The sequence below is a fragment of the Peromyscus maniculatus genome, chromosome 13 (genome assembly GCF_049852395.1).
Source record: "Peromyscus maniculatus bairdii isolate BWxNUB_F1_BW_parent chromosome 13, HU_Pman_BW_mat_3.1, whole genome shotgun sequence".
Lineage (NCBI taxonomy): Eukaryota > Metazoa > Chordata > Mammalia > Rodentia > Cricetidae > Peromyscus > Peromyscus maniculatus.
Window position 1 is genome coordinate 65,293,225 of NC_134864.1, and position 72,089 is coordinate 65,365,313.

General features: G+C 45.4%; 1 protein-coding gene across 3 annotated transcripts; it reads right to left on the reverse strand.

Annotated features, from left to right (window-relative positions):
* Nucleotides 1-14,626: 14,626 nt before the first annotated feature.
* Nab1 (NGFI-A binding protein 1) lies at nucleotides 14,627-58,335 on the reverse strand. 3 transcript variants are annotated; one of them, XM_076550430.1, is made up of 8 exons: nucleotides 58,086-58,334; nucleotides 47,576-48,410; nucleotides 35,896-36,029; nucleotides 34,539-34,590; nucleotides 25,314-25,403; nucleotides 23,304-23,460; nucleotides 19,059-19,175; nucleotides 14,627-16,540 (listed from the first exon to the last, which is right to left on the reverse strand). In XM_076550430.1, exons 2-8 carry the CDS (start codon nucleotides 48,389-48,391, stop codon nucleotides 16,452-16,454), a joined length of 1,455 nt encoding a protein of 484 aa, XP_076406545.1. In that variant the 5' UTR covers nucleotides 48,392-48,410; nucleotides 58,086-58,334; the 3' UTR covers nucleotides 14,627-16,451. The 3 variants fall into 3 exon arrangements, with proteins under 3 accessions (XP_076406545.1, XP_076406544.1, XP_076406546.1); XM_076550429.1 differs by having other exon boundaries at nucleotides 23,304-23,463; nucleotides 58,086-58,332; XM_076550431.1 differs by lacking the exon at nucleotides 25,314-25,403 and having other exon boundaries at nucleotides 23,304-23,463; nucleotides 58,086-58,335.
* Between the last annotated feature and the right edge of the window lie 13,754 nt (nucleotides 58,336-72,089).

The window sequence follows — 72,089 nt, forward strand, 5'->3', positions numbered from 1 at the left end:
TTGCATTTGTTTAGCTCTGTGAAGCTGTGCTGCTGTGCCTGTCTAAAACACTTGATGAACAGCCAATAGCAAGGCAGGAGAAAGGATAGGTGGGGTTGGCAGGCAGAGAGGATGTATAGGAGAAATCTGGGAGGTAAGAGAAGGAGCCAGCCACAGAGTAAGAGTAAGATTTACAGAGGTAAGAGAGAGAGAAAAAAAGCCCAAAGTCAAAAGGTAGACAGGATAATAAAAAGTTAAGAAAAGCTGGCAAGAAACTAAGCCAAGCTAAGGGCAAACATTTATAATTAAGAATAAGCCTCTGTGTGTGATTTATTTGGGAGCTGGATGGTGGACCCTGTAGCTAGAGTTTTCCTGCCTGGCCCACAGTCAGGACAAATCTCTGTCACCTGCCAGTCCCACAGCTGCTCAGACCCAACCAAATAAACACAGAGACTTATATTGTTTAAACTGTTTGGCCTAATGGCTCAGGCTTCTAGCTATCCAGTTCTTACATCTTCAGTTAATCCATTTCTATAAATCTATACCTTGCCACATGGCTCGTGGCTTACTGGCGTCTTCACATGCTGTTTGTCATGGTAGCGGCTGGCACTGTCTCCCTCCACCTTCCTGTTCCCTCAATTCTTCTCTCTGTTAGTCCCGCCTATACTTCCTGCCTGGCCACTGGCCAATCAGTGTTTTATTTATTGACCAATCAGAACAGTTTGACATACAGACCATCCCACAGCAGGAGCCCCTAAAAGAGCAAAAGCAGACAACACATGACCCTCGTGGTAGCAATCACTTTCTCCTATGGGAATTTGGAATCATTCTTAGAGACTTTGGTGAGTGTTGTTAGGGTCTGGACAGAGCATCTTAGGGCTGTTACTGGACTGAGCAGGACATCCAGGTACCTCCTGACGCAGACACTGCTGCTCTGAGGTAAAGCAGCTATGCAGAGGGAAGTGGGGAGGGGGGACCATGCACCCTCTCCGAGAGGGGGAGGCAAGAGTCGCGGCTTTGTGTCCCAGCTTCCTGGGTTCCAGATGCTCTTGAGGCTGGGCTGCCTTCCTGTTCTGATTCCCTAGGCTCTCTGTGTATTCCTCCCCAAAATTTTCCTTTCTCAGATCTGAATGTACCATGGTGTATCCTATAGCTCTTTACAGGCAAGGTTTTAATTCATAGTGTGAGCTGGGTTGCCCCATCACCTGAGGCTCAAAATAGGTAAATCAAGAAAAATAGCACAACCCAAGCTTTTGTCCTCCCTTCCCATGTGTGGCACCAGGACAAGGAATAGCATTTCTGCTCCGTGGCATTACTATTTAGCATGTTCTGAGATTCCAGAAGGTCCAAAGTAGCATTGCGTTTTTAGTTTCAGGCCTAGATGCGACATCCAAAGAATGATCTAGCGTCCAAGACAGAGTGACAGTCTCAGTTCTTCTTCTAAACTGTCCCGAAACCGTTCATCCATTTCCTCACAAATTCTGCTGCTTGTGGGTCGAACTCATGATTAGCTCAGCTCCCTACATCTGTGGGACTTCACTTGCACTTTTACGAATAAAAAAGCTAACTGAACACGTAATGCCACCCTTGTCCCAGTCAGAGGCAGCTCGGGTGTAGTATTTCTAGGTAAAGTGAGATGAGATCAACTAGGTCAGGGCTTACTAACCTGGAGCCCATGGTGTGAAGGGTAGAGCGTGATAATGGGTATCTTTCTCCATCTCTTTCCACCTTATTGTTAGTGATAAGATCTCTCACAGAACCTGAAGCTTGCTGGATTGACTTGATTAGCTGGCTAGAGGGCTTCAGGACCTCCCCCCCCCCCCGCCCCCCCCCCCCCCCCCGATGTCTGCCTCAACCCCTAGTCACAGGAGGAAAATGAGATCTAGCAAAAATAATGATCTGGAGGCTGGGCATAGTGACTGGTGCCTGTAATCTCAGAGCTCAGAAGGCAGAGGCCAGAAAATGTGAATTCAAGGCCAACCCAGGCTACATAGCACAATTTTGTCTCTAAAAAACCTAAATAAATAAGATGTGTTAAGTAACCCATGAAACAGTGGCAGGATCCAGGACTAGAATCCAGGTGATGGGAATTGCCCAGTTTTCTTCTACTGCACCATAGTCCTTCTGCATGTTTCCATGAAGCCCCTAAAGGGATGATGCAACAGATAAGCAAATCCTGCTCTTGAATGGAAAGAGAAACATTGTAGACACCAAGAATTCCTTTTTCAGTACATGCTAGTGATTATAAACACTTAAGACAAACTTGGGGTGTGGGGAGATGGCAATGGCACAGTGCTTGCCATGCAAGCCTGAGGACCTGAATTTGACTCCCTAGCACTCAAGTAAAAAGCTTGGTATGGTAGCACACAGCTGTAACCACTCACAGGGGATTCCCGGAGCCCGCTGGCCGGCTAGTCTAGCTGAGTCAGCAAGTTTCAGGTTCCATGAGAGATCTTGTCTCAAACCATAAGGTGGAGTGAGCTAGAGAAACACACACACACACACACACACACACACACACACACACACACACACACAAACTAATTAATTAGTTAATTAAAAATAGGTGACTGTCATGGATTCTTGGTGCTATGCATGCACTCAGGTAGGGAAGTACATGCATATTGTAAAATGTGCCAGTCTTAGCATGTCTCTGTCTTTGTACACCCTAGGACAGACAGTCTATGGATTTGAAGAGCATTGCTTAATATTCACACACTACAAGTGAGAAAACCAAGCCAAAGACACTGGGAACCTGCAGAATGTGTATCATCTCCTGAAGATGAAGCCAGTCAGAAGGTGAAGGCATTATTTTCTCCCCAGTCTTTGGTCCATCATGCATGCATTTGAACTACCAAATGGTTTAAACACAGCTATGATTATGGAGATAAAATGGACTTGGTGACAAGGGTAGATGGATCAGGACTCAAACTCATGTTTCTTAACCATTTGTTGTAAAATGTCGTTGATATTTGTCATCCTCCCCTTTTATACCCACTGGGTCCAGTTTGTGTTAGCTGACTACCTCTAGTGTGAGTACTTGCCCTGCAGAGGGGTGTTGTGGAATAGTATAATTGTTAACAATGTAAAGATGTGTTGCATTTGTTTCACCTTGCCTGTCTAAGGCACCTAATTGGTCTAAGAAAAAGCTGAATGGTTAATAACTAGGCAGAGGAATGATAGGCAGGGCTGGTGAGCAGAGAGAAAGGGGGAGCCTGACAGTCAGCCAGCCAGCCAGACATGGAGGAGGCAGGAAAGCAGGATGGACAGTATGTCAATGAGGTAAAGGAGCCTTAGGGCAACACTTACATGAATAGAAATGGGTTAAGTTTAAAAGCCAGCTAGAAACAAACCAAAGCTAAAGCAAAGCATGTATAATTAATAATGTCTCTGTGTCATGATCTGGGGGCTGGTGTTCCAAGAAAGCCTGCTACAGTGGGGTCTATATACTAGGTGTCACACCATTGAAGAAAACTAACTTTCCCTCTCCCAGCAGCAATTAAACATCAACAGTTCTCCAGTGAGGGGTAGGATTTCATGTCTGCCTTCCCTTTCCAACCTGTGGTTTGTCTGGCTTGAGCTTGGGCTGATCTGCACTTGCCGTCACAGTCCCTGTGGGTTTACACGGACATCTCCATCATGTAGTTGGAAGTTTTCCTGTATCCTGCCTGGTCTGCAGTCACTCAGACCCAAGTAAGCACACAGAGGCTTATCTTAATTAAAACTGCTTGGCCATTAGCTCAGGCTTACCACAGACTAGCTCTTACACTTAAACTCAGCCCATTTCTGTTAATCTATATGTCGCCACATGTTCCGTGGCTTTACCTGTGTGCCATTACATGCTGCTCCCTGGACGGCGGGCTGGCATCTCCTGACTCAGCCTTCCTCTTCCCAGAATTCCCCTCTTCTGCTGGCCCTGCTGATACTTCCTGTCTGGCTACTGGCCAACCAGCATTTTATTTATCAACCAATCAGAGCAACACATTCACAGCATATAGAGCAACATCACTCATCACCATTATTGTATTTGGAAAACATTGTTTTGAAGTAATTCACTGCCTCTGGCACTTGCATATGACACAGACATCCCATTTGGGGCTGGGCACTCCGAGCACTCTCATTTTCTGTGTGTTGTGGGACTCTGTGTTGGTTTCCACCCTCTGCAGAAGCAGCTTGGCCAATGAGGGCTGAGTAATGTAGGCCTACAGGTACAGCAAGAAGCCAGGGGTTATTCTATTTCTGTGTCCACTTATCAGAAAAATAGTAGTAGATGCTCCCTAGTACTGTCAAACAGTGCTCCCCAAGGTCCATGACCTGTCGAACAGTGCTCCCCAAGGGTCGATGACCTGTCAAACAGTGCTCCCAAGGGTCCATGACCTGTCAAACAGTGCTCCCCAAGGGTCCATGACCTGTCGAACAGTGCTCCCCAAGGGTCCATGACCTGTCGAACAGTGCTCCCCAAGGGTCCATGACCTGTCGAACAGTGCTCCCCAAGGGTCCATGACCTGTCGAACAGTGCTCCCCAAGGTCCATGACCTGTCGAACAGTAGGCAGAAAACAAGTACTGGGCAGGGGGAATCTCTCCAGCCTTTCACTTGGTGGCCATGAGGCCTTAGCTTGGGTTCCTTTATGGAATAGGCAAATGATCTCAGCATTTTATGCTCCTTCAAAAAGTTTCCTTGGGTTCTTTGGTCTGGGTATCAAGGCCCACATGATAACATTTGCCAAATTAGATTGCTGGTGCATTCCCTACTATAGAAATAAATCGATGTGTTGTAAGAGACTAGGAGAGAATGAAGAGAATTTTGTTGGTTTTAGTTTGTTTATGGTATGTGGTGATATTTTATTTGTGCTTTAATAAATAAAATTTGCCTGGAGATCTGAGGAAATAGCAAGCCATTTTAAATAAACAAAGAAGCCAGACAGTGGTAGCACACGCCCTTAATCCTATCACTTGGCAGGCAGGGTCTTTGTGTGTTCAAGGCCACACTACGGAACAGAGCCAAGCGTGGTGACACATGCCTTTAATCTCAGTACCAGCCATAGAGTTCTGGAGGCCTGTACAGACAGGAAGTGACAGAGCTGGCCAGGAAGAGGAAGTGATGTAGCTGGACAGAGAGTAAATCAGATGGCAGGACAGCAAGGCATATAAGCCTGGGTAGACAGGAAGTCATTCTCTGGAAGCTGTGGAGTTCATAAGGTAAGGTTGGCTAGTGGCTTTTCCTATTTCCCTGGTCTCTAAGGCTTTCACCCCTTTATTTGGCTCCATGTTTTTTACTTAAAAAGGCCATTTAGAAATCCATCTGCAATGGTGTGTGTATATGATGCATGTGTGAATGTGAGCAAGCAAGGCGGACCAGATGATAACGTTTCAGAGTGAGTTCTTACCTCCCACCTTGCTTTGAGGCAGGGTCTTTTTTGTTGTAGCTTGTCCATGGGTGTCAGGTAGTTGATCCCTAAGCTTCTGGGAGATTCCCCTGTCCCTGCCTCCCATTCTCCTTGAGAGTGCTGGAATTACAGATGTACACTACTGCATCCAACCTTTCACAAGGGTTCCAGAGTCTGTGTGGGTACCAGGCTTATGTAGCTAGTGCTCTTATCCACTGGGGGCATCTCCCTGCCCCAAAGTGAATTTTAAAAGCCACTTTTGTTAAGTTAAAAATGCTTCTCTAATTCAGAATTACTTATAAAAGTTAATTATCTTATGTTTTGGCTCATGAATGAGTTGTAGGTTTGTACAATCTTGGAATGTTAGCCGTCTTATGATTCCAGGATCTCTTCTTCCCTGGCCTGTGGTTGGACACATTCCATCTAGGCTGATCATGTGAATAATGTGGTTGCATACACATTCCATCTCAGGTTGGTCATGTGCACACTTGTGGTTGGAACATTCCATCTAGTTTAGTCATGTGCACACTTGTGGTTGGATATACTGCATCTAGGCTGGTCATGTGCACACTGTGGTTGGACACACTCTGTTTAGGCTGGTCATGTGCACACTGTGGTTGGACACACTCTGTCTAAGCTGGTCATGTGCACACTGTGGTTGGACACACTCTGTCTAGGCTGGTCATGTGCACACTGCGGTTGGACACACACTGTCTAGGCTGGTCATGTTCACACTTGTGGTTGGACACTCTGTCTAGGCTGGTCATGTGCACACTTGTGGTTGGACACTCTGTCTAGGCTGGTCATGTGCACACTGTGGTTGGATACACACTGTCTAGGCTGGTCATGTTCACACTTGTGGTTGAACACACTGTCTAGGCTGGTCATGTGCACACTGCGGTTGGACACACTCTGTCTAGGCTGGTCATGAGCACACTGTGGTTGGACACACACTGTCTAGGCTGGCCATGTGATGTGCACACTGTGGTTGAACACATTCTGTCTAGGCTGGTCATGTGCACACTTGTGGTTGGACACTGTCTAGGCTGGTCATGTGCACACTTGTGGTTGGACACTGTCTAGGCTGGTCATGTGCACACTTGTGGTTGGACACACTGTCTAAGCTGGCCATGTGCACATTGTGGTTGGACACACACTGTCTAGGCTGGTCATGTGCACACTGTGGTTGGACACATTCTGTCTAGGCTGGCCATGTGCACACTTGTGAATAGACACACTCTGTCTAGGCTGGCCATGTGCACACTGTGGTTGGACACACTCTGTCTAGGCTGGCCATGTGCACACTGTGGTTGGACACACTGTCTAGGCTGGCCATGTGCACACTGTGGTTGGACACACTGTCTAGGCTGGCCATGTGCACACTGTGGTTGGACACACTGTCTAGGCTGGTCATGTGCACACTTACTCTTTAGTAGCAGAAGCTACAAGCAGAGGCAGCAAGTTTTTCTTTCATGGAATTAAATTCATCAAATTCATCATTGTTAGAGATTAGGATGAATATTTTGACTGGCTTTAAATTCACCATGTAGTAGAGGTTGGCTTTGAACTCTGATCCCCTTATCTCCACCTTCCAAGTGCTGGGATCACAAACACTGTGCTGGTCTACTCAGCCATGGCGTGGTTTTGAAACCATGACAGTTGCGGATACGAAGTAGTAGAAGCTTCAAGTAAAAGAAACAAGGTTCTTAGGAACATCCAGATGTCTACGAGGGTGGCCTGGGACTTGGGTTTTGCAGTTTAAAAGTCATTCTACTGAAGGAAAAAAAAAGAACAAAAAACAAAACATGTTTTGTTTTACATGAATCTGCTCAGCTATGCAGTTTAGGAGTTGCCCAATCTGTCATTCTGTGGGTTTTCCTTCTACCCTTGAGATACAGGCTGTGATAGGGACAGGGATGAGTGGGAATTAATGGTTCTAGGTGCCCTGAATTCTGGCATGCAGAGGATTTGTATATGCCAACTCATTCTAATATGACTTCAAGCCTGTGAATGGAGTCAAGATGAAGTGTATAATGGTTAGTTTTATTTTCATTTATTTATTTTTTTATTTTATTTTATGTGTGTTTTGCCTGCATGTGTAAGTTTGTGCCACATGCATGCCTGGTGCCCATGGAAGCTGGAAAAGGGTTGTCAGATCCTCTGTGTGGGATTGGAGTTACAGATGGTTGTGAGCCACTATGTGGGCGCTAAGAAGTGCACCTGAGTCTGCTGCAAGGGCAGATGAACCATCTCTCCACCTCCAACAGTTAGTTTTAAATTAGTATCAACTTGCACAGCTCAGAATCACCTGGGAAAAGAGTCTCAGCTGAGTAACTGTCTATCAGGTTGGCAGGTGGGCATGTTTGTGGAGGGGTTGTCTTGTCAATTGATATATGAACACCCAGTCCACTGTGGGTAGCACCATTCCCTGGGCAGGAGGTCCTGAATTAGATAAGATAGGGGAGAGTGAGGTGAGAGCAGAGGGTAGCCAGCAGGCAGCAAGGGTGTCTTCGATTTTTCTTTGCTCTTGACTACATATGCGGTACGACCAACTGCTTGAGTTCTCACCGTGACTTCCCCTCAAACATAAACTGCAACCCGGAATTGTGAGTCAAACAAATCTTTTCCTGCTTACATTGCTTCGTGTTAGGGTGCTTTATTACACCAACAGATTTGAGACCAGGCAGGATATTTATCAGAGAATCAATAACTCTCAGACATGAGAAGATATCTTATATCAAGCCCATTACTAATGTTTATGCAGTTTACTTTTATCAGTTCTATTTTACCTGAGCGTATTACACGAAACAATTCCAATATTTATTCTTCCCAATTATTCTGCTTGGTACCACTCTCCAAAATTTTACAAAGACCTCCTTAAGTCAACTCATCCTGACTCTTACTCCTGATGACCTTCATTCTGCGGCTTCTTCCCACCTGGCTTCCAGAATGCCCCTCTCCTGGGTGGTCGTCTCACCTTTCCGGCTGCTTAGTTCTTTGAAGACTCTTTTTATTCTACCCCCAAATGAGCTAGTTTTCCCAAGTTTTATCCATGGCCACCTTCTTCATTGACCGTATTCTCATTAGATGCCCTGGCTTCAGCTGCTTTAATAAAACACTGATGGTTCACAAGGATAAGAGATTTTTGATCTGAGCTCCAGGATTTTGTTTGTAAACAGTCTTAAATAGCTCTAAGATAACTTGGTGATTCAATGTGTTCCAAACAGAGCTTATCTCCACTGCTCTGGAAGATGGCCAAGATGACTGCCAGTGTTTCTCATTTTCCAGGATCACGTCCATGAACCAAAGCAAAGAATAGGCCTGTTGCATTGGGTATCATTTGAAATTCTTGCTTATTCCCAGCATTTCCCACGATGCTCTCTGTATTCAATTATAAACATTTCTGGTCCTAGAATCCCTCCTGCTCTTGTTCTCATTGGGTGTGTCGGGAAAAGCTTGGACAATGGTTTCTTGTCCTTAAGGAGCCTTTGAGGTTTTTACTTTTGTTGTTATTTTTCAAGACAGTCTCACTAGCTCTGGCTGTCCTGGAACTCACTATGTAGACCAGACTGACCTTGATCTCACCAAGAATCTGCCTCCCTCTGCCTCCCACATACTGGGATTAAAGGTGTGGGCCACTATGTCTGGCATGCTTTTGAGTTTAAAATATATATATATTTCATCTTAAAGGCCTTCAATGAGTGTAACCAGTAAGAAATGATATTTCCATTTGGGCTTGAAGTTATCTTAAGTTTTCTACACTGCTTCCTCTCAGCTCCTGAACAGCCAGGTCACAGGTGCCCTCACACTGGCCGGGGTGGGGGTGGGGGATCTTTTAAACAGTCTGTTTCCTTCCTTATTACACAATCAGGACAAAAGCAACACACAACATGAAAATTAATTCCATCTCTCAGTATCAATGGGTTCTGGAAGTTCTTGGTAGATTTTCATTAACATGAGGATGCCAGCACCAGATTCACTGGTTTGTAAACCAGATTATTTAGGTCACAACTGTAATGATAATGTTTTAACCTTGCAAGCTTTCAGTAAATGAGCTTCTAGAAATTTCTTACTGGGTGCAGGAAAGGAGAACAGAGTTCAGGACAGTAACATTAACTCTTCCCCACTGTAATTTACAGATGCAAATGAGGTTAAAATGAACCGCGGTCTGAAATACAGCTAATTGGCTGCCTCTTTGAGCCTGCCTTCCCTCACATTCCATAAAGAATACACATAAAACATACCTCAACCACTAACCACAGGGTTCTCTGAGTGTGTGTGTGTGTGTGTGTGTGTGTGTGTGTGTGTGTGTGTGTGTGTGTGTAGGCCAGAACACACATCCTGTGTTGTTCCTTCCACACAGTCCCTTTGTTTTTTTTGGAGACAGGGTCTCTCACTGACCACCAAGTGGGCTATGACATGTACCACCACACCTGGCTTTTTACACATGTTCTGGGGTCAAACTCAGATCTCCTTAACTCCAGCTGAGATCTTACTCTGTCTCTGGTCTTTCCTTTCCAATCTCCTACTGCCAGTGCTGGGAGTTAGATTGAGGGCCTCACCCATGCTAGGCGAACACTCCTAAGGCGCTGTATTCCCAGCTTACTCCGTTATTCCCTGATATTTGCAGAGTAGCTCTTCCCACATACACTGACGACTCCAGAATTCTCCCAAACAAAATGTTGAGTACCAAACTCTCCTTCCTAAATTTCCCTTTGGAAAGCCTGTTTCCTAAGTTCATAACCATGGTTAATTTCTACCCAATGGTTACAAGCTAGACATTTAACCTATAAGACCACTTCTACTAGATGGAGGTGTCCCTGGAGGCAGGGACAGTTTGGGATCGTCTGTGTCTTACTTCCTAACCCCGTGTGTGCCTGGACATCTTCAGGGAAATGTCTTGACAAATGTTTGCTGAGTGAACTATCAACTGACTGCGTATTCTTTACTCCTTACTCTGCACATTGTTTGAGCTGAGGTTGGACAATTCCAACAGAACCCTCACACCTCTTGCCACAGCCAGAGGCCTAGCCAAACCCTGTGGCGCTTCTTGGAACACTCAAGCATCCAGTTTGTATTATTTTGGGCTATTTCCAATTTTTTTTTTTTTCACGGTTTCACTTCTTTTCTTAAAATACTTCTGATTGTTTCTGAAATAAACCTTGTCTGGAGTTTCTAGGGATTGGATTCAGCCGGTATTCTCCTTCTAAATCTTTACTCGGATTCTCTACCCCATCCCTAAAAGCACGTGCCGGGGCCTGTTTCACACCCCGCCTTGGTGGTTTAGTCCCAAAGCAGTTGGTTCATTTTGCTCCTGGCACCAGCCTTGGCATTCAGTGTGTTGTTTGCCTTCAGGGAGCCTCCGCTGCTATCCTGCCTCTCTGTGCCTGGTTCATACTGTTATCAACATCATCATGCCATGCACTTGTGGAGTTTCTTCATAAGCCAAATCTGTAGAACATGCTTACTGGGCAGTGTTCATGTTCCTGGGCTTAAGGGATGTCTGTTGACGGTGCGATGATCTAGCACAGGTGTGTAGTAACCATGGCTACATCTCAGGGGTGTGTCTTATCTGCAGAGTTGGGGTGACAACATTTACCTATAGAGATTGAAGATTAAATGTAAAGCTGTTGGCCGTGTGCCAGGAAACTGTGGATTTGCGATACCTCACTGTTGCAGTTATGACTAGTTTAGATTAACCTGTTCTAGGCCATCTGCCTCACTGGGCAGAACTAGTTCTGTCTTTTAATATGGGACCAAAGAAAAAAGTGACCTTTCCTGCTGTGGGATGGTCTGTATGTCAAATTGCTCTGATTGGTCAATAAATAAAACACTGATTGGCCGGTGGCCAGGCAGGAAGTATAGGCGGGACTAACAGAGAGGAGAAAAGAGAGAACAGGAAGGCAGGAGGAGTCATTGCCAGCCGTCACCATGACAAGCAGCATGTGAAGACGCCAGTAAGCCATGAGCCACGTGGCAAGGTATAGATTTATGGAAATGGATTAATTTAAGCTATAAGAACAGTTAGCAAGAAGCCTGCCACGGCCATACAGTTTGTAAATAATATAAACGTCTGTGTGTTTATATTATAAGTGGGCTGTCGGACTGCAGGGGCTTGGTGGGAGCTGGAGAGAAATTCTCCAGCCACACTTTCCCCTTGTAAACTATGTTACACAAGCTTTTTCACCATTGAAAACACTGCAGTATCAAGGATATTCTTGGAAAAATTAGGCGATCTCCATCTACTTGACCTTCAGTGTTAATTCTAAATGGAAAATGCCATTGGCTACCCTGAGAATTGGAGTTAAGTACTTAGCTGTCGCTGTGACAGCCTGATCTCATCACATCACACAACCTGCCTTGTGCTTTATCAATCAAATCAAAGCTGATGAACTTGTATACATACATACACACATACATACATATAAGATGAATCTATACAATGATTCGGGTTTTGACAACAGTTAGACTGGCTGGAAGGGCAAGGATGGCCTTGTCAGCCTCAGATGTTGGTGGGAAATCACTCCATGTGAGTCAGGACCTGAGAGGAGCAAGCATACATGTAAGAGGGAAGTAAAACTAAAACGGTGAGACGCGGCCAACCTGTGGGAAAGGACATCCTAACAAAGAAAGCCCTTTGGGAAGAACAAGAGCAGGTCCGGTGCTAGACCACAGATGACAGTTGACGTGAGTAGACAGCCTCAGAAAAATCACCAAATGCCTCTGCTGAGCCGGTTCCTGGCAGGACTCCACCTACACATGCACTGCTTAGGCATCTTCCTACGTACTTAAGCCTAAGTGACCTGCCAAGATAGGGTGCTGAAGACAGTCAGAGGAGAATGGCCTAGGACTGTGTGTGGGTGCTAAACATAGCACTTCAGACATAAATTTATGAGGTGAAAACTTTTAATACAAAGATGACTCATAATTCAGTTTCAGAATGTGTAAATACGAAGCGCAGGCTGATCTGTAATGCCACGGGCTCTCACCCACAGCGAGCTTCGTGGGCTGATGAGAAAACTGGACTGCTAGGAAACTTCAAAAGCTGACACTCTGACGCTGAGGGAGAAGACCCTGTTTAGCCTTTGCTGCAAAGCTCCCATCTCGAGCTGATGGTACATACTTCCCTGCATTCTGAAGCACCAGGCCCCGATGGCAGCACCTAGTAAGAACATTTCTTTGGGCTTGTGAAGAAGCAAGCTGATTCTTTGGAGAATGCACCGTGAGAACTTAAATAGACAGTGGTTATAAGGATTAAAAAAAAAAAAAAAAAAAACCAGGATGCTAAGAGCATAGCTTAGGGACAATGTTGACCTTGGATTCAAGAGGCTCTGGGTTCAACTCTAGGACCATAAAAAAAAATGGATTAAGGTTCTGGAACCTAAAATTGTATTGATGTCTTTCTCAATTTCTATCAATGGAAAATTGTTCTGTGACGCCGTGTAGAGTGAATAGTTCAGAAACACTCTACTGAAAGTTTAGCAAAGACAAGCAAACCGACCAAGAATGGAAATGCCAGTCACACCCAATCGGGGGCACCTTCCCACCGAGGTGTCTTAGTTGTGGTAATCGGTATGCGCTGAACACAGAAACTACACGAGCAGGCCACTGAGGTGGCTTGTGGTGAAGGTGTCACCCAAGCCTAGCACGGGTGTTCAACCCCAGGCCAAGAGGAGAGCCAGCTCCACCAAGCTGCCCTCTGTCCCAGGTGTACGCCAGGGTCCATGTGTCACTCACATACTGTGCACACACAATAGGCACACTTATAAAAAATCAGATGGTTGTTGTTTACCCTTGAATATATAGTTTTTATTTACCCATTTATGTTTTTCCTTTTGAGACAGTCTTCCTGTGTAGGCCGAACTCAAACTCACAGAGATCCCCACCTCAACCTTCAAGGACCGACTAATGACTGGCATCGCACTGGCCCCACCAAAGATTTTCAAACAAAGAAAGGAAAAAACAATAGTAGCTAGAATTTCACATGAGTGCTGAGAAAAACCCTAAGATGGATGTTCTGTGATTTATTTCAAATGTTCTTTTTTGAAGGTCATATTGAATTACTATAGAAATATTAAACATTTTCTTTGGTTGAAGATGAACTGGCAGAAACCAGCCTTTAATGTCTTTATGGACACTATGGACTTTATGAGACTTGGACATAAGTGGACCTCTCAGAAGAACAGTCATGGAAATTGTGACCAGAGACTCAGACTTCCGGGAGACTAGAATGCAAAAGGACACTGTTGTAATGCCTAAGAATTATGTGCCCAACAGATGTGAGAATATGAAGGAAGGAGTTCTAATAAGCCAAACTTATAATGAAACCAGTTATTATTTATCATTTTTCTAAAAACCATGGTTAAAATGCACTAAACAGACAAAGGACATGTGTAAAGCAAATTTAAAACTTGAAAAAATTAAGAACTTAAATCTCGGATTCATATTTTCTGCATAAGAAGCAATGATTCTTTTTCTTCGTTCTCATAAGTCAGTGGAACTAGAAGCCGTGGAGGCTCTGAAGCTTTAACCAGCGCACATTCAGAAATAAAAACGCTGCCCCCGGCGTGAGTTGGATCACCGAGGCATCACTCTAGCCTGTAGTAGGCCACTACAGAAACAGCCATCATCACCGTTTCTAGAGTTAATCTGTGTTTTCGACAGCACTGTCAGGACACTTTGTCATGGTGGAGCCCGCTGCAGGATCTCATTTGTGAGGATGCCCGGAGTTCACAGCAAGTGAACAGGCTTGAGGTCCCTGAAACAATGCTTGCACACAGCTGGATCGGAAGTGGCTGTTAATGAAATACTTGCTACCGTATTTCCTCACATCCTACAAGAGAGAGAGATGGACTCCTGCTCTTGGCGGTGACAACCTGCTTGGCTTTCTTTTGAAGACTCAGAGAAGTATCAGAGTCACACACAAAATGGTGCTGTGCCAATAATATTTAGCCATTTCAAGTGTGAAACGTGTGGACCACATGCTAGGAAAGGCCTCCCAAGGTGACCATGACCTATCTGGTCTACAGTGTGAATTCAAGGCCAGTTCGCGCCAAGTTAATAACCCTGTCTCAGGATAAAAACGTAAAATGAGTGCTGGGATTATCACTCAGCGGTGGAGCCCTGGTCCATGTGTGAGGCCTCTGCGTCCAGCCCTCGGCGTCACAGAAAGAAAAAGGATAATGTTACCCTGCCCCTGACATGCTGTAAGGGAGGCGAGTGGACAAGCGTCACGGCTGTGGAAGGCTCTCAGCATCGGTCCATGAGGCACAGAAATTCTTTATTGCCACAGGAAGCAAGTGCACCCCTCATCTTAAACAGAATCCACACAATGAAGGATAGATAACACACACTTGGGGAGACATGGTCCCTTGGATTATATTGGCTGTAATACTGAGGTAACCAATTGACCCTTTTCAGTGAAAATATCTTAAACAAAATGAAAAAAATTCACTAGTTATAACATCTAATTTATATACACCATTCAAATAAAAATATATATTATTTGCTTTAATGTATAGCAAGTTTAATACATTAGTGTTTACAAAATAAAAACTGTATTCTACTGAAATTTTTTTGTGCTTCTTTATCTCTAAGCTTGGAAGTCAGAAAAGTAGGTTACTTAAGGAAACTAACTTCTAGATTTAAAGATGCAGGTTCTAGGTCCAGGAAAGACAAACAAACACCAGTTGGAAGATCACTGCATCTTTTAAAACTTGCATGTTAAAATCTACAAACTTGAACTGTAAGACACCATTTTTTAAAAAAGGACCACGAAAATTTCTCAAAATAGATTACAGAATACAGGAAATGGTTCATGAAAGTACCGGGACACTGACCAGTGCTGTGGCTAATATTAAAAATGGAATGTTCTATTCAAATGGTATCACGCTAGCTCTACTTCACAGCACACTGTGAAACCACAATAGTCAACACCAAGGTAGCAACAGGGGTCAAGGTCCCTAAGATACTTCTTAACAGGCAAAGATGCCATGTTCCAACAGAAACGTGTAGGAAGGGAAGAAAGCCTCTTGATGGTATAAAAGTTGTTTACTGGTGTTTCTACTTTAATACTCCCCTACAGGTCGGAACGAGAGGTGACCATGTGACTGTGATTAGAGACTCTGGCGTGGACATCTCATCTAACCTTTGGTCAACAGAGTTCAGCAGAACAGATTAGGAACTAATATTTATTACAGCCGTGGTCTAAAGCAAAACTAAAAACAACACACACTCCATGTCAATTCACCCACATCATCATCATCTTTATCACATTTAGGGTTAACTTACTGTGCCTTAATTTACTTAACATACTCTGAAACATCAATGCTTAAGTCAAGGCTTTTACACATTAGCCCATTTATTCCAAGGCTTCTGTCCCACTTTCTTACATCTTGAGCAGCTGTCAGGAATGTAGCCTACCTCATCTTGGAAATATTACTCCAATTTTTAATTTGTGCATTGATTAACCCAATGAAAGTGGCATTATTTAGTGAAGGCTACACATTTCCTAGTAACCAAAATCAATTTTAATCAAGTAATAAGTACATCGTCTTTTCCTTGGCGTGAACTGCGTATCTGTCCTCCATCTTTCTCCAGTCGCGGCCACCATGCCAATTACTACATCGCTTAATCTTTCTTTTCATGACTGCAAAAGTCCTAAATGTTGATGAGTAACATTTACCGTAAATACACTTAAAGTAGACAACAAAATTTCAAGTAAAAAGAATGGTATCCACATATATTAGACCAGAAGGTCTCAACACCTAGATTTGCTTCTATAAATTAACAGACACATTGAACATTCTTAAATAGTGAATGCCTACAATATTGAGCCTTTCCACACAAACAACGTACACAGGAAGGTAATGGTCAGTGTTTGTTACATTGCAACGCTCTCTTGATTCCCTCCTCTGGGGCTGCGGCTTTGTCCCGGTTTCCACAGACGGCTGTGTGAGTTCTTACGCTTTGGCTATGATCTGTTTGAGCTGAATGAGGCAACACTGGTTATTAAGGCTTATTCTATGATGGAGCATTATCCTCGAATCTGGTGCCATTTCCAGAGAACAGTGGGAGAATCTCAGCTATCTTGAGTCTTCAGGCTCTGTTTTAATAACTTTCTTTTCCAAGGTAAAAGCTGAGTGAGGGTAGTCTTTTAAGATCCCAAGGCTCTCTGCATAAAACAAAGCCAGAAGGAGTCAAGTTATTAACCCCCGCCTTCACAGCAAATATTATTAACTATTCATAATTGTGAAATTCCATATGGAATTGTATTTACAGACTCATAGTTAAAAACATGGGTTCTGGCTGAACACGGTAGCGATGTATTCCCAGGACTCAGGATGCTGAGACAGGGGGATTGCTTCAAGTTCCATGTCCGTCTGAGCTATGTGGAGAGTACCCAGCCAGCCAGAACCACACAGCAAGACCCTGCCTCATGAAAAACAAACGAAAAACCAAACCAAACACAAAACAAATCAGTTACATTTAAATCCCAACTACATCAACTGCTAGCTCTAAGTTAATGTGAGTGAGCTGAACCTTTATGCCCTTACCTCTAAAATGAGGAAAATCTGTACACAGAGTTGGACGAGGGGTAAACACGAAATGTACATGAATAAACAGATCTTTTAAAATGCTTAGCGCACTGTGGTAAGTATAGAATCAAACATATCATTCACATACAAATGTTAACAGATAAAATATTTACCACAAAACTGTGATTGAAATACATCCTCACTGTTAAAGATGAAACTATGTCTAAAAGTTCCATGGCACTGTAAACTGGGGTAAGTGGGAATAAAGGATGAAAAGTTTATGTTCCTAAGTAAAGGTGCCATGGAGTTTTAAAAGTTATTTGAACAATGTGAAATGTAATCTTTACATAATGCGCTAATACTTGGAGATATATACGCATAAATACATTATATACATGAAAACATGTGGGCTAATACACATATATGACACACACACACACACAGGTTCTCTCTCTCTCTCTCTCTCTCTCTCTCTCACACACACACACACACAGACTCACACACACACACAGGCTCTCTCTCTCTCTCTCATACACACACACACACAAACACACACACACACACACACACACATCCTTTGAAAGGGATATAGAAAGCTAACGAACACATCTACCCTATCTGAACACAGGTAGGTAGCCCGATGTATGTAGGCAGCCTCTCTATACAGAAAGAGATTTAAATTGCACTCCGGAGTAAGAAAAGCAGCCACAATGCTTGAATCTTTACCAGCCACGCAGCTCACACTCTTGTTCACGGCTCACAGTGACCTGTGAAGTATCCACTTTACAGAGGAATCCATGAGGAGCACGGAGAACGAGTTTGAGGTCACTTGGTCTTACCACATGGAATCTGTGTCATTTCTACTCATGTTTTTAAAAAAGAAAACATTTTTCAATGGACTGACACTGGGCAGGCCCCATGCTCAGGAGTCACTGGCCACCATGAATCAGACTCCATGGGGTTTTGTGCTGTGAGTGTGGGGTGGGGGTGGCTTTTGTTTTCTTCTTTTTTTTTTTTTTAAGAGAACGAACATCAAGTTGTGTGAGTAATGAAGTAGGGAGGATCTGGGGAAAACTGAGAAGGGAAGGGCATGATCAAAATATAGCGTATGAAATTCTCAAAAAATAAAAAGTTTAAAAACTAAAATTAAGTCTTAAAAAGAAAAGCAAAAACTCTTTTTTAGGTATTCCTTTGTTCTGTTCTATGTAAAATCCCAGCTTAACTATCTCCATGTACCCAGTGTGTCCCCACGGTGACACAAAATATAACCAATGCAACTGCAGTATTTCTTTTATGTAGGGTCTTTGAAGCAACATGAGTTTGTGGAAAGCATGTTAGTTTGTCAAGAACTTGAAAGCAGAGCTTGCTTTTTCATATCGGTGAAAATAGGAGACCAATTTGCTATCACGTGAGGACAGTCTCATTGGTCAACTTCTTTGACAGTCAGTGTGAAACAGTGGATTAGGGGTCACAAGGTAGAGGACGTATTTAGCACAGCAGCCTTTTCTGCCCCTGGAAACATGAACAGGAAGATGCAGGCTGTCTGGACAACTTCCTAGTTAATCCTCAATCCACCACCAGCGTCAAGTCCCGTTCCTACGACTTAACGTACAAATCCAGCAAACTGCCTCACCTCACAGTCTCAGCTGCCCCATCTCTAAAACCAAAGACTGTGATCAAGTGATTCCTACAGTTACTTTTACTCAAAGGCTGAATGACACCAGACTCTCCTAAGTGGTGCTGGCATCTACTAGCCAATGCTGTGCGATTCATTTTACGTGGGTAAATACCATAAAACTGCACCCTAAAAACGCACCTATCTGCCTGCATAGTCAGGTTCTGGTACACAAGGCTTTCTTTGCAAGAGACCAGATGTGGAGCCCACCTGCGTCCTATCACAGTATTGTCAGAAAAGGAGAGCCAGTCCAAGTCATCATAACCATTTATTACTCAGCTTAAACTAGCTACAGGCTGCCATCCATACAATGGCTTGTCCAGTAGTCTGAACTCTATGACTCTTCCTTGTCATTCCTTACAATACTATAACTCTCAAAGAGGATGGCTAATATTCTGGTAATCTATGATTTTCACTGTTCAGCAGAGCTAAGGGAACGTCACCCAGGTTTTTTCCGGTCGCAGACACTGCATCCTCACCTGATGAGTGGGACTTGGCCTCACTGGAGTAAAGTCTGCTCAGCTCCCCATCGACGACAAAATGATGGGGCTGTCTGTTCTGTACATCAGGCATTCGGAGATTCAAAGGTCGTTCTCCTAATGGGAAGGAGAGAAGGAAGGAAGGGAGGGAGAAGAGGAGAGAGAAAGGAAGGAAGGGAGGAGAGAAAAAACAAAGTAACATTTAAAACATCCCCAGTGCTCTTTGTTGTTTATTTTGTTTGATTTTGTTAATAAATGTTCACAGATTGCCGGACACACCTTATGAAGAAGGAGACGTGTCAGGAGGCACCGAGGCACTATGCTAACTGGGAAAGACATGTGAAACAACTTGGGAGGGAAACGGCAAGTCTTTAATGCTGAAGGCTACAAACCTAGGATGCTGAAGGCTACAGAGCTAGGATGAACCAAACAAGAGACGGACATTTCTAGAAGCTCTCCAGCACTGTATTAACACGGCTCCTCTGTAAGACATTTTCCTTAACACCGTACCCATGGACTAAGGCACGCTGTTACCTAACCACACATTTAAAAGGGAAGACAGAGCCAGGCAGTGGTAGTGCACGCCTTTAATCCCAGCACTCAGGAGGCAGAGGCAGGCAGATATCTGTGAGTTCAAGGCCAGCCTGGTCTACAAAGCAAATTCCAGGACAGCCAGGGCTACACAGAGAAACCCTGTCTCAGGGGGAAAGAAAAAAAAAAAGAAGAGAGGCAGAGATGGCTTCAGGCCAATTACAGTTTTGTTTTTGTTTTTAAGCACAACCATGAAAAATTTACTAGTGCAGATACAGTAAAATGCTTTATACATTACTATATTATATTATCCATCACAGCAAGTTATAGTAGTGTCATAAATCAAGCTCCATCAAATCTTTCATAACTGTGATTGCCTGACTGTTGATTCTTAGAACAGAGAAATTAAGACCTCAACTAAAATGTTTTTGTCATGTTTCAGAGAGAAAGTCTTTCTTTCACTCTCATGTCGGGATCCAGGGCTTGCTAACATGCTATTCTTACTTGGATGGGAAAAAAAACAAACCTCTGGCAATACACATCACACAAGGGAATACCATCCAGAGAATATAAAGGAGTACAAGAATTAGTCACCCAAACCTCTAACCTTCCAATTAGTAACTGTACTAATGAAATGATTAGATAATTCTAGAAAAAAAAAAAAGAAATATACATACTTCCCATATGTTTAAAGATTGGCTCAACATTCTCAGCTATCATGTAAAAGCAAATGAAAATTAAAATTGCCTTGAGAGTCTGCCTCACCCCAGTTAGAACAGCTAACATTGAGAAAACAAATGCCTACCAATGCCAGAGAGGATGCAGGGCAGAAAGATCCCACTCACTGCTGGCGAGAGTGGGCACTGGTGTTTCCAAACTACTGGGAACCAAACCCAGAACCACCATCTAACCCAGCTCTACCGCTCCTGTGTATAAGTCTGCAGGGAGCCAGACCTCCTACCCAGAGACACACACACACTGGACTAGTGCTGCACTGCTCACAAGGGCTGAGACATCAGCCGGGCCCCGGCGTCCACCGGCAGATGAACGGGAAGGAACACAAGGCACAGACGCATAGGCGAGTTTTATTCAGCCGCAAAGGAAAGTGAAACGATAACACTTGCAGGAAAGCAGATGGAATGGGAATCATTATATACTATGTTAAGTGAGATAAGCTAAATTCAGAGACAAACACCACATTTTCTTTTTTCTATTGGACCTAGGGGTGTGTATGTGTGTGTTTGTGTGTGTGATCAAACAAGAAAGGAGGCAATGAGCTGGGAAGAAGGGATTTTAGGCGAGGGCGGGGCAAGAAGAGGGTAATCTGACATTGACATGAAAGGGGCCCTGGGAGAGAGGAAGGTCCTGGGCAGGAGGGTAAACAGAGGACAGTCTGCATGGAGTGCAGGGGGGTAAACAGAGGACAGTCTGTATGGAGTGCAGGGGGGTAAACAGAGGACAGTCTGCATGGAGTGCAGGGGAGTAAACAGGACAGTCTGCATGGAGTGCAGGGGGGTAAACAGAGGACAGTCTGCATGGAGTGCAGGGGGGTAAACAGAGAACAGTCTGCATGGAGTGCAGGGGGGTAAACAGAGGACAGTCTGCATGGAGTGCAGGAGGGTAAACAGAGGACAGTCTGCATGGAATGCAGGGAGGTAAACAGAGGACAGTCTGCATGGAATGCAGGGGGGTAAACAGAGGACAGTCTGCATGGAGTGCAGGGGGGTAAACAGAGGACAGTCTGCATGGAATGCAGAGGGGTAAACAGAGGACAGTCTGCATGGAGTGCAGGGGGGTAAACAGGACTGTCTGTATATAATGCAGGGGGGTAAACAGAGGACAGTCTGCATGGAGTGCAGGGAGGTAAACAGAGGACAGTCTGCATGGAGTGCAGGGGGGTAAACAGAGGACAGTCTGCATGGAGTGCAGGGGGGTAAACAGAGGACAGTCTGCATGGAGTGCAGGGGGGTAAACAGAGGACAGTCTGCATGGAGTGCAGGGGGGTAAACAGAGGACAGTCTGCATGGAGTGCAGGAGGGTAAACAGAGGACAGTCTGCATGGAATGCAGGGAGGTAAACAGAGGACAGTCTGCATGGAATGCAGGGGGGTAAACAGAGGACAGTCTGCATGGAATGCAGGGGGGTAAACAGAGGACAGTCTGCATGGAATGCAGAGGGGTAAACAGAGGACAGTCTGCATGGAGTGCAGGGGGGTAAACAGGACTGTCTGTATATAATGCAGGGGGGTAAACAGAGGACAGTCTGCATGGAGTGCAGGGAGGTAAACAGAGGACAGTCTGCATGGAGTGCAGGGGGGTAAACAGAGGACAGTCTGCATGGAGTGCAGGGGGGTAAACAGAGGACAGTCTGCATGGAGTGCAGGGGGGTAAACAGAGGACAGTCTGCATGGAGTGCAGGGGGGTACAGAGGACAGTCTGCATGGAGTGCAGGAGGGTAAACAGAGCCAAGTCTGCATGGAGTGCAGGGGGGTAAACAGAGGACAGTCTGCATGGAGTGCAGGGAGGTAAACAGAGGACAGTCTGCATGGAATGCAGGGGGGTAAACAGAGGACAGTCTGCATGGAATGCAGGGGGGTAAACAGAGGACAGTCTGCATGGAATGCAGGGGGGTAAACAGAGGACAGTCTGCATGGAGTGCAGGGGGGTAAACAGAGGACAGTCTGCATGGAGTGCAGGGGGGTAAACAGAGGACAGTCTGCATGGAGTGCAGGGGGGTAAACAGAGGACAGTCTGCATGGAGTGCAGGGGGGTAAACAGAGGACAGTCTGCATGGAATGCAGGGAGGTAAACAGAGGACAGTATGCATGGGATGCACCATCAAAGCATTACTTTGTGTGAACTTGAGGCATTTTTTAAAAGATGGATTCTTACTTGGAATGAGGAGATACCAAGAGTGGTAACTCCCACCTGCTAGAAAGTGAACAATACATAAAATAAAACAATATGAAATACTGTCACCCTTTGGCTGTTTAGCAGTATTTGGGACTGCAGGACCCATTTCCAGGTTTACACGGCATGCCTCTGAAGCTGAAGGTAGCACATGAGCAGGGATTGTCCTCTGAACTGCTATGCCTTCTGGGCTTAGAGGCATGCCTGGCATATAGAAAATACTTCAAAAAAATCCTCTGAACGAGTGGATAACAATGACTTGGGATTTTCTTCATGCTGAAGACATGAGAAAAGAAAAAAACTTTTCATAGTAAAAACACTCATGACGGAACTCTCTAGCATGGACTGTGTTCTGTGGTTTAGAGGTAACTACCACATCCTCTTCGGAAACAAATGTTACACCATTTAAAGAAAGATGCTATGATCACTTTGAAAAGGTGTGCCTCAGTGGAAGGTCCTAGGTTCAATGCCCGGCAAAACAAGGGAACAGATTCCATCTAAGAACTGTCTTTGATGAACCTGTTATTTTGGGAAATGGCCTAGATGCTCACATCCCCATCCTGACCACCTCAGCAAGACCCATGTGCAAACCTAGTACAGGAATGATAAAATTTAAGGATTTCAGAAACGAAAATGTGCAGGATGAATACTTCCCTTTGAAAAGGAACTAGTTTAAAAAAATGGATTTTCGCAGGGATAAAATAACCCCTCCAAAACACTGATTTAAATCTAACCCGTTCTTCCCACTTCTCCGTGAAAGGCGCACGGGGCTGGCTCTGAAGGCCAGGTCACTGCAGGGGCGCACCTTGTCCGTCGGAGCCGTCGGAGGGCAGGCCGTCCGGGCTGTGCTCTCCGGAGCTCTGCCTGTAGAGCCCGGCTGTCAGCCTCCTCTCCTGCTGCAGCCTCTCGTAGCTGGCCTGGGCACACAGCAGCTCCATCTGCTTCGCCATCCCCTTCTCGGCCTGCTAGAAAGTAAAGCAAAAAATAAAACCACCAACCACAGCATCTTAGATGTCTTAATAGCCTAAAGTTGCCAATTTCAGACTCCGACAAATGTATTTAGTATTTATTAAAATGAGCTCACGCTTCCTGTGGTATGCTTGCCTCCATAAATATGAATAAATGTCTGCGTCACGTGAGATACTGAGTTTGTTCAAAAGGTGTCTTTTCAGTCCCATAAAGAGAATCCCGTGTGAGCTCAAAAACAACATGACCTTCACTTTGTTTTCCAAGGTCGTGGGTCTTTTAAAGGATTTCCCTTCTTTCTTAAAAAAAGAAAGAAAAAAGAACTCTTAAGAGCACCAGCAACATCTGCTGTCAACTACACTGAACACGGGGTGAAATCCTGGCATTTTATTTTAGGATTTGGCACTATCCAGACTCTGCTGATGACAGCCTGCTTGGAGGAGAAAAGGTGTAAAACGGCTGTCTAGAGGAACAAGACAAACACACCTCCCACCAAAATTAAACAATGCAAATTATGCAGAGAAGCATCCATGCCAGCAAGGATCTCTGCCTCCGCCCCAGAGAGAAGCGGCATTTCCCCACCAGGCATAAACGGACATGTTTAAAATACAAGGCTGGTGTGTGACATATAAAGTCATCTCCGCATGTATTCCAGAAGCTCCTTTCGTATGCTCCGTTCTAAATTACTTGCCCGTGGTATTCAAAGTAGCGTATCTATGACATTTGCCAAGGAAGTAATAGTCAAAATGCAGATATGATTCATTAACATGTTATGTAAAAGTACTATAAGGATCCTGCTATATAAAATTGGTTACAAAAGATATGATTCACAATTTTAAAAAATCAATAGATGGAACACAGAATGAACTAAATAACTAGAAAGAATGCCCATCCTCCTTTTCTAAATGTGCACAAACCAAATCAAAGGTAACAATAACTGCATTTCACTTGAAATTTCAACCCATTAACCAACGGCATTTCAGCGGGCAGCTCCGAGAGGGAGACAGCCTTCACTCTCTTCTCCCAGTGAGCAGGACTGGCGATCGATACTCCCTGTGAATGCAAACAGCTCTGTGGTGCTGTCTAGAAGGGGCGTCACCCACCGACTCGGGAAATGTCCACTTCTGAGCACAGACGTAGTTGAAAATTTACTGTCATTTGGGGGTGGGGGGTGGCTGATGCAGCACAGCACGGGCTGTACAAGCCTGAGAAGCCACGTTCAAACCCCAGCACCCGCATGAAGAGCTGAGCAGGGTGGATGCACCATGACCCCAGCACTGGGGAGGCAGAGCTCGGCGGATCCCGGGGATCCTGGGATCCAGCAGCATAAACATGATGGAGCCCAACAACAAACCCCAGGTGCACGGCTCCTGAGGAATGACACCCATAGCTTTCCTCTGGCCTCTGCAGACAGGTGCACATGCGTACACACACCTGCACCCTGGTGCACCCACACAAACACGCACCCCCTCACATATATCCAGAAACTAATAAAATTATCCAAAGCCACACACTAATTTAACAATTCCTCAGCTAGGCCTTAAATGAGGTGAGTGTTACAATGTCGACAATATGCTACTGAGATCTTGTGGGACTTTACCTCAGAGTTGTGCTGTACACAGCCATGCTGAGAAAAAAAGAGAATGTCCCATTTCCTACAAGCAAGTAGTGTTTTATCAGATTCTGTTCATGAACCAAATGAAACCAAGTCGTTCCTGCCACCGGACAGACACCGCTGTGGAGAAGACATTTTAACAATAACCGGAGGCGGACCCAGTCCTCAAAACCCTCAGTCTGAAGCAGCCCTGTCTTCAAGCCTAGAGCTGTCTGCACGAGGCGGGCTGGTTACCTGGGAACTGAGTGCTGCGAGCTCCTCGCTCTTGGCCCTGGCCTGCTGGAAGAGCGTGTGCACGGACTCCTGGAATTCTGGGAAGCCGTCCTGTGGGGCAGATCACAGGGCCTCCTCAGTATTTGGACTCCGTTACCACATAAAGCAGAGACAACACTTCATCTTCAGCAGTGGTCGGCTGAGGCCGCGGAGCGCGTCCGTCTCAGGCCACCGTGCCCTGTGTTCTGCAGCCAACCACAATGAAGAAGATGGGGAATGCAGTCGTCACCGCCACCAGCAGCTCTGGGACCACGGGGACGACAACCAACATCTCAGCCAGCATCCGACTCCCCATCTGCTCACACTGGACACTGCAGAGTGTCCTAACTTTTCCTAATTTCTGGTTTTGTGAGAAGCGCTGTGAAATATTTCCATGGAAACGGCATTTTCCTACAGTGTCAGCAATCCAGTAGAAAAAAACATGAAGCGGCAGAACCCTCCACCGGGACATGGCCTCTACCTCTGTCTGCAGTGGGTCTCAGCCTTCCTGATACTGCGAACCTAATACAGTTCCTCACGTTGTGGTGACCCCCAACCGTAAGATTATTTCACTGCTACTTCATAACTGAAGTTTATTACTGTTATGACTCATAATGTAAACATCTGTTTTCTTCTGGTCTGAGGAGACCCCTGTGAAGAGGGGCTGTGACCCCCGGGTTGAGAACCACTCGTTAAAGCCCTCCCTCCCTCGGTTCACCTGACCTGGCTAGCACTGGGGACTTCTGGGCTTTCAAGAATATTTCTTTTGTCAATTTATTTTTGTTTTGACGTCCCCAAAATAAACTGTGTACGTTACAGCTGCACAGGCTTCTGTGTTACCAGGACTCCTACTGCACTACAGTTCAAGGGGCAGCTTTAGAAATTCAGTAAATAGTCCCATCGCCAGGTGTGCCCAAGTATTTTTTGGCTGCTTGTCTGCAATCCATCTAGAACTACCTTTGCTATGTATCACGTGGTAAAGACCTAAAGTAAAAGACACGACTATTAAATTGCCAACTTGAATTTCCTGGTACTGTCCAGTGACCGGCCGGCCGTGGGGACCGGCCCGACCTCCAGTCCCTGCCCTCCAGTCAGTCTCCTTGCGGGGAAGACAAGAGACTCTATCAGAGAAGGTGAGAGGACCAAGCGGGAAGGGGTGATGCCTTTGGCGCGTGACAGCTGTAAGCAAAGACAGCAGCAGATTCCACGCTTCCTGGACTGGAGTCTTTTGGAGGGCATTCTATGCCCAAGGAACCCTTCAGCTACGTAGATCCAGGTCGTGTGTATCTGGGTGAACCTAACCCACCGTTCCCCTCGAGTTCCCTTGAGCTGCAGTTTGCTGCTCCACATGAATGCAAGAGCTACGGGCGCAACCGCGATGACTTTGGTGAAGCTGAGGAAGGCCACCGAGGCTCTCCAGGGCAGCTTCCCCTGTGCTGGACAAGCTACAGACTTCTAACACGGGGTTAACAATTAAAAACCGAATCCGTTACGACAGCCGGGGAGAAAAGATGCTGCGATGTAAAACAATTTTTTACTTTGAGATATAAGGTATTGGCTCAGAACGTTCCCCCATATGGTCTTTATGTGCCATGCTTTCAAACATTTAATCTACCCAATTAATTTACTAAATAACACCTAATTACCTATTTTTAATTTTAAAATGATTTTTTAAATTTTATTTATTATTTATTTATTTATTTATTTATTTTGATTTTTTCAAGATTGGGTTTCTCTGTGTGGTTTTGGTGCCTATCCTGGATCTCACTTGGTAGACCAGGTTGGCCTCGAACTCACAGAGACCCGCCTGTCTCTGCCTCCCGAGGGCTGGGATTAAAGGCGTGCGCCACCACCACCCGGCTGACTTTATTGTTTTGAGACGGTCTCATCCTACTGCCCAGGCTGGCCCCAGCGCACAATGCTCACGATGTAGCTCAGGCCGACCTTGAACTTACAACCTTTCTGCCTTGGCTCCTGAGGGCTGGGATCAAAGGCACCACCACCACAATGAGTGAACTATCTAAGTCAGACATGAAATAATTGATTGGCGGTAAAGAGTGAGTAACTCTGACACTGAGATGGCCTTGCGAACCTTCCCATCCAACAGTACTTCTTGAGTACTGAAGATGCTGCCTTTCTAGCTCTCACCCTGATGTGGAGGAATGTATAGACGACGATCAGAGGAATGTACAGACTACAGCCAACTTTATAGAAGAGCATGAACATACACTGTTTTCTTAGTTATTCCATTTTTCTTCTAAGAATTTTTTTTTTACTCCTAAAACTCCAGCCTCGACTTGAACGAACCTTCCCTCAAGCTCAAGGTAGTGGACTTGGAACAACATCAAGGAAGAGTCTCCAGGGACAGCTCTGCTGGCTTGCAGGAGCCCGGACCGCACTGGTGCCCACTGCACGGGCATTTTCTACTCGGCCCTCACAAACGGTGCTCGGTTTCCTGGAGTCCATGGCGATAGACACTAGGCTCAACCCATGCATCCCTAACATGAGGCTCGACGTGAACAAGCATCTGTCACAGCTGTTGCTCATGAGAACTGACTTCAGCTCTAGGATCCGTGCTGGGTTTGAGATCTAATCCCGCTGCTGTTTCTGGTCTGCAGAGCAGACTGTTTTGCCACTGGGCACATCATCCTGTCTGTAGGAGGGACACTGTAGCAGCCGTGAGGCTGATTTATACAGTCGTTTTTAGAGGAACAAACAATGCATAGAACACACTTAGCTCGGTGCTCGGCACACGGGAATTACACTCATGAAGGGTGTTTCTGCCATTGAGACAGTTCAGCCAGAGAGCCAGCCACCAGGCTCGATCAAACCACAACAGCCCCATGCAGCTGCCTTACCATTCCTGCTATATAGAGGGGCAACGATGTGTCTTAGGGATACGCACACAGTATAGCTACCTGAGGATGAGCGGGGACTACATACTTAACACTACAGCCAGCAAGCACAGCCTGGGGATATTGGTAGGGGGTTATACTGGTGAAAAACGGTGGAACGGAAATCCAGAGCACCCGTCGGACAGGGACCCGGAACACGGAGGAGGCTCCCCAGACGGCATGAAGCTTCGAGGGTGAGAATTCGTCAGGAAGAGACAGCATCTTATAGAGAGGCTGCACAGCACCGTTTTTTATAGTTACTGTAAGAGACGCTCCAAGGAAGAGAGCGGCAGCAAAGCCAGAGATGCGCGGCCAGATTCTGTGGGCCCGCACACCACCACAATACCTGGATCTTAAAGAGACGACGCAAATATTCTCCTCGGTGTAGAGAGGCCACTGACACTCTCAGAAGACCCAATTTTAGAAAGGCCACACTTAACAGAGCCGAGACTAGTAAATGCCTGTGGTGAAGACGGAACAGAGGTCTGGGGGTGTGGAGGGATGCTCACTTCAATAAAGGCTGCAAAGGTAGGGGAACTAGAAAATGGATGGATTCAGTCAGAGGCACGACTTCCCTGCACTCAAACCAGATACGTAGGTGTAGTGAGCCGGGACAAAGGGATGAGGTCAGGGCTGGAGACTCAAGTGCAGTCACCCGCTCAGCTCAGCGCTCAGCAGCAGGCTGTGGGTGGAGCTGCTGATGCCCCAACACCTCAAACACTGTTTGAAGAGGCTCGGGAAGGAGGAAGAGGCTCGCCAGTCTTCTCCGGTTAGGACCAGATGTGCGGTCTCAGCAAGTCAACCTCATTATTCACAGCGTTCCCAATTTTTCCACAGAGATTACATCACCTGCTTTGTGGGCCCGGTGGGGGAGGGGAGATCTGTGGGCATTAAATGAACTCATGCAGATGGCACATCTTGTCACAGAGTGCCTACATGGTCAGGGCTATATTCAGCCATGAGAATAGTTCCAAGCTGGGGAAGGGACCTCCAAACTCTGCACGAGAAAAGCTTTCTGGGAAGTGGGTGGTGCTCCATTGTTAATGATGAGAGAAATAAGCTCTCTGGAATGGATGACGGAGAAACCGAAGAGGGAACATCCCCAAGACACTGGTAGAGGAATAGCTTGGTCTCCCTCACTGTGTTTGGTACGGGACTTATCCTGGGTCTCCGTGGCTTTCTTTATAGGCACTAGCTGTACCATGCGATGAGCAATTTATCTCCATGTCACACTGATGGCTGCTGCCATTAATCACCGCGTTCCCTTGGTGATGAGATTCTGGGTCTCAGCACTGAGAAAATAAGATGTGTGTTTGGAGGCTGTTCATGACCTAATTAGTCTCACCCCTTTGGTCTCCACCCTCGCTGCTCTCTCTCTCTCCCCCGCCAAGCACCGGCGAGCTGTTTTAAACACCGCCCAGCTGTCTCGGAGTGATGGGTCGCGGCAGATGTTCTTAGCCCTGCAAGTGCATTTCCCCTTCTCTGTGTTCACGCTCTCCGTATGAATAGCAGATTGTGCTGCTTCCGCCTTTCTGATCCAGGGAGGAGAGCCCACTGCAGGCTCACCCGCTTTCGTTTCACAAGCTTAGTCACAGTGTAGGTGGACACGCTGACCCTGCCCCGCCCCGCCCCCCTGGAGCGGCCGGCAGATGTTTCCTCTCTTGTTCAAACCCAGCTCTCGGGCTCCCTGGGCTCCACCAACAAATTTACTTCCTCCTCTCAGTTGTTTCTGTACTCCGCAGGGACGGGAGAGCCGTCGCCCCCCACTCCTGTCCTGCCTCTGGCAATTCCGGTGAAGGACAATTAAGGAGGAAACGATACAGAGCATACAGTCCATCCACACAGTGTCCCACCTCCCTCCCTGAGAAGCTCTTGTGACACTGTCATTACTGGAGATAATGACAGTCTGTTCAAGGAACCTTGTGTGTTCCTAAATCAAAGAGAAACGTTACCCACTGACTCTACTTTTAACCAGAATTTTAGATTTTTAAGCAAAGACCAGATAACCAGGGATTCTGGCTCCTAACTCTTCATGTTCTATGATTAGTTGCAACGCCATCTTGCCCTGTCGTAGGCAGAGTATGAATAAATCAGACTCACTTTTACGGGTACACTCTGTCTTCCCCACACACCTTCTACACCCATTCTAACCAGCAAGTGTATCACACAGTACTCTCTTTCATATAAATATATTTTGTAGTTACCACTGTTAAACTTTTTTACTAAGAATTTACAGTAGTTTACCAGGCAGCCGGCCTTGGATTAGAAAATAGTAATTACCATTCCTCTTCTTCAGAGACCACCGGTCCCGTACACCCATTTCCCTTTGCAACCACAGAGCGGAATGTTCTGAGCCCGACAGTGCTGTTCTGTGCCGGCGGGGTGTTTTGTGGACGCTCATTAGCACCCAGAAAGGTCCTGTTTGGAGTTCACGTGTAAGACATAGGCTGGAAACCCTGACTCTGGCACGCGTCAGCAACATGGCAGCTCTGGGTCTGCCCTGGCTGTCAACTGGACATCGGAAAGCACACACAAGGAGGTTTGTGATAAATGTCCAGCAGGGACTGGCATGTAATAGCCTGAACTGGAAAACCATCATTGTTATGTCTATCCCACAGCTGGACGCTCTGGGGTCCCCAGTGACAAATAAGAATGAGAGCACGCAGTTCATTCTTGGTTAAGCTGAAGGTGGGTACACTACAGTTGTTCTCTGCTGCCGACTTTCTAACAGATGGGGCTTGGAGAGGGACTCTCCCTGGAGGTCCACTTCCACTGGGGCCTCCCCAAGGCTCGCCCAAGCGGGAAGGGTTTCTCTCTGTGACTATCTCATTTAATCTCAAAACTGAAGAAACAGTGCTCAAAATCTCCGCACATTTTAAAGTCTAACACACCTTGTAAGGTGGTACACCATTTAAGGGCAAAGGATAGATACTTCTATACTGTGTATGTTGACACTTGAGAAAATCTAATTATAGCTATTGCTATGGGAGAAAAGTCAGGGGAGTACTTAAGATTTATTCCCTCCAACCCTTCAAGTGCAGCAGAGGACACAGCATCGGGGACCGGAAAAGCTCTGACTGCTCCCGGGCACAGCATCCCTCATGTACAGTCTAAGATGCTGGTAACAGCAGGCAAAACTGTTTCCTTCCTTAACACGTCCAAGTGTTCTGATGTCACCTCCATCTACTGGACATCACACTTTGTTGCTGTTTATTGCAGAAATATTCTATTAAACGTGGAAACAAGTGAACAACTTGTTTGTGTGCTTCCTGGCGGCTGAAAGAGATTTTGGAACAAAGGGAGAAAAGTAGTCGTCGCATTAATTTTGGCCTTAAGCAACTGGGAATCTGTCCCACATCTATTTTTATGTTACTATCTTCAAATATGGAATAAATCGAGAAGCACAAAAAAGTTTACTAAAGAGAGAGTAAAAGCAGGCTCAAAGAGTTCTGAAATCTTTCTGGTTTCGGGTTTCATTATGAGGTCCTTCGTATCAGTCACATCTCCAGACAATCTTTCTACCTATTGTTTTTCTCAGTGATTAGTATTTTGTTGTCTTCTCTCTTCCCCTCATACCAGCGGATCTTTACAGTGCCACCCTGAATGCCCACTGGCATCCCTACCTTCTTTAAGACCCAGCTCAAACACCTCCCCAGTGGAGTCCTCACTCACACCTCCTGCTGGTCTCCCTCTCAGAGCTGCCTCATGGAAGACAGGATTACAGGAAACAGATCCCACGGCAGCCAATACTACCAGCCCAGGGTCAGCTTCCAGAAGCACATGAGCAGCTCCAACAGCCAAACCTGACTCAGAACAGAGCCAGGCTAGGCCTATGCCAGATCACAGACTGCGAAACGTTTCATGACACATATTTTATGCACAGGACACACTCTGAAGAGACTGAGGGCAATTCCTAGGTGCCTTTACAAAACTAAGCAAAACAACCAACCAACCAACAACGGCAACAAAAACACCAGTAAGTGAATCATTGTCCTAAATTCAAGCTAAGGTTCCCAGTTGTTTCTAGGAACAAAGCAGGAGTCTAGTGTGCACAGGATCTCTGAGAGACTTGGGCTAACTAGTCACTGGCCTTGTTAGGAAGGATGAGAACTTTTATAGGAAAAAGCAACACTGATCGTTTTAATTCTGAATCGAAAACTATTCAAGTGGCTTTGCGACCCTAATAAAATGATGAGCCAACCAAACAGAACTATTTAAATTATCTCCAGGGAGATGCATCTCAAGGAATTGAAAATTCACAGATAATGTAATAACCCAACACTCGAGTTTCCAAATACTGCACAAAGAAGTGGCTTACGTTTCAGCTCAGAGCCACTGAGAGGGTCAAGAAACAGTATCCGCCACGACCACACATTTCAGTGTGGAACAGCCAGGCTTCAGGAAGAGCAGACCGAGTTATGACCACATGGAGGTCCAGGGCTGGAAAGAGACCTGGGTAGGCATCTCTGCTAGCAGCAGCCATCGATCCAGGACTGAGTGCTCCAACAGCACAGGCTGGACAGGGTCTGCCTTCCCCTGTTTTCTCCAGCAGCAGCAGCAGCAGCAGACCAAATCTACAAGGATCTTCTCCTTGCCATTATCTTGGGGTGCAGTATGGTTAATTGTCTCACCATCTTCCAACACAGCCAGCCCACTAGACAGTGTCAACAAACCTCCTGAGTGATACCTGAGGCTAACCCAGCTCCAGCAGGACGTTAAGGCGAACATCAGGACAGGCTGACAAACAGGAGCACAACTTCGAAGAGAACTGTCCCTTGGGAACAAAACGCTGATCTGAGAACTTTTACTCGAGGATGACGTTTTTCGAAAGCACAGACTTACTCCCAACCAATCACTATTTTACCCCACAGCCGTTACTCACGCCTGTTCAGAGCGAGCCAACGGTGTGAACTCGACGTGGGTCGACGGCACACCGGCAAGAGCCCCATCCTTCTCTAGCAGGGCAGACCGACCCTACATTAAACACAAACGTTGGAGAATCCCAAGTAATCCTAAGTGCCATGAAACAATCTGACAGCAGCCAGAGGTGACCTGGGGTACACAAGCCCCATCCCCCAAGTTGGAGGCGAGGAAGTCAGAAGGCTCAGGCGTAACCCAGGGATGGACGGTAAATGCTGCGCACACGGCTCGGCCAGTCTCTGCAGGCAGAGCGGTGGGAACAGCAACGTGAGGCAGCAAGCTGGAGCCCAACTCTGAGGTTTCCTCACAGGGACAGAAAGCCACTGGGAGGGTGTAGGCAAGAAAGACTTATGTCTTCACAAGATACTTCTGGCTTGACACCGATACAGGACTCTGCCACACAGACATGGGGCAAGGATAGCATGGTGATGGGAAGTCAGCATTGTGAGCCACAGCTTACCTGCTAGAACTTGAATTTAAATTATGGAGTAGACCATATCCCCACCCAAAAGGGGAGAAGGAGGGGGCTGCCCAATTACAGCCTCCATCCTGCTTCGGACTAGCCTCAGAAGGGGTGTGTAACCCAAACTGGGGAATAGCCGTTCTGAAACCAGTCTCTGTGTTCAAGAATCCCGAGAGAAGCAAGTTCTTCTTACTCAGTTTTCACCTTACCACCTACAAGTTAAAATTACAGTAACAGTCTCAACCAGGGTCCCCTGAGAAACTATTTAAGTACAGTGGTGTTTCCACAACTGCCAGTTCCCTTGGGGAACTCCTGAGTGGCTAGTGACGTAAGAGGGTGAAGAAGGACCACTTGACCAGTGAAGGCGTTCACGTCCGTAAGACACTGACCTGTAAGTCAACCTTTGATACACTATCAATCTAATCCATACAGTTTCCTTTTGAGAATCTCCTGGGGGAGAGGGGAGAGGCGGGAGGAGAGGGGAGACGGGACAGACAGCTCAGTGGTTAAGCACACAGGCTGCTCTTCCAAAGGACCCGGGCTCAGTTTCCAGCTGCCACATAGTAGCTCACAATTGGACGTATCTCCAGCTCTAGGGGATCCAAAGCCCTTTTTCGGCTTGCATGGGCGCTGCACACACGTGATGCACAGACATACATGTAGACAAAACACCCACACACATAAAATAAAAATAATAAAATCTGAAGAACATTTTTTTTAAAACAATCTCCTTGGTTTGCTCACTGAGACTATTATAGGTACTTCAGAGTAACAAAATGTTGTATTGCTTTTAAGATTGTGTAATTTTTTTTTTAACTAAACTGGGGGAGCCATTCTTTTTTGTCTGAACTAAGATTTTAGATTAGTTTTGGTGATCTTATAAATGAAGCAAAACTTATGAGCATACAGATATATTACAGGCATCCATACCTCCACTTTAATTCTCTTTGGAGACAATTCATCTCTTTCACCACATTTTAACCTAAAAGGAAGGAAGGAAGAAAAAGCTTGAGAAGATAACAAATTTTATTACTGAATGATCTCAGTCTGAGATGTTTCCTTGGAATACATAATTCTGAAACCACAACATGAGAAATGACATGCAGAAACCATTTACATAATGGAAGAGACTGTCTCATCATTTCCAAGTTAATATTAGGGGACACGTAGACAACATTACACACTTTAAAAAGCTTCTCACTTAAGAACTCTACCAGAGAAAGCAGTATTTCACGACAACATAACAACAAAAAAAAAAATATCAAGGAATGTGTCTCTTTACGGGTTCAGCAAGAACCGTTTAAGATAAAATGATAAAAATGGTCATTTGAAATGAATGCTTAAGGCTGTATGGAATAAGATGTGTTGTGCCTGTCTCCCCACACTTCAGACATTCTTACCTGACCGAGTCTCCCTTCTGGGGCTATCCCAGAGTCACACTAACATATCTACTACATGGTACCCATCAGTACTAGGACACCCATTCTTTAAGCCACCACCTTGACATAGTCTTGCTAACCAGATTATGAGAAGTCAATCTAAATTATACGTCACTGTAAAAAGACACTAAGGTGTAAAAAGTGCATCCTGGAATAGGCAAGACACAATTTCACTTACTGTGGCATTATTTCCAAAAACAAAAGACACCCAAAAAGGCACAGTGCCAGTGAAGTCACATCTTCTTACACAACCAGCAAAGGAAGCAGCTTCCTCACAGCCACCACCAAGTCCGGCTGTGAGTGAGTGTGGGCATGTGTCTGAGAAGCTGCAGGGACCTCAGCATCACACTCAGAGCCGAGGTCAGGGTGAGAGAATGTCTGCATCTTTCAACAGTGGGGGCATAGCAGGACCACTCAAAACCAAAAACTGCTGTGAGGATCAGGAGTCCCAGTGGTCACCACGTAGTGGGCTGCATGGACAGACTGCATACAGCTTATTTATTTCAAACCCCAGAGAAAGGCTTTGGGATGTCTCCACCAAGAACACATGATAAATGTTTGAACAGGTAGGTTTAACAACAGATTTCAGTATCATACAACGCATACATGATACATGTATTCAAATACCAAATGATACTCATTGATATAAACATTTTTATGTGTTTAAGAGCCAGTTAAAAATAATTTTTAAAAAATCTCTTTGAACAATGTTTTGAAAAGTGACTACACTGTTTAATTCTGTATTGCTCGTATCCTACCTTCCCCGACACACTCACATTCTATCCGTGAGCGATGCTGCAGACTCTGGCCCTCCTACCCAGCGTGCAGAGGCACCATTCTCCACTTACCTGGTGGTCCTGTAAGTGTACTTGTAGGTGACTTCTCGAGAGACCTGCCTGGCCAGGGCAAACAGTTCATCTCTCCTCGTCAGCAGGGCATTGTCCTTCACACAGAGCTGGGCGGCCGCTTCGTTAACGGTCAGCTAAGCATCCAAAAAAAAAAAAAAAATTTCACAAGAATAAGCATTTCTACTCCATTAGACAATAGAATGCTTCACTTAATGTGAGAAGCTCACGTCGTTATAGGAAGAAGAAACCCCCATCCCCCCCATGTCAGTCAGCACAAAGGATAGGTGACTCACCGTCTTCTGGAGCCAAGACAATCCCAAACAGCTATCTTGCTTTTACCTACTTGTATTCATTTATCTGTATTTTTGACTAGGCAGGGGAGTTTATGAATGACAAAGAATGATTCTGCATCTCATTTGTCTTATAGAAAAAAAAAACAACCCAAAATTTGATTTTTGAAATGGTAACAATCTTAGTTAAACATGATTATATACAGCTGGTGGCATTTCTCGCCCGAACTGACATGAAAATCTCCGATGGCAACACTAATCAGATCACTTACACAGCAAAGTAATGACAAGTCAGGGTGGCACTGGAAGGTGACATCTCCGAGACTCACTTTTTATATTTACTTGATTCGATAATTCTTAAAATACTGTCAGCAACATTGCTGGCTGATCAGACACCTGTACTAAAACTTAAAATAGCAAAGAGCACAGTAACTCTTAATAAATCCGCATGTTCCCCACAGTTCTGTCAGGCAGACGCGGGGAACTGCTGGTGGATAAACCAGACTTCTTCTAGAAAGCAAGAAATGTCCTTCTTCACAGTGCGGGCTGTGGCGGGAAGAAGAGCTTGGTGCTGGCCAGACCTGGGGCTAATTCTGTTCCATTGCTCACAGTGTGTGAGTCTGGACAAACAAAGGCTGTCTGCAAGCTTCATTCTGTCAGTGGGAAGACAGACTCCTCACAGGCTCTCACAGGAGGGAAGTGAGGAGCCACACCGGCGTGAAGTTGCTGCTGCTATCTAGGTCTTGTTTTGCTTTAATCAGAAAGTTCAGGATTTACCTTTTCCCTCTACCCAGCTATCTCACCTTTACGGCCAATAACTTCTCTATTTCTCTACACTAAGACTTTTCAAGTCCTTTTTCATTTATATAATCCTGCACCTTTCATTTTTTTTACATTGGTTTATGGCAGAAACTTGGCATATTTACATCAGCACCTGATATGGGCTCAATGCACAGTGAATATTGTTGACTGACCAGTGAATTTTAAAATCCTTTATAACATCGTTTTTGCTATACATATAAAATGCCATTCCAGGAAAGAGCAATGCATTATTTAACCCAATCTCACCCCAGCCCTTCGAACATTACAAGCAGAAAAGGACATTTATAAATACGCAACTTTGCATGCATATCTAATTATTGATTTGGCATGAGCTCCAACAAATGGACTTATGAGACATAGAACACACTAAGATTTAATAAGATTTTTTTTAAAGACTGATTTTTATTCATGTGTGTCTGTCTTGAGTGTATGTCACATGTGTGCAGAGGCCTGAGGAGGCCAGAAGAAGGTGTAAGGTCCCCTGAAGTTGTACACACAGGCTGCTGAGAGCCACCTGACTGGTGTGGGGAACTGAACTCAGGGTTCTAAGAGCTGCAAGCCTCTCTCAGACACTGAGCCACACAGCCAGCCCTTACTTTTTTATGTCCTACCACAATTTCCCCATAGACAAACTTCTCCAGATCACACCACGTGGGGACACTCACGGGAGACTCTTCTAGAATCCTGCCCCTTGAGGCTTCCCATCTTTTAAAAACTTCACCTACTTCATATATGTAAATGGCATTTGGTTTGGGTTTTCATTTACTTGACTAGAAATCAATCCCTTCCTATGTCTGAATTATTTCTAAAATCTGTTGCTCGTGGCATGCCGGCTTCTTCTGTTGTGGTGTTATGGACTCTAGGAATTACATTAACTTTGTATCATATGTGGCGTGGGTCTCTTTTCTGACATTTCTCATTAGCCTTACAGTTTTTCCTTTGGATGCTGTCTTAGTTACTGTTCTGGTGCTGTGAAGAAACACCATGTCCCAGGCAACTCTTACAAAAGGAAGCATTTAACAGTTTACAGTTTCAAGGGGTGTCTTAGTCAGGGTTATTACTGCTGTGCCGAAACACCATGACCAAAGCAACTTAGGGCGGAAAGGGTCTATTTCACTTACATTTCCAGGGAACAGTTCATCACTGATGGAAGTCAGGACAGGAACTCACACAGGGCAGAAACCCTGAGGCAGGGGCTGATGCAGAGGCCATGGAGGGGTGCTGCTTACTGGCTTACTCCCCATGGCTTGCTCAGCCTGATTTCTTATAGAACACAGGACCAGCAACCCAAGGATGGCCCCGCACACGGTAGGCTGAGCCCTCACACATCAATCACTAAGAAAAGGCTCTACAATCGTGCCTACAGCCCCATCTTATGGAGGTATTTTCTCAATGGGGGTTCCCTCCTCTCAGATGACTCTAGGCTGTGTCAAGTTGACATAAAATTGGCCAGCACAGAGGTTTAGTCCATTATCATCATGGCGGGGAGCATGTGGTATTCATGGCACTGGAGCAGTAGCTGAGAGCTATATCCTGACCAAAGGGCAGAGAGAGAGAGACAGACAGACAGACAGACAGACAGACAGACAGACAGACACAGGGAGGCACAAGCACCTGGGCCTGGCTTGGGCTTCTGAAACCTGAAAGCCCACCCCCAGTGACGCACTTCCTCCAACAAGGCCACACCTGTCTGAGCCTACGGGAGCCGTTCATTCAAACCACCACAGATGCCATGCATGGAAACAATTCCTTCTCTAGAAACACGTACAGGCTCCTCTAGTCAAGCCTACCTTACCTTTCCCATGTTAGTATTTAATCCACCCAGAATGTGTCTTGGTATGTAGTAGGACACAAGTGTCTGACATCATGTATTTTGGTAGGTCTACCACTGTCCTCCCTGAATTCCCAACTGCACTGTATGTAGTACATGCCCTAAGGGTTGGTTTTAGTACAGACACAAGGCCGTCAGCCTGGGCTTCCACGGTAAGCTCACGGCTGAGCTAGGTGCCTCGGCAGGAAGGTGAGCAGCCTTCTTCCTCTTCCCTAAAGCATCAGCAAGGGTCAGATGCTTCCTCCAGGGTTTTCTTTTTCTTTGTCATTGTCTTGGTTTTGAGGCAGGGTTTTATGTAGCCCAGGCTGGCCTCAAACTCTCTCTGTAGCAGAGGATGGCCTTGAACTCCCGATCCCCCTCCTCCACTTCCCAGCACTGGGATTACAGGCATATGCCACCACATCTGGTCCCTACTTTTTAAGGGCTCCATGTGACTGAGGTTAAAAGGGAAACACACTTTACAAAATGATACCAAGTGACCCGCAGGCTCAGTGTGCCCACTACAGACAGTGACCAGGAGGACCCGTCCCAAACGGCTTTCTAAGTGGCCATTTTTATACTTGCAAATCTAAATTGCTATGGAAAGCCCTTGATTACCAGTGAGATACCTGAATTACCCACACTTCAGAACTACTAGTTTAGGTACTGCCACAGAAAATCATTTTAACATAAATTGAAAACTGTTTTCTTTGTCTTCTTAAAACTCACTGAGGAGCAGAAAAAAACAACATAACACACTCACTGTCATGGAATTTCAACTCTAATAGCCTGGAAAAGTAGGCGGAAGTTTTCCTGCTCCAGAAGACCCTCCTGGCCGAAAACAAGGTGGAGCGGGAACCCTGGCTCACCCCCAAGAGTAGTAAGAAGCTAAATCACAGTGTCTCCCTTCAATCCACCTGCCAGCGTTCCCCAGGTTCCATGGCCTCTACCCGGCAATCATTAGCAAATCGGTGACTAAGACACTTGAAGAGAAACAGAGCTGCTGTCTCTGACACAGCTGGCTTCTGCTGAATGCGACCACTGCAAATCTGTCCAAGAGGAAGACGCTGTCCTCTAACTGGCTGAGGCACTGCTCCCATGCCGTTTCCACAGCCCCAGATACTAAGATTCTATCCTATCTTTATGTTGAAGATTAGCTTTCAGTCATTTATGCCTGAATTCAAAACTTAGCTCAGTTGGCTCGTCTTCAGAAACAGGTGGTTAACCGATTCTGTGACCGTTTCTTTCCCTGTAGCTAACATGCTCATCTTTAGTGACCTAATTAATGCAACTGTCCATGAAGTATTATTGACACGAAAACACTTTGGCAAATGCTGGATGACAGAGAGGTTCAAAAGGCAACTGGACTTTGTCTTTGGACATTCAAGAGGGCAAAGGCCATGGCTGCCCCTCCCCCCAGACAAAACAAAACAAACTGTGATGGTTAATTTCAATCGCCACCGTCATGAGACCTGGTAAATGGGCTCAGGGTGTGCCTATCGGGGATTCTTCCACTAGGCTAGTTGGGGTAGGAAAGCACGTTCACTGTGGCGGCACCATGCCCTGGGCTGAGATCCTAGATCAGGAGTTCTCAACCTGCGGGTCACGAGCCCTCTGCCAAACCTCATCTCCAAAAATATTTACACTACAATTCATAACAGCAGCAAAATTACAGTTCTGAAGTGGCAATGAAATAATTTTATGGTTGGGGGTCGCCGCCACATGAGGGGCTGTATTAAAGGATTTGGCATTAGGGAGGTTGAGAACCACTGTCCCAGACCGTAGGAAAGGAGAAAGAGAGCTGGTCGTGAGCGTTCACTGCTCTGTTCTTCCTGATTGTAAATGCAACCTGAGCAGCTGCTTGGGCATCTGCTGCCTTGACTTCCCACCACGATGGACCATGAGCCAAATTCAGCTCTTCCCTGAGTTGCTTCAGAGTGTTTTAAAAACAGAACAACTGAGATACAAGCCAAGCCCCCAAAAACAAGCAAACAAAAACCCCAAAATGAGGAGTAAGACAAGCAGAGAGGGGAGGCAGGATGGCAGAGACAGTACCTGAAATGCCTGATGGGCCAGAGAGAGAGCAAGGCACGTGAGCACGAAACAAAGATGTTAGTACCTCCAAGAGCAAGTGCGTTAAGGACGCAGTGTCCAAACTGGATGAAAAGTTTCCACCTTCACAAGGATGGGAAGTGTGGGAAAGGACCAAGGGGTGGGGCGAATGTTGTGGGATGTCGTTCTGTACGCTGTGAATGTGTAGGTCTGATTGGCTGATAAATAAAGCCGTTTGGCCAATGGTGAGGCAGAATAAGTTTAGGTGGGACATTCCAACTAGAGAGAGAGGAAGGAGAGAGGCAGGGCAGAGGAGATGCTGCCAGCCGCCACCAGGAGAAGCAAGGCGTAAAGTACCAGTAAGCCACAAGCCATGTGGCAGAGTATAGATTTGTAGAAATGGGTTAATTTAAGATGTAAGAGCTAGCTAGCGAGAAGCCTGAGCCATTAGGCCATATAGTTTGAAAATAATATAAGCTTCTGTGTATTTATTTGGGTCTGAGCAGCTGCGGACTGGACAGGACATGGGAAAACTTCCAACTACAGGTGAAGCTTAGTGCTCCCCAGAGTGAAGAGTCCTAAGATGTGCTCTTCCATAAAGCTCCAAGCATTAGCGTTAGAAAATCAGCTGTCACCAGGGACATGCAGGGAAAATGACCTGCCTTGAAGATCAGAGCTCTGTGGGAGACAGCGGACAACAAGCCTCACACACAGGTCCTCACACAGGCCTTCACCCATATTTCACTCACACTAAATGGGCTGGGAACTTATCCCCAGGTTACTGTATTCCCTGTTAACTCATAGAAGCAAAACCAAATGACTGCTACAGAAAGCCACTTCCTTCCAGGGGCTTCCAGACATTCCTAAAAGCATGAGTTCAAAGAAATTAGATATCAAAACCAGGGCCAGTGAGATGGGCAGTGGGTAAAGGAGTTTGCCAGCAAGTCTGTTTGCCTAACTCAATCTCCAGGACTTTCGTGGTGGAGAGAACCAACCACCATGGAATTCAGACAGAAATAATCAGAAAAAAAAATGACAGTGGTGGGGGAGAGTCACTCATGTTTAGAAACAACAAAAAATTCCAAATAACTCATGAGTCAGAAATCATAAAAAGAAAGTGATAAAAAAAAATCATAACTTTAAGAACAATAACGAATCCATGCACAGTGAAGACTCAGAACTACAGCGGCTTAAATCCGAAATGTAAGAATAAGGAACATTAACGAACCCAAGCCCCAGTTTAATTTAAAGAGACCGTAGACACAACACACCCAAACCCCTCAATTATGATAACAAGTTCTTCCTCAAACACAACAAGCTCTTTCTGTAAAACACAGAGGGACGTTTTAGGAATCAGTGTCCAGATGCTCAACTCTGCCACTGCAGCTTAAAGGCAACCACTGACATTACAGAAAAAAGCAGGGGCTGTTGCAGTAGTTTATGCACAAAAATAGGAGGCAGGCCAGCCTGGGTCCACTGACTCTTGTTTGTGCATTTCTCAGAGAAAAAGTGTTGAATTTTTGGGCAAGGTTAATGGGTGAGGGAGAGACCCTATAGACTAGGTTAGGTAGTAACTATACATAACTTAATGCCAGTGTTTGAAGACAAATTGAATCGACATGTCTAGAAAATTATAAACGTACCAAGTGATTCAAGAAGTAACGGACTACCTTAATAGTCCTACAATTTATCTCTTAAAGCCATCCAAAGAAAACCCAACACACCTCTTTTCAAGTGTGTTCAGGGGCGATGCACCAAGTGAAAGAGCATCATCATCACTCCGCACAGCGTGTTCTTGTTTGTGAGGGTCCCAGATCCAGTGGCTCTTCTCTCAAAACCGAAGCTGCTGGAATTTTCGGAAACACCTCAGCTCCGGCTTCTCACGCTGTGCCGGCAGCTGACTGAGGTCGGCGTCACTGTTTCGCGGGTCTGGGGCTTTATCTCCTTAGCAGCCTCGTCCCCACAGTTCTGGTAGAACTATAACTTACCTGCTTCTCCACCTGGCAGCTCTAGAGTCCTCTGACCAGCTGACAAACCCTTGACGTGCTTATGTTTCTGCACTCTGAGTCCCAAACGCTCTGCTTCCTCACCATTTCCAACTGTCAGTTAATTTCTCATCATCCATCGACTCAAGATCTGAAGCATACCGCCTGCCTTCTTTACGGTCTCTTATCTCCTACTGTACTTCTGGATAGAGGAAATCTTCTGCCTGCTGAAATTCCTCGTACCACGCCTAGGGTTGTGCCTTGTCCTTCAGTACTTGCCCCAAACCAAGAATTGGAGTGGTTGTATGTTTTATCATCTCCTGGCACTATGTGTGTGTAGTGTATGTGCACATCAGTGACCTATTCTCTAACTTTAAAAGTATAGAACAATGTTCTATTGTATAATTCTTTACTGTATAGGATACAATGCTTTGGGAAACAAATACAAAAATGTTTACAAAAAAAAAATTCTACAGACTTGTTGGAGTTGACTTTTCCCCCTGGCGTTGGAGATGCTGGTTTTAACTGCTACTAACTACAGACAATACTTGGCTTTCAAAGATTTAAACAAAAGCATCAAAGGTTTTTTTTTTTTTATAAAGAAAACTCTCAGAACGGTTAGGTGGCCACATATTTCCTTATTTGGAAACTAAAGATAAATTGGTAACATTCTTTCATCTCAGATACTTATAAATATTAAAAAGTCTTTCTCTAGAGCCAGGTGGTGGTGGCACACGCCTTTAATCCCAGCACTCGGGAGGCAGAGCCAGGCGGATCTCTGTGAGTTCGAGGCCAGCCTGGGCTACAGAGCGAGATCCAGGACAGGCACCAAAACTACACGGGGAACCCTGTCTTGAAAAACCAAACAACAACAAATACTTTTACTTTGATAAAAATATGGGTTTTCTACCCAACTTTGTGTTTCATCCATAAAACTTTAATATACACGATTGGTTAAAGCCGCCAAACCAACACATTTCGTCCCTTTTCTACTAGCTAGGGCTCTCTAGCTGGATGCCTTTATCCATTTACAGGTGACAGAGCAGCACCAAGATCATCGGAACCCCCTGTGGCATGGGTCCCCGTGAAGCGGGACACAGGCTGACACCCCACAACTGCGGATGGCAATTCCAAAAGGGACCAGGCCCTGTGGGCCGGCCATTCTTGTTATCCAATTCTGCAATCATAAACTTCAGCCTTCACATCCAACACCATTTATTTTAAAAGACCAGAAATTCTTGCAGACAAGGTTGACATACAAAAACCAACCAGTGGTAGCCATTAACAGGGTATTGAGGAAGAAAAACTCTCATATCCTTCTACCTCTGCTTGCACCTTTAGCAGAGAAAAAATTAAGTATACGTAATCTAGACATTCAACATACATAGAATCTGACCAACTAAGAAATGTACAAAATATATGTGAAGAAAAGAATTACAGAATTAATTACTGGGAAATGTAAAAGATCTAAATAGGGAAAATAACATCCGGTACTCACATAGCGGTCCCATTACTAAACATGCCAACTGTTACCGAGTTAACCTACAAGGTACAACATTTCTAATCAAAATAACTTTTTTTTTTTTTTTTTTTTTTTTAGAAACTTGATAAATGTATGTAGGATTTTATTTGGAAGGAAAAATGTATAAGATTACCAACACCTTAAAAACAAAACCCCCGAAAAGCTGTAACGCAAGGGTACTAGGGAACCACTTGTTCTTCCACGGGGCGGACTGCCGCATGAGGTTACTCAGGCTATACAGCTTTGCCGCTGAGGGGCACAAAACTCGGCTCAGGCAAACAGGATCAGATCAACAGATACGACTACGTAAAAAGTGAAATGCCAAAGGAAGAGCGGTCATGGGTACAGTGTTATATACAGTGTACATATACAAGGGTTTATGTCCAGAAAATGTAAGGAGCTCTTACCAATCTTGGTTTGGTTTTGGTCGTTCTTTGTTGTTTTTTGTTTGTTTGTTTGTTTGTTTGTTTGTTTTTTGACAGGGTCTCACTATACAGCCCTGGCTGTCCTGGAACTCGCTCTGTAGCCCAGGCTGGCCTCGAACTCACAGAGATCTGCCTGCCTCTGCCTCCCAAGTGCTGGGATTAAAGGCATGGGCCATTCTGCCCAGAACCAATCAGTTTTTAAAAAGACAACTGCACTACTAGAATAGTTTTATGGACCTGCAACTGACCATGTGTTGTAGGGAAAGAAACCCACCATCCTCACTAGGAATGCAAATCTGAGCGGTAAATTTTCATCCGTTAACACCGGCAAAGATTAAAATGTAGGATTTGCCGGGCGGTGGTGGCGCACGCCTTTAATCCCAGCACTCGGGAGGCAGAGGCAGGCGGATCTCTGTAAGTTCGAGGCCAGCCTGGGCTACCAAGTGAATCCCAGGAAAGGTGCAAAACTACACAGAGAAACCCTGTCTCAAAAAATCAAAAAAAAAAAAAAAAAGTAGGATTCACTACTAGGGAGTTGTGGGTAAACAGACACTTGCATAGTAATGATGGAAGCCTCGCGTTTCCAGCTTTTTAGAATGCGATTTAACAGCAATTAGCAACAGACTGAAAGATCACATCTGCATACTCCCTGACCCCACAATTTATTGTGTTGGATCCACTCCACAAAAGAATATGTACAAGACTGTAATTGTGTGACTGGGGCTGGAGACGGCTCAGTGGTTAGGGATGCACACTGTTCTTGCGGAGGACCCTGGTTCAATCCCCAGCACCCACGTCAGGTGGCCCACAGCGGCCTGTAACTCCAGCTCCAGGAGATCTGACCCCTGTGCCCTCTGTGGGCACCAACATACATATCTACCCAATAGACCCATGGATGCAGTTAAAAATAACAAATATCCTTAAGTGTGTGTCAGAATGCTCACATACCAGTATATGTAAACATTTTAAACTGGCAACAGCCTAAATGACGTTACGAGGTGGAGAGCTAAGGGGAATGATGACCCGTACGGCAGCCCACAGATGAATGGGGCAGCTCCCTGTGGACGCCCAGTGTTTCACCACCAACAGAGGATTCTGGGAAACAGTTTGTGAGACATGACCTCACATTTGTACATGTAAAGGTAAGTCTTTGGAAGTTTACAAGTCAGGAATTTACATCCTTTTATATCGAAATACCTTCACAGAGAATATATATTCCTTTTCATAATAAAGGATAAGACTGGGGGAAAGAATGTGATACTGAATGAAATATTACAGTCAACCTAAAACTTTTTCTGAGGGTTTATTCCTTTCTTCTAAAGGGTACGTGGCTATTTAAAAAAAAATCTCACCAACAGATGTCTTTTTCACTTCTGAAATGCATGATTTTCTGAGCACTCACTGGATACATTACTCTGGGGAAGAGACATCAGCCGGCATGGGACAGACCAGGGTACAACACTACAACCAAGTGTTCTGGAGGCCCCCTGACAAAAGGGGCCCAGGAAGGAAAGGAAATGGACAGGCCATTCTGCTTGCAAGGAAAGACCACCGCAAAGACAAGCTTCCATGGGCACTGAGTTTTCAAGACAGACGTAGCCAGATAACGAGAGACAGCAAGCAAGTGCAGATATACGCACGTACACAACACAACATATGCGTGTATATATGCACATATGCATGCTTACGCAGAACGCTTCTGGATAAAGCGCTGTGGAGACAAAACAATGAGACCTTTGTATGCTGGTATCCAACCAAAACAAGATGCAAAGCTATAACCTCGCTTCCGACATTCACCTAACACAACTGTTTTCTACACTAGCTGGAAGGTGCTTTACTTTCTGGTCATGGTTACTGTCTGGTTGGTTTTTGTTGTTGTTTTGTTTTGCTTTGTTTTCTTTTCTTACAAAGATTTACAAAAAAAAAAAAAAGATTTTAAAATGAAGGTCCACTTTTAAAATCCTATTTTATTTCTTAACTAAAAAAAACAAAACAAAACACCTTGCCAATGCAAAGTTTATGCTTCACTGCTTGAATTCTGACAGTTTAAAAAAAAAAAACAAATCTACCTTGCCCTGTAGTTTTAAACCTCAAATGTGTTTGAGTTCAACACAAGACAGCCCTGGGGCAACAAACAGCCTCTGCTCATAACAGAGCTGTCATACTTCGGCATTTTCAGGGCTGTTCCTCCCCAGCAAACCATGAGCAAATTCCCTGCAGGGAACAGCAATGAGTGCATGCGCACGCACATGCACATGCACATACACACACACACACACACACAGATACAGACACACACACACATACACAGACACATACACAGACACAGATATAGACACACACACACAGACACACACGGACAGACACACACAGACAGACACACAGATAGACACAGACACACACACAGATACACACACACAGAAACAGACACACACAGACACACATAAACACAGACACACACACAGACAGACACACGGACACACACGGACACACACAGACACACACAGATACAGACACACACAGAGATACACACACACAGAAACAGACACACACAGAGATATACATACACACAGAGATACATATAGACAGACACACACAGAGATACACACAGACACACACAAAGAGAAATACACACACAGATATACATATACACAGAGATACACACAGACACAGACACACACACAGATAGAGACACACACACACACAGAGATACACACACACAGACACACACACAGATACAGACACACACAGAGATACACACACACCCTCCTTACCTCATGCAATGTGAGGTGTTTACCATCCTTTCTCTTGGAGTCAAACCGGCCATAGATGGCGCTGTACTTCCGAATCTCCTCCTCTTTGTGAGGATCGTCGTCACTCATCTCGAAGATGTGACCAATCATTTTGGCCAACTTCTTATTGTTCTTGAGCAGCTCCTTCACCTCGTTCAAGTCACTTTTGGGCAGCGTGGCGGCCATCCGCTCCACACACTCAGCCACAGAGAGGGCGGCGGCAGCATCCAGGGCCTCGCTGCTCTCCTTCGGGGAGGCTGGGGAGCCCAGGTCCGCTGGGGACAGGCTGTGCTCACTCTCAGTGGCGTGGTGTCCTTGCCAGAGTCTGGACTCGCTGACGCTCTGCAGCGCTAACCCTCCCACCTCGGACTTGCTCTGACCCAAGCTCTGCACACACGTGGTGGCGGCACACTTGGGGATTTTTAAGTGTGGTTCCCTCACACCGCTATTCCTCTCGTAACTGTTGCAGGATATCCCCAGCCATGTTGGGGATCCCTCTGGTAATTTGTAGATGGGTATGCTGCTGACGGGAAGGGAAGTGAGTGGCTGGTTGAAAAGGCCCGGGTTTGTCACCCAGTCTCTCAAAGCCTTCTGAAGCCTTCTAACGTGAAGGGGCTTGCTCGCCATGCCCACGAGTGCCATGATTTCCAAAAATTCCTCCTCTCCAGCTTCACAAAGTTGCTGGACATCATCACCACCTTGTTGGATAAAGGCATCAAAATAAGAAAGCAGGTTGGCTTTCTGCAATATTCTATACAGCTGCAGCTCCCCCAGGGTCCTGGGTAAGGCTGTGGCCATTACTGTGGATGGGCTTAACCTACAAGAAGAAGAGAGAGAAGACTCACCACACTTGCTTCAAGCTGTGGATGGGTTGATACATGGCAAGATTGAGATAGGCAACACAAGACACAACATCTCTACAGAGCAGTTGATAGTTAAGGGCGCTCTCTCCCGACACACCTACTTTATCCAACTCTGTACTCCCAAGCCAGTTGCTAAACTGACCTCTGTGCTCAAAGGAAAACAGCCATTAAACATGGACTGGGGACTCAGATCAATGCTCACAGGGTTTATCCCACATTTTCAGCTTTCCAATTTTTCTCCCCTTCGTGATGTGGACACCGCGTTCGTGAAGATGAACGAAAATTAGCAGGAAATAAGAAGCCATTACAGTACCATTCACCAAACTCTTTTTTTGTGTCTCACAACATGATAGATGCTATCATATTATGCCTAATCTTCACGTAAACCCCCTGAGACATTCTATCCATCTCAGTCTATAATCTAGCCAGTGAAAGCGACAGATTTCAGTATGAATTGAAGGTAAGAGAATAGGTAGCATATTTAGAGATGGGTGGGGTGAGGGAAGGAGCTGTGAAATGTGTGATCACTCAGACATACGGGATATGAAAGAAGATAGAGTTATCATTTATCAACACTTTCCATGAGTTCAGGAAGGAGAGGTAGCAAGAACTTCCATGGGGCAAAGCAGCCTTTGTAAGCAAGGCACCCACGGATTAAAAGGGGGCAATCACTGAAGGCCGACACCCTCACACCATGGGGGGAAATGGAAGACCATCTCTCCTGTAGAGGGCAACTGACTAGAGGCAACAGAAACAGAGATATGAAGAGCACACTGGAAAACAGAGTCACCGTACCCAGGACCTGTTTTCAAAAGCCAACTAGAATGCTACAGAAATTAGAATCACGGCCACTCCAATGCAGAAGGAATCTATTACTCTAAGAACTACCTACTCAGCCTGGGACCTCTGAAATCCACATTTTGATCAACTACCAACCTCCTTCAACTCCATGGCTCGCTATTTACATGGACTAGTATAGACATGGCCTCATAAACTTCCCACACGTTAAAAAAAAAATATTAAGAACTGTTCAGTGGCTTCTGCTAACACCTAGAAAGGAAAAACATCTAGTGTGCTTCTGAAAAACACTTCCTCAGTCCCTCAGCTCCAGCGTGTGAGACTCTGGATTTGGCAAATGACACAAGCTTCCAAGATTCTCAGTCTATACATCTAGGCAACAAAAACTACATGTTCTGGGACTGCCTCAGGGCTTCAGGCCTCCCATCACAGTCATACCGTCTCTGTCCTCCCAGTAAAATATTCTGTCTTTTAAATCACCGCAGTGAGGACCCATCTAGGGAGGGTCGGCCATCTAATTGGACACTAGTCCCCAAAACACACCCTTGAGAGACAGACCAAGTTTAATTGTGCATGAAAGTATGCTGTCGCAAACAAAAGGGCTTCTGTGGAGTATGTCTGCAGCAGAAGCGAAGAAACTCACTTTCGCATCATTTACCTCGTGCAGCTTCGCTACATACCTTCACACTAGCACCGGAAGGAAAAAGATCCGCACACATAAAAGCATGTACATGCAGTATTCTCCATGTGAGGACTGAGCTTGACACAAGTCTACTGAGTGCTACACTAACTCACTGTATTTGTTTCCCAGAACACGGGATATAGGAAGCAGTTCATGGTAACATTTAGATTAACAGAATTTTTCAGTCATTTTATAACAATGAAGGGGGAAGAAGTATTTATTGGGCAAATATAAATACAGAAGGATCTTAGGAACCAAAAGACTCAACTTAGATTGTAGTCTTCAGAGGCAATGGTTTTACAAAATAGCAGTTTTCAAGTCTTACCCTTCCTCCTGTACTTGACCCGACCTCCTAGCTCTGGAGAGAGTCTTTGTGGACCAGGGGAAAGCAGTAACAATGTAAAGAATGATGGGAACAAATGTACATTTCCAAAGCCGAAATAACAGATGAAAGACGGACATGCTGCTCAGAACCCCAGGAGGCTTTCTAAAGACCTACACCCACAGGGGGGAGCGGAGGTTTCTCCCTAAGCTTTCCTGCTGGAAGATTGCGTCAGTCTCCTTCAAAGCCCGCTGAGATCATTTAAACACCCACCACTTTATACATTCACTTGCTTCGATTTAAAACTCCTATGAGGTTTTCTGTTTCCACAAAATCCATAACCATTCATGTTTCCACATGAAGGTCAAATGGGCTGAAAGCAAACTCCGCCTGTGTCTCTCTGAGCTGGGTACCAAGGGGTCCCAACACACCAATACATACGAGCAGTTGATACAATAAAGCCACTCAGCTGAAAGCTCCTGTACCTGGCTGTTCCTCGACACCATGGAGCACCTGGCCTTTTCCTAAAATCTGTGGTTTAAAGAAACTAATTGGCTCATTCTTGCTGTTTCCAAAAGGTTACCCAGGCCCCACTGCCCTGCAAAGCACGCAATCCCGACACCTTGGTCGGCGAGAAGAACCACAGCATTAGAAAGCGGCATTTAAAACCAGAGGGGGGAAACCAGAATTAGTTCTAGACTGCTTACTGCCTGCACTAAAAGCTGACCTCACAAGATGTTCCTAACCCTCACACAATGTTCCTCACAGTAGCATGGATCACCTGCCTCGTTCAGGCGATGCTAAGTGAAACGAACAGCTGTCTGTCTGGTCACAGCTCACCTCTTACTTTGCTAGGGGAACAGAATTTTCCAGGCCTGGGGCTAAAGATCCAGGGTAAACCAGAGAGGGGGCTTTCATGGTCAATAAGCCTGCTGTGTCAGGACCCCCTGGGCTATCCAAAATCTCAGGGGACGGCTGAGTTCTCACCAGGGCTCCTGGGCCATCTCCTTGCCATCTGCCATGTGCTGAGACTTTGTCACCTGACTCTGGTAATGGCACACTGATTTCCTTTTCCATCTCCTCCCACTATATTCTAAGTTGGGTCCACTCTTTGAAGACGTTGTTGGTGTGGAGGGGAATTTACTATGATGATGGACTAGTCTCGGGTGGCCCTCTGCCTCAGCCTCCTTAGTTAGTGCTGAGATTTCAGCACAGGTGTGGGACACACTGAACGTCTCTGAGAGTTCTAAACTTCATCTCTTTTCTAGTCTGCTGCGTTATTCCTTGACGGCTTCTCCTGCACCCAAGGGTCAACTGTTACTGCGGGGAGTCACCAAATCTGTGTCTGCGGCTTTGGCCAGGGTTTCCTCAACCTGATCTACTTGACACCCCTTTCTGGGAAATTGTTAAAGAGACACCGGTGTACAGATACATAAGACTATACAAACCGAACATTTACTGACAATAAATCACAAGGAAGCCTTTTTAAGAAACAGTTCTTTAGTAAACATGCAATTTTGCATTTATTAAAGATGAAAGCAAATTTGCATGCTAAGGAGGCAAATGTGCTTGTCTTTACATAAAGAGTGAAACCTTGTGTGAGTGTGTGAAATGCAGGACATCTGCACGATTTTACAGAGCTGATCAATATTTTTATTTTAAAATCGTCCCTGCTGAGGATGATGCTTCACATGAATATATAAAACAAAATGGCAGCAGCATGTTTGGGGCCATTTCAGAAACTATTAGAAATGCAGTTCCAATCTTAAACAAAACATTTATTTAATAAATTTGTGTGCTTATAAAGCTTGTCAGCAACTCAAAACAACAATTTTTAAACTCAAACATCCTAACATAATCAGTCCACAGTCATGCTAATTAGATGCTAGCTCACTACAGAATGATGGCAGAAAAACAGTCTTTGCTTTCTGCAACTGAACTATTAGTTTCTGTAAAGGTGGACAATGTTATATGTACAGTGAAAACAATGAAATTCATAGCTGATAATAGTCTTGAATGTGAGTCAACAGGTTTCCAGTTGCATCTGTGTGTCTGTGGAGTGAAGGCTACTCCGTGTGAAGTGTGCGTGTTGTGTGTTCAGAACTAAGGCCTCAGTAAAGGAGGAGCAGGCAATGCAGGCCGCCCACCAGAAACACCTCAGTTTCATTACACCTTTAATTCTAAATCTTTTATTTATTTGATTCTTGTGGAGCTCAGAAACCACTTACTATTGCCAAAAGCCTTCACCACTCCACACACGGAACTGCAGGGCTCCACGTGGGGTCATGGCCCATACTTTAAGAATCTGTGGGGTAACTCATGGGCAGAGTATGGAGCCACTACAAAGAGATCTCAAAGTAAAAATGCAGCTTTTTGTTACAAATGAAAATAAAAGAACACTTCTCTGATTTCATAGGATACAAACTGATTTAAAATGTAACTAAATTTGTTACTTTGAGAGCGTTCCTTGTATTCTCAATGAACAATGCTAAAAATAAAATAACCCTGAGTTTTTGCAGGATTTTATTTTTGAAATGATTCTCATACCTGAAATACTTGAGAATAATGAGCCTGAATCGTTGCTCTGGACTGAAATTTGGCATCACCCAAGGACTGCCAAACCTTGCTGGGTATGCCCCCAAACCAGGGTCTGGTCTCATCTCCCCGTCTTCGGGATTCCCAGATCCGGTCCTTGCAATCCCTTCAGTCTTTTTTATTGCACTAGTTTTCCTGTTTCTCTGATGAATAAAAACGTTTCGTCTTTGTTTTCTCCAATCCTTTTTTCAAATCTGCAGGTACTTAGGCCATATCATCAGCATCAGCCTTCTCGTTCTTTTCCCAAAGCACCCAGTCCTGGTTTTCATTGCTCCTTGGCCCCCGCTTCAATCAGGCATGGTGTCTCTCTCTTCTCCGTAAGTTCCCCCACTGCTTAACACAAGCCATCTCATCTACTCATGCAGGGACCCCATTAAAGTTAAAACCTTCCTTTTTGAAAAAAGGAAAAGGGGAAGTGCTGTGTGATGTTCTGTATGCTGTGAACATGTGTTGCTCTGATTGGTTGATAGATAAAGCGCTGATTGGCCAGTAGCCAGGCAGGAAGTATAGTATAGGTGGGATAAGCAGACAAGGAGGATTCTGGGAACAGGAAGGCTGAGTCAGGAGTTGCCAGCCAGACACAGAGGAAGCAAGATGTGAAGGCAGAACTGAGAAAAGGTACCAAGCCACATGACTAAACATAAGTAAGAATTATGGGTTAATTTAAGTGTAAGAGCTAGTCAATAGTTAGCCTGAGCTAATGGCCAAGCAGTTTTAATTAACATAAGCCTCTGTGTGTTTACTTGGGTCTGAGCGGCTGCAGACCGTGTGGGACACAGGAAAACTTTCAGCTACAGACCCCCACGCAAACCTGCCTTTCAAACCTTCTCTCGAGGCCCTGTCTTGGGCGTTCCACCATGGCCTTTCCCATAAAACTTCTCTCACACAGTCTGCCTATAGATTTTCTCTTGACTTTCAGAATGTCGACAGTCATGGCTTCCTTCCTTTCCGTCCAACACCCTCCCCGGTTACTTTTTACTTATTCTGATATGTGAAGCTCTGAGCTAGCTGAGGATGCTGAGGAAAGGCTCCTTCATGAAGACCCAGTTTAGCAGAAGAAGGTGTTATTAGGTACTGTAATAAATACGATGCAATGCACTACACAAAAGGAGATGTGGAACAAAGGACTTAACCTGGCTCTGAAAACAAGGGACTGCTTGGTTATAGGCACCCTAATGGTAGGAATTAGCTCTCATTAATCTCTGCCTTACCTTTAGTCTCAGCAAAGTGTTCTATGTGGAATACTCTTTCTATAAAGACAGTGAAGCCCAATGTTTGAGTCAGACTCTGGTCAGCAGCCTCCTTTCATATTTCAAAAGGGATCCTCTCAGTCACCTCCTGTCCCAGGAAACTTCCAACCCAGCAGCAGCACATTCTTCTACACCCCGCTCCTCCAGGATCCTCACACACTCATCCTCAACACTTCACTTTTATAGAGGGCTAGGCAGCAGACTCTCATTACAGGGTATTTACCCAAGGGGTCAAAGGATGAATGCCAAGTACGGAACCACATATGGTCAGAACTATAATAGACACTGTGTATGAAGTCAGCCTCCTAAGTCAGCATTTTTTTTTTTTAAAGAATTTAGTTCGATCATGAGAGATCTTGGGTCATTTTTGCCTATGTGCCTAAAAATCCAATTTAGTGTGTTTCAAATCAACAGCAAGCATCTCATAAATCATAATTACCCTTTACCAGATTCGTTTCTATTCTTAAATATTTTCCCTCAATGCTATAAGAATGATTGCCACATACACATTTAGCACCTGTGAATATATATTCTATATGCTTTCAGGAAGTCTATGGCAGTCCAGAAGACTCTTCAAGGATTAGTGAGGAACCAAGAAAAATCTTGGTAAGGCCTGACTTATTCATGCACAAAGTCTGAATTTTCACTTCAAGGTTTTGGAGTTAATAACATCCTCTTAGCAAACATTATGTAAAACCTTAATGAAGACCTCATGAGTCATATCACTTACAGATAAAGGGAAATTAATTCCACTTGACTGTTTATCTCTTGACATCTAAGTGAGGTCTAGTCTGCCGCCCCTGACAAGTGAAATTTTAAATGTGAAGAGGGCATTGGCCTTAAAGCCTCTGAAGTACCAGCAAATTTCAAAGTGTAGCTTGGAAGCAGACAGGCTTGGGAGAAAGCAGCAGTCAACACAGCAAATGATGAGACTCGGCCTGGAAAAGGAGGGGCCTGTAGGAGATGGCGTTTTCTCATTTCCAATACTAGAATCCAGAACTGACATGTGGTTCAGCTGTGGTTCATGAAGACTGCAGAGTTCTTCTGGATACTTAACAGTTCCTGTGTGTTTCAAATTCCAAAGGATGCCCCTAGACACACTCACCAGGAAGCATAGGGTGATGTGCATCTTGTTTGGACTTTGTTGATGCCGGAAGCTTAAGAGCCAGCCAGAAGCATGCTATGCACACTCTACCATGAGCTACATACACTCTCAAGCCCACAGTGATAAATCCTAAGACAATTTCAGGTCTTATTGCTCACAGTTATGAATTATACCCTTGGGTTCTAACGAATTCATGCTAATTTGGGAAAATTAAAGTGCTCTTCCCTATGGGTTCTTACCTCAATTCTGAATAAGACTGGGAGCAGTTTTTTTTTAGAGATTCTTCTTAATTCAGTCCAAATAATCAAAGGGTAAGTTAAAACACATTTATTAGAATTAGAAAAAGATAAATCAGACTTACTTGGCTTTAAACAACTACACATTAATATCAACAGATAAACACTAGCATCTCATAGGATGGATAGGAATTATTTAGCCAATAGAAAAGGCATCTGACAGACATTAAGAGCATCTAGGTAGACTGCAGGAAATGTATACATATATAAAATCTGATGGTCTTCGGAAGTTCCTCTGTGAGAAGTAGTAACATACCATGTAAATTAATATACAGCCCCTAAATACAGTGTGTTGAAAAATGACATATTATTTGAAAACTTAATGATATGTTTTAGCTGTGAGAATTCTCAAGATGAGGATTAATGCTTTTTCCCCAGCATCAACTTCTGAAATTTCCCTCCTGTTCCATTATTAAGATGAGAGAGTATACTCTACTACTGTATGAGTTATTGAATATGTCAGATCAGAAAGGAAATTCGCACTTACTGTAATAACCACATTATTCATCTTTCTACCACTCAAGGAATCAAAAGAAGCTGGTGAGACAAGAGTGAGACCCAGCAAAGCACCGTGCAATCTTACATTATACTCAAGCGGCTGTTTTTATTCTGTAATATATTTGATAAAATCCACAATGAAATATGCACACACAAGGGAGTTGCACATTAGCATGATCTTAAACTGTCCATAAAATGGTCACTTTCATGAAACTAAATATATGAGGGCCCTGTGGTATCCAGAACGCAGCTTCACATTATGCCAACAAAAACAGGTTTATTACAATGAAAGTTAAGGCCTAACTCAGTCACCAGACACAAAAATCTAACACACTTGTTTCCATCCAACCATTTCGTACTCTAAAATTTGTCCATGAAATAAATTCTTCAAAGGTCTGCCTCACTTCACAATTTCTTCTTTCAAAGCAACCACAGCCCAAATTTTAATAAACCATTATGTCCTTAAAGTTGAAGTAGAAGAAAATATGAAATGCTTTAGCTGATTGTCTAAATAACAAAGAGGAAACAAGGCTAGGCTTTCCGTAGGGCAGTGGATGCCACTAACCAGCAACACAAAAGGAGAACTTCTAGTCTAGTTGGGATTACACAATTATATCCATTTTCTTACTTGATGCAATTTATTAGACATAGTAACTCACTAAAATTCCCTGTATCCGCTGTATCAACCTTAAGAACTGGCCATCTGAAATACATTTACATCCAAGGCACAGAATGGAATAAAAACATCCAGTGCCTCCGTGTTTTTCTTCACAGTTGTTACTGGTACAGTCCCACCTAACAGGGGACAGCATCAGGAGATACAAAGTACGCTGAGTAGTGGAAGGGCAGGTGAAGCACAGATGCTCACATCATAAAAGTAAAAACAAACAAAAAAATTCTCCCTAACGTTCCTTGAAATTACTGTCTTTCAAGATGTAACGTTCCAATATCTAAACTGGAAACCGGGATGAAGAAAGCCGACCTTGATGCCCATCCACAAATTCTCCACAGCATCCTTATTAATCGGCTTACGCTTAGTGAGAGAACAGAATTTAATGTCTGGAATGATGCAAGGTGGAGGAAGAATCCTTCCATCAAAGTCACTTGGACTGGCTCATAAGCAGGGCACGAGGCAGCTCTTTGAACCTCAGGCAGATAATAGCCTCCACCCAAAACATCCTATGTACATCCTCCCTCCAACAGCTCTTCTTAAACCGGAACATGAATTATAAATATCGTAACATGTACTCTACAAAGAAAGAAATTTCAAAAAGCGAATATTTAAAAAGGGTAATTCGCTCCGTGTACAAAACAGCGAGGCATCTCGCATGTGACTAATCTATTTCATATCCGGCTCCTCTGCAATCTAATATTACCTATTAAAAAACTGCCAAAATATTTTTAACCGAGATCCCAGAGTCTCCCTCAAGAGATTCTGATCTTTGCACTCCGTAAAGTTGGCAGGCACGTCACTGGCAAACCAATCAGTTGTGACAAGTTACTCCAAACCAGCTCTCTGGGATCAAACTGTAAATTAGCAGGCACTCCAAAATTTCCCAAGCCTCCCTGAGCCAGGGCATGGTTCCTCCCGGTCGGTCGTCCGCTGCTGCAAAACTTGGTCTGCACCACCTACAAACGCACATTCCAGCTCCTACCCCGGGAGCCTCTCTGCAGATATCCGGTTGGACCTCACTTGGGTGTTTCGTCCCCCTAAGGTCACATACACCTGCATCCAAAGCTCCTATGTCCTACACGTGTCTGCACACTCCCCCACTCAAGAGAGGCTCGGCGGCGAGCCTCGCTTCCCTGCACCTGGGTGCCAAGTTTCTGGAGAGAGCCACTTCCACAGCAAAAACTCTCCTTCCGCTTTGCAAACAGAACTACAGTAGGAAGGGGCGGATAACAGGAAGAAAACCGGAGACGGAGCGGGGCACTTTTAGGAAGTCCCCCGATCGCCGCCGCGGCGCTGGCTCCCCACGCGGGCGGGCGAGCGCCCGAGCCCCGACCCCCTGGACCCCCAGCCCGCCGCCCGGGAGGACGCGCCCGCGCCCCTCCGCTCCAGCCCCCGAGGCCCGCCCGGTACCTCCGCGGCCCGCGGCTGCGGCGCGCTCGGCGACGACGGCGGCGGCGGCGGCGGCTCAGCCCGGCTCCTGCGGCGGCTGCAGCGGCCGGGACGCCCCCGCGCCCATCGAGGGGGGCAGGGACGCGGTGGGCGCGCGCTCCGTCCCCCGCCCGCCCCGACGGCGCTCGCTCGCTCGTTCGCTCGCTCGGTGGCTCGGCCGCGCGGGCGGAGGCTCCCAGGCGGAGGCGGGCAGCGGCGGCGGCGGCGGCGGCGGCCCCGGGGCGCCCTCCCTCGGCCTCTCCCGCCGCCCCTCCCTCCTCCCCGTCTCCCTCCCTCCCCCTCTCCCTCCCTCCCCCGCCACCTCCGCCGCCGCCGCCCCCGCCCCCGCGCGGCGCGCGCTGTCACATCGGGAGATTCCGCTCTTGCTCCATTCGCCGCTCCGGCTCCCGCCCACGCGCGGCCGAGTGACGCAGATCCCGGCGTGGGCGGCCCCGGGGCGGGGGTGCGGGGGGCCCGCGGGGCCGAGGCTCGGCGCGGTCCCCGGGGGTGGGGGTAGGGGGTGGGGGGGCCCCATTCCCACGGCAGCTGGGAGCGCGCGGGTGGGCGCGCGCGCGCGCGCGGGGGGACGCGGGGCCTCCTCCCCACTTCCCCGGGGAGGACGCGACCGCGGACGGCGCTGCCCGCCAAGCCCCGCGCAGCCCCGCCGGCCCCGGGTGTGTGTGTGTCGGGGGAACCGAGCACCGATCGCGCTGGGCAAGCTGGCCCGCGCACCCACAGGCCCACAGGTGCCTCGCCCACCCCGCCCTGTGCCCACCCCGCCGTGGGCCTGGGTGGAGGAGGGAGGAAAGGGACCCCTCTGGCCTGGTAACTTTAATGCCACCCTTTTCCACCATCAAAAAAAAAAAAAAAAAACCTATGGCTGGTCGCTGTGGGCTTCCTGTAGGCAAATGACACCCCCGGGACTGTCTTGGAGGGTGCCAAAATAGAGTTCTTAAGGCAAGCACGCTGTAGAAATTTTTGAGCTCGGTTTGCATAAACTTTTCTAGCCAAAGAAAGCGTTAAAGCACCTTCAAAATTGAAGCTATTGCCAGAAATTAGAGGTGGGGGGGGGGAGTATTAAATCTGTTTTTGCCTTCCTTTGGGGAAAAAAAAAGTATTCAAGTTTTAATGGTGTGTGCTCTTACAGCGATACAGGTAGAATCCTGTTTTAATGTACATATAAAAATCCAGTTTTACATAGGAGGCTGTTCCCACTTCCTGGCTGGCCTCCCAGTGTGTGCCTACTTGGTCGAAGGGGATACAAGGCATTCTTTGAGAAGAGAAATTCTTCAACCACATCTTTATGTTGCAACAATGGATGGGATGATAATATTGAAAGAAAAAGACCTTATTAAATAAACCTTTTTTTTCTTTTTGTAAAAACATGTTCTACAAATGAGTGATGTCAGTGGAATAAATATGTACTTAAATATATAAACGTATAAATACATAGTTAAGTGCGCAAATATATATATATTTAAACTGAAATATCTTCCCTGTTAGTGACAAGGTCTATCTGGAATAGTTGGTATTTAAAATAAATATGCTTAGTTCCTCAAATTCTTCAGGAAAAAAAAAAATGCTGGAAGTTTCTCTCCACCACTCTAATTGTCAGGATTTATGTAGCTGTGGCTCCGGCTCTCCAAAGAGAACGCTAATTTGGGTGGTAGTACAGTCAAGGCTACTGAGACAGTTTCTTGGCTGGTGTGGAAAGGTAGAGGTTAATGGGTAGTTGGGCAATGAAATCCACAAAATTCTTCTAATTCTTTACTGGAACCCTAATGGTTTGCAAACATGCTTGGTTCTGAAAAGCTGGGGTGGGGTGGGGGGTGCTTTGTGCGATGTAGTTAGTGATTCATGAACTTGACTTCACCTACACGGCGAAGCCTTCCCTGGAAATAACTACAGGCCATGCTCTTCCGGAGAGTGTGTGTCTGCCCTGCTGAAGGTGACCCAGATGAAGAAATGTGACCAGAGACTCTGGTAGCTGGTTATTTCTACAGCTAAACACTCAAGTCCTTCCTTGTTTGTTTTCTGGGCACATTAGATAGTGTGTTCTTCCCACAGCGAGAATGGCATTCTGGGCCCACTTTGATTTGCTTAAATGCCCTATGGTGCTGGGGGAGGTGGTGGGAGGGAAGAAAATGAAAGAGAAAATCTTAAGCTTTTGGGCATCCAGTTCTGTGTGATGATATTGGAGTCCACGTGACTGCTGGGAAAGAAGTGAGGTATTCACCTGTGTGTAGAGAACTTGGAGGAGCCAGCACTGATTCCTGCCGGGTGCCTCCACCCCCATCACTTCCCTGGGCTCCAGGCAGGGTCTTCTACCACCCCCTGGTGCCCTAGTGGTTGGTGCATGGTAGGAGGAGGAGAATGCTTTGTAAGGTAGCAATTATGGAGTTGGGTTGTTCTCGGAAGGTCCTCTGGGAAAGATTAAACAGTTTTAGAATTTCTTGGAGGCAGTCCCAGGCAGTCCTAAGAGAACATGGCAACACACACAGTTCTTCTGGAGACCATTTGGATATCTTTTGTTAAAAAGATCCCCGCAGTGGCTTTGTTTCTTCTGTTTTGATTTTTACCATAAATACCTGGATGCTTAAGTTACTCATGCTCTCTAGTACATCTTGTTAAGTGCTAATTAAGTAACAAGTTTAAGGTTAAGTTCTTGGGACACAAATAACCAGTTTAAATCATGGTTCTACTCCCAGAACTTTTCTATAAAACAGCAAAAATAAGGAGATCAAAGGAAAGCCAAAAAGCTAAGGAACATGGTATGTTTCTGGTTAGTGTTTTATTCCCCATATACTCTCACAGATGCACATCCTCATGGGCACTCCTTTAAATTCAAGTCACAGTGAAATACAACTGAAGTTCTTTAAAATGGGAGGATCCTGTCTCATCCCATATTCCAGAAAGAGCCTAAAGGTTACTGGATGTCATCTCTAATTGTTTCTGTCTCTAGGTCTTTTGTTTACAGCTCTCTCTCTCTCTCTCTCTCTCTCTCTCTCTCTCTCTCTCTCTCTCTCTCTCTCTTTCCTCTCTCTCTCTCTCTCTCTCTGTGTGTGTGTGTGTGTGTGTTGCTAAACAATGGCTGACAAATACTAGTGAGATAGAACGTAGAAACTTACTAACAAGTGACTTCTTGTATGTTTTGTAGATGTTCTTAGTTTGAATATCATTTCCTAATAGAAGAATCTAAAATGTATGCTATCTGCTTCTGAGCAAATGTGTAACTCGTTCAACAAAATACTGAGGGCAAGAATACGTTTACAATAAATTGCAATATAATAAGTTCCAAAGTAATGTCTGACTGTTGGAATAATTCATATCGTATTTTCAGACACAAACTTCTTTTTCTTCTTCTTTTTTTTTAAACAAATTGCAAAGGTTGTTAAATACACCAAGTTCTGAGCGCAGTTTTAGTAGTTTGGAAAGTAGCCTGGGAAGTATTGTCCCTCATCCCTGATTAACTTGTGCTTATTCTTGGGAACACCATCTGCAGACATCCTAGGGTTAGTCCTTGTCTTTATAGGCAGGGGTAGACAGAGCTATTTCTCATGACTTAAACCTAGATCGTTCTAAGTTTTAGAAACACTTTTTTAAGAAATCTGAAAGCTCACTTGTAGACTACAGTCTTAGCTTTTATCATTTCCTGATAAGGTGGATTCGAGCCCTGCTCGAATACTGCTAATTTTAACCAATGTGAAATCTGTCATATCATAGTCAAATCTAATATTTATCCTGAAAGAAAATCAAATTTTCTCATCAGAGTTTAGAAATTATAATTTTTCAAAGAGTTTTTGGATGGGGATTCAAAATGATAAAATAATACAATGTATGCCACCAATAAGTCACAGTGAATGCACACGGCACACCTTTAAAAACAGGCTGGTTTGTAGCAAATGAATACTTCCCTGTCTTCTAATGGCTTCCGGAGCATGGGAAGCTGGCCCAGAAGAACCAAGACTGCAGTGGATGGTGGCATCAGATAGCAGCAAATTACATGCTGAGAAAATGATTCCCTTTGCACTTCTCCTTCTGTCCTCTGAAGGGAGAAATCCAAGTTGGTGCCAGCCTGCCTCTAATCCTCTTACACTTACTAAATTCTGCCTTTAAAAAAAAAAAGAGAGAGAGAGAGCGTGAGAGAGAGATACCAGGTTTCCTTCAGAGCCTCTGGCAGGCCTTAGTCTGGAGCTAGAATTCAGAAACATTGTTTCCCTTTTAAGGTTGTCCTCTAGTGAGGCAAGTGAAATTCCCTGAATATCAAAATGTCTTTTAAATAGATGTATTTAACTAAAGTAAACCCAAATGTATAAAGAAAACTGTTAAGGAATGTAAATTGTGAAATTTGTCATTAAGAAAGGTAAATTATGAAAAGCCATATAGTTTCCTTAAAAATTAAAAAGTAGAATTGCCAAATCCTATGTTAACAATCAATATATTTTACTGAGAGTGTACTAAAGGTCATGAAATCAGTGCCGGAGGGATGCCTTTGACAGCCGAGGTGTGGAATCAACAAGTTTCTTATCAATGCATGAGCTAAGAAGATGTTATATATGCACAATAAAATACTGTTCGGTCTTCACAGGGCACCAAATCCTGTCATTTGCAACAGTGTTTGTGAACCTGGAACACATTATGTTAAACAAAATAAGCCAGGCCCAGAAAGACAAATACCTCATGGTCTCATTCATGCGCAGTCTAGGAAAACGGATCCCATAGGAGAAGCACAGTGATAGGTAACAGGAACTGGGGTGGGGGGTGTTGGGGGAGATGGGAGGGTGGGCATGGGGGGTGAGCGGAGAGAGGTTGGTAAGGATATACCAGCCTTCGGTTAGGAAAGAGGAGCAAATCTGGGGGATTTGTGTACAACTTGGTGACAGAATTAGCAATATGATATGATCGTGTGTTCACCACAAAGGCGGTAACTGCTAAGTAACAAATGTGTTACTTAGCTAGATTTGACCATCCCATAGTGTGTGTGTGTAGCAAAACATTGTGGGGGCTGAAGAGGTGGCTTAATGGTATTGGCTGTGTGTGTGTACACACTGCCTTTCCAGTCTCTGTGACAAAGCATACTAACAAAAGCTACAGACAGGAGAAAGAGTCTGTGGTGGTTTGAAAGAAAATGCCCCCCCCCCCCCCCCCCCCCGCCCAGGGAGAGGCACTGTTAAGAGGTGTGGCCTTGTTGGAGGACGTGTGTCACTTCGGGGTGGCCTCTGAGGTCTCCTGTTCTCAAGTTATGCCCAGTATGGAACCCAGCTCACTCCCTGTTGATTGCAGATCCAGATGTAGAACCCTCAGCTCCTTCTCTAGCACCGTGTCTCCTGCACACTGCCATGTCCTACCATGATGGCAATGGACTGAACCTCTGAAACTGTAGGACACCTCCATTAAATGGTTTCCTTTATAAGAGCTGCTGTGGTCTTGGTGTCTCTTTACAGCAATAGAAATCCTAACTAACACAAGTTGGTACAAGAAGTGGGATATTGCTGTGATAGGCCAGACCATGTTTTTTGTTCAGAGGAATCTGGACTTTGGGACTATGGATTAGAAAAGAATTTGAATGCTTTAATTGGGGCTTAATGGGCCACCCTAGTAGGAACATGGAAGAGAGTGGTGCTGAGAGCAATTTGAACTGTGGGGGCCTGGCTCAGGGGGTTTCAGAGGAGAATTTAGTATGTTGCCTAGAGATCATTCTTGTGATATTTTAGTGAAGAATGTGGGTACTCTTTGCCCTTCTCCAAAGAGTCTGCCCGAGACTAAAGTGAAGAGAGTTTTGGATTAACTTTGTTGGCAGAGGAAATCTCAAAACAAAATATTCTGTCATGTGATTATTAGTGTTGACTCTAATGAAGATTTATAATGAAAAGGAACAAGCTGGGCAAAGAAAAAACACAAAATGTACAATTTGAGGAGAAAAGGAGCCCCAGGAAGTGGAATGTAATTAAGTCCTGTGTTCAAGGAGACAAACAGATTAAGAAATGGAATAAAGGCAGTGGTGAACTCAGGGAAAGATACCACTCAGGTAAGTTTACAACTTGTGAAAAGGAATTAAAGAAAATCTTAGAGCCAGGTGTGATATCACACGCCTTTAATCCCTGCACTCCAGAGGCAGAGGCAGGCAGATCTCTGAGATTTAGGCCAGTCTGTTCTACAGATCGTTTCAGGACAGCCAAGAATAGGCAGTGAAGGGAACCATTGAGAACAGAAAGCTGGTGAAGATGTATTTGAATGAGGGTGTCATGTTCCAGCCCAGCAAGTGGCAGAACTTGGCAGATCCAGCCATGTGGTTCTGGTTTTAGAGGCAAAGATAGGAGAAAGGGAGCTATAGAATATTCCTCCACCACTAAGGAAAGCCGCTGAGGCCAGACATGTGTTAGGGGTGTCCCTGAATGGAGGCCCAGAGAGGCCATTGTGTGAAGCTGTGAAGGAGAAGCCTGGATCACCTTGGAAACCCCAAGATGTGGGAGATGCCAGAGTCGTGAGATACCTGCTGAGAAAAACTGCTGACAGAGAGGGGAACCAGCCCAAGAAAAAGAAGTGTATTGCAATCAACAAAGCTGAATGGAGCTTGGACATCAGACATGGAGATGTGGAATTTGGAGTTTGCCCAGCTGGCTTTTGGTCTTGCTTTGGTCCAGTATTTCCTCATTAGCCTCCCTTTCCTACATTTTGGAATGGTAATGTATATCCTGTGCTGATATATGTTGGAAGTATGTGATCTGCTTTTTGACTTTGATTTTGCAGGGGATTAAGAGATTGCATGAATCTCAGAAGAGACTTGGAACTTTAGACTTTTAAATAAGTTTGAGACTATTTTAGACTATGGGGATTTTTGAAGTTGTACTAAATGTATTTTTTTTTTCCATTATGATATGACTACCAGCCTAGAGGGGGCAGGGGATGGAATGTGGTAGTTTGAAAGAAAATGCCCCCAAAGGGAACGGCACTATTGGGAAGTATGGCCTTGTTGGAGGAGGTGTGTTACTGTGAGGTGGCTCTGGGGTCTCCTAGTCTCAATCTCTGCCCAGTATGGAACACAGTTCACTTCCTGCTGCCTGAGGACCAAGATGTAGACCCCTCAGCACCATGGCTGCCTACATGCCACCAGCTCCCACCATGATGATACTGGACTGAACCTGTGAAACTGTAAGCCAGCAACCCCAATTAAATGTTTCCTTTATAGGAGTTGCTGTGGTCATGGTGTCTCATCACAGCAATAGAAACCCTAGCTAACACAGGGTCTCTGGCTCACAGTTCAAAAATCAAGTCCATTGTAGCTGGGAAGTCAAAGTAGCTGGAGCTTGAAGTAGCTGCTCACATCATATCCACAGCCAGGAAGCCGAAAAGAATGAACTTGCTCACCCCACTTTCTCCATTTTATACAGTTCAGGGCCCAAGCCTAGGAAATGGTGCTTTTAGTATAGCCCACCTGTCTTTTGTTGTTTGTTTGTTTGTTTGTTTTTCAAGACAGGGTTTCTCTGTGTAGTCCTGGCTGTTCTAGAACTCACTCTGTAGATCAGGCTAGTCTCAAACTCAGAGATCCTCCTGCCTCTACCTTCTGAGCCCTGGGATTAAAGGTGTGTGCCGCCACCACCTGGCTGAGGCTAGCCCTTCTTTTCACCTAATCAAGAAAATCCTTCCAAGTAAGCCCAGAGGCTTAACCAGAAAATCCCCCACAGGTGTGGCTAGATTCTGTTAACTTGAATGTGTACAGTACCCAGAGAAGGTCTTGGATGCCAACTATTACACTGGGCAACTATGAGAGCCTGAGTTTGAACCCCAAGATCCCACATAAAAGCTAGGTACTGTAGCACTCATTTGTAAATTCTGTGTTCCTACAGCAGGGAGGGGGGGTGGGCAGAGACGTGAGGCTCTGGAATTTGGGGGCCCACTAAGCTGCTTATGCAAGCAGAGATCCTTCCTCAAACAAGGTGGAAAGGGAAGACACCAGAAGGTGCCTAGGACATCCACAAGCACACTGTGGCATGTGTTGCCTGACCCTCCCCCCAATGCATGTACAACATACACATGCATATGCACATTCATGCACAACATGCACGCACACAAAGCAAATATGCTTCTGCTTGACACATTATGTATCAGTTTAAAAGTAAAGTTAGTAAATACTATTTTAGTGTTGCATGAAAATAAATATTTGTCAGCCACTGTAACACTTGATAAGCATGGATTCTGTTGATCTTTGCTTGCACTAGGAACCATATATTGCTATTCACATCGTCATCTGTTTCTGTCAAGAGGAAATTGGGGGCTGCAATGGCTTAGTTGACAGTGTGTTTGCTTGAGAACTTGAGTTTGATTCCCAAGAATCCTCATCTTAAAAAGCAAGGCACGGAACACACACCTGGGATCCTGTTGCTGGCTAGGTAGAAACATGAAGATTTCTGGCATTTGCTGGTCAGCCAGATGAGTCAAATCCTAGAGCTCCAGTTTTATAGCAAGAGACTATCTCAAAAATAAGGTAGAGAGTATCTAAGAAAGAAAGCCAACTATAAACTCTAATCTCTAGACACACACACACACACACACACACACACACACACACACACACACACACACGAACACATGTACACAAAGAGGAAATCAGAATGCGGAGTACTGAAATATTAAATCCCATAGGAAGGCTAGACCACAAAGCCAAGAGTCAGATCCCAAAGCCCACGTCTCTACTGTTACACCGTGGGGCCCTGAAATGTTAAGCCATTGCCAGAGATTTCAGAAATGCCAGCTTACATGTTTCTGTTCTCCCTGAAGGCCAAGATGCATTGTCCATGGCCAGCTCAGTTCAAGACAGCTTCTGCACCCCTGCGTTCCCGCTGCACTCAGCCCTCCACCCCTGCGCTCCCGCTGCACTCAGCCCTGCACCCCTGTGCTCCTGCTGCACTCAGCCCTGCACCCCTGTGCTCCTGCTGCACTCAGCCCTGCACCCCTGCACTCCTGCTGCACTCAGCCCTGCACCCCTGCACTCCTGCTGCACTCAGCCCTGCACCCCTGCACTCCTGCTGCACTCAGCCCTGCACCCCTGCACCCCTGCACTCCCGCTGCACTCAGCTCTGCACCCCCCAGCTCCCCCTGCACTCAGCCCTGCACCCCTGCACTCCCGCTGCACTCAGCCCTGCACCCCTGCACTCCCGCTGCACTCAGCCCTGCACCCCTGCACTCCCGCTGCACTCAGCCCTGCACCCCTGCACTCCCGCTGCACTCAGCTCTGCACCCCTGCATCCCTGCACTCCTGCTGCACTCAGCTCTGCACCCATGCGCTCCCGCTGCACTCAGCCCTGCACCCCTGCGCTCCCGCTGCACTCAGCCCTGCACCCCTGCGCTCCCGCTGCACTGAGCTCTGGGCCACAGGCAAGGATCACAGGCTTCTGTTGCTGCAGTGGTGCTCTGCTTCCTAAAAGATCGCACCTGGGAAGAGGACCTGTGCTGTGCCCTGTCGAGTGGGACAGGCCCTGGGAAGAGAACGTGTCACTTTTAATTATTAAAATATTTTGGTGACTAGTGCATTTTCAAAACCAAGGGGCTCAGCAGTGAAGAGCACTGGCTGCTCTTCCAGAGAACCCAGGTTTGATTCCAGCCCCCACACAGTAGCTCCAGTTCCAGGGGTGCCGATAGCCTCCCACAGGCCTGCAGGCAAAACACCAATGCACATGAAACGAAATATAAACTTTTCGGAAATCTATACTCTTTAAATCTGAAACCATTTTTAATGAAAAACATACGGAAGGGAGTGGCTGTGACATCTGAGTGAAAATTGCACTGAAGGAGCACTAATTTATTACTTTAGAAAGATCTCTGTAAAATGCCTCAGTGACTCAGAGCAAAAGAAAGCATAACACATCCTGAAGGAGAGAAAGTAACATCAGTGCCCATGACCCCAAAGATCTAAGTCAGTAGAATTCTATTATCCTCCATTACGGCCTCATAACCGCTCTGTACATAAATTTTCCACTCGGTGTGGTGGTGATCCTGCAGTTAACTGAGTCATGGTCAACATTCACATGACCAGAAATACAATTCAAGTTCCCCCTACTTTGCAATATAAAATTTAAAACCTTGAAAGTATATTGAGGATTAAATAGATTTTTTGAAAACTTGAATCTCTTAAAGTATATGGAGGATATAAAAAGTTAAATTAAGAGATTTATTATCTCTTCAAACTAAAGATAAATACAATAATTGATGAATTTAAGAGTCATGAATTAAGAAAGAGTTTCTTTACTAGACAAAACCAAACAAATTAGCATGCATTGAATTTTTATTAAAGGTGCTATAGAATTTTAAGGGGTAAAGGACTATAAAGTTTCCCTGCTTCAGCCTCCTTTGAATATTTAAAGTGTACTTAAATACCTTGCAGAAAGTAAGTATTAATGTAATTTTGGCTTCCAGTAGTTTCTTTGTAAATCAGTAATATTGAGCTCTCAATGTAATGCCAGGTGAAATGCAAACAAATGGAATGCTTAGATTCTAAAGACAGACTACAAAGGCTTAGAACATGCATGGGAAGTTATTCTGTGACAGTGTTTTGGGGAACTAGACCGGATCTTAGAAGCCGCCTAATCCCCATAGCTAAGGAAATGTACAGCATACACTGCTAATCTAAAGGGCTAAACACATACATTAGGTGGTAATTACAGCAAATGGTTACCTGAACAAATTAGTCTCTGAGATTTATTCAAACATCTTTTTCTTGCCCTTTAGACCTCTTGCACCTCACTGCTCCAGGTCGCTCCTCTTTGCTGGAGTTGCTGAGATTAGCATCCTCTGCCCACTTTCCCAGATGGGTCTCTGAGCCATCTCCACCAGCAGGCTGACACTCAGCAGGAAAGGGCTCAGCTTCGTGCAAGGGTGGGGAGAAAATCCTGTTTCTTTCCTGGACAAAAGGTGTGTGTGACTCAGCAGTCAAAATAAGGCCCTTTTCTGCCTCATAAAAGGAACAAAGGAACCAGGGGAGAGGAGAGAGAGGAAGAGCAGCTTTTATGAGGCAAGTGGGCAAGAGCTGGAGGAAGGTGTGGGGGGCAGGACAGACAAAGGTACCCGAGTGCTTAGAAGAAGCTGCCTGGATGGTACATGGCTGTCACGGAAGAGTGGAAAATCAAAGAAAGGGTACCAAGTGTGCGGCACTCCCGTGGCAGAGACCGCAGAAAAGACTGAGACTAAATCCTGCTAGCATCACTTCCCTCTGAGAGAGCTACAGAACTGTGGAGACAAGACAGTGAATAACCAAGGGTGACTAGGATAATGGGAAACCCACGGAGAGAGGGATCTCTGTGCTTTGCTGGACTGTATCTGTAAGTGTGTAAGGAACAAAGACTTGAGAGGCAGCTCAGTCTGTAAGGTCCCTGCTGGGAGAGCATGAGGCCCGAGTTCAGAGCCCCAGCACCACACACATGGAGCACCACACTGGGGAAGCAGAAGCAGGACAGACCCCTGGAATGGCCGGCCAGCCTGGCAAACGAACCTATGAGCTCCCCATTCAAGGAGAGAGCTTATCTCCGAGACTGAGGTGGAGAGTGATGTTGACCTCTGATCTCTAACCTCGGGGAGGTGCACACCCACACATACATATAGATACACACACACACACACACACACAAAAGGGGGTTCAAGCCCTAGCCAGAAGCACTGAGTTCTCAGTTCGCATCTGTGTTGCCTGAACATCTAACCAGCTACCAAAGTCGAGTGTTCACACTGATGAGTCACGTTAACTGTCACAACAAATTAGGAGGCAAAACGCTGCGCAGTGCATACATTCTACATAGACCTGAAACTACTAAAAACAGGAGCAGAGGGAGAGGCTCCAGTCACATATCATTGAAGTTACATTTTTAGAGTTTCTACTTACCCAAGCTTACCTAATAATAATGACACATGCCAAGAATATGTGAGAGTCAATGCGCGCGCACATTTTGTGTGTGTGTGTGTGTGTGTGTGTGTGTGTGTGTGTGTGTGTGTGTGTGTGTGTGTTGAGAAAGCGTCTCAATGTAGCCCTAGCTGACCTGGAACTCAGCGCGTAGGTCTAGCTGATCTCCCAATTGTGCTGACCCTTCTGCCCTCGTCTCCTGGTGCTGGGACTGTAGTGGGCACCACCACGCCTGGACCATTAGTAAAAAATGTTAAAGATTCTGATTTTGTCATTTTCTGGGTATTGTTATATTTTTCTTTCTACCGTAGTAAAATCTCCAGTAGTGGCAAATACGTTCCTTAAGTAAGACATCACAGGTTCCTCGGACAGCTTGGGAACTTTAAATGACTGATAAAAGGTAGGCGCTCTTTAGAAGGGCAATTTGGCAAGTAGAACCACTGTTTCAACGTGTTCACAAGATTTGGTCCAACATGTTAACTTCTAGAATATTATCCCAAGTTTATAAATATTTAAGAATAGGATATTTATCACCACATTATAAAACAGGAAAACAAAAGCATCCAAAACATTGAGTTGGTTCAATCACTATATATTATTCAGTATAATTATTCAATTAACGTGTACTATTATTCTATTAAATGCTCAGAATGTATCGCTCAAGGTGAAAGTGGGACAGCAAAACAACAAATGATCTTCCTGTGCCAAAGACAAGGGGGTGGGGGGGTGCTGGCTGGTTTGTGTCAACTTGGCACAAGCTAGAGTCATCTGAGAGGAGGGAGCCTCAGCTGAGAAAATGCCTCCATAAGATTGGGCTGTAGGCAAGCCTGTAGGGCGTTTTCTTTTTCAAATTAGTGATAGACCCCTGGGTATGGTGATATTTCATTTGTACTGAAATGTGATTTTATTTGTATGTTAATAAATAAAGTTGCCTGGGGCTCAGAGCTAATAGCAAGCCATTTAGCAGAAGCCGTGCTTTGGTGGTGGTGCACACCTTTAATCCTGATCACATGACAAGCAGATCTCTGTGTGTTCAAGGACACCACCAGCATGGAGACACACGCCTTTAATCTCAATACCAACCATAGAAGACCTAGAGGTCTGTATAGACAGGCAGTAATGAGGAGGTCATGTGGTTGGGTTTACAGCCAATAAGAAGGCAGAACAGAAAGTCAATAAAAAGACAGACACACAGGAAGTAGGTCTCTTTCTCAGGGAAGGACGGCAGTGGCAGTGAGGGGTAAGAAAAGGTCTTTAGTATCAGCTCTTAGTTACTGCTCTGACCTCTTGGGCTTTTAACTCTGCATTCGCCCCTGTGTTTCTTATTTAATAAGACTGTTACATCTACACCTGGGCTGGTGGTCCTGGGTTCTATAAATAAAGCAGGCTATGTAAGCCATGAGGAGCAAGCCAGTAAGCAGCACCCCTCCATGGCCTCTGCATCAGCTCCTGCCTCCAGGCTTCCGTTCATTCAAGTTCCCACACTGACTTCCTTCCCTCCGTAGACCTTGGTTGAGGCTGTGTAAGCCAAGCAGACCTTCCTTCCCCAGCTTGCTTTTCACCATGGTGTTTCTTCACAGCAACAGTGACCCCAACTACAGTAGTAGGAATTTACCAAATATTAGAAAATGTAGTCTGGGTGATGGCGTTATAGACCATTTTGTTTTCTTCTTAGGATTCTTTCAATTTTCCAATGTCTTAACAATAAACATAAATTAATTTGAAAAACAAGGAAATGTTTAAACTACCACCCAGCTTCAAAAGCAGTTTACAGTGAAAAATGAAAATTGTATATATTCGTGAGCTGTTTGAGAGAACAACAGAAGTCAGGAGTTTCTCCAGCAAATGTGCACTGAGCACTTAGTAGGTACAAATGTATACTGAGCACTAGGTAATCAGTCCCACAGAACTACTGTCTTGAAAGTCTACCTCCCTATAAACACCCACACAGAGACACACACAGTCAACACAGAGACACACACACTCACACAGAGACACACACAGTCAACACAGAGACACACACACTCACACAGAGACACACACACTCACACAGAGAGACTCACACACAGAGAGACACACACACTCACACACAGAGAGAG

What these genes read in the sequence shown, in the direction of transcription:
- Nab1 (XM_076550429.1), bottom strand. Translation starts at nt 48,391, where the DNA reads ATGGCCACAGCCTTACCCAGGACCCTGGGGGAGCTGCAGCTGTATAGA. An exon ending in AACACCTCACATTGCATGAG is followed by an intron (nt 36,030 to 47,575) that starts GTAAGGAGGGTG and finishes TTGGATGCTTAG; the next exon opens with CTGACCGTTAACGAAGCGGC. An exon ending in CGACGGCTCCGACGGACAAG is followed by an intron (nt 19,176 to 23,303) that starts GTGCGCCCCTGC and finishes CCTTCCCATTAG; the next exon opens with GAGAACGACCTTTGAATCTC.